Source organism: Triticum urartu, chromosome 5A, assembly GCF_056163025.1.
Source record: "Triticum urartu cultivar PI428250 chromosome 5A, HENAU_Tu73, whole genome shotgun sequence".
Lineage (NCBI taxonomy): Eukaryota > Viridiplantae > Streptophyta > Magnoliopsida > Poales > Poaceae > Triticum > Triticum urartu.
Window position 1 is genome coordinate 286,372,513 of NC_141877.1, and position 72,089 is coordinate 286,444,601.

The window sequence follows — 72,089 nt, forward strand, 5'->3', positions numbered from 1 at the left end:
CCTGGATTAGGGGGTCTCCGGACAGCCGGACTATATCCTTTGACCGGACTGTTGGACTATGAAGATACAAGATTGAAGTCTTCATCCCGTGTCCGGATGGGACTCTACTTGGCGTGGAAGACAAGCTAGGCAGTACGGATATGTATATCTCCTCCTTTGTAACCGACCTTGTGTAACCCTAGCACCCTCCGGTGTCTATATAAACCGGAGGGTTTAGTCCGTAGGACAACAGACAATCATACCATAGGCTAGCTTCTAGGGTTTAGCCTCTCTGATCTCGTGGTAGATCAACTCTTGTACTACTCATATTATCAAGAACAATCAAGCAGGACGTAGGGTTTTACCTGCATCAAGAGGGCCCGAACCTGGGTAAAACATCATGTCCCCTGCCTCCTGTTACCATCCGCCTAGATGCACAGTTCGGGACCCCCTACCCGAGATCCGCCAGTTTTGACACCGACATTGGTGCTTTCATTGAGAGTTCCACTGTGCCGTCGCCGTAAGGAAGGATGCCTCGTCTCGTTGTTAAAAACAACATTACCACCGGGGAAGCCCTGGCTATCGGCCAAACTCTCCGGTTAGGAAATTTCATCATGACCGCCCGTTCGGCTGCTGCACCGACGATGACTTCTCGTGTCATCGAAAACAGCCTCCACGTCGGCTCGGAATTCGCCGAGCAGATGGATCCAATGGAGCTCTCCTCCCTAAACAAGCTCTTGGATCGCATCGCCGCCTTGAGAGTCGCTATGGACTATGATCGGATTGGGCTTAAGCCCGATCAAAGGGAGATTACCTCTCCACCGGTCACCCATCACATTGCGGTGGTGGAGGAACAATGTGGCGATTCTTCCTCTATCTTGAGGACAAACTATGTCCGAATTCCTGAGCTCTCTGAGCCGGATACCCATCCATGGGAGGACATCACCCAAGCCCTGAACCTAGAGTCAGGAAGCGGGCCAAACTTATCAGGCAACATCCCGGAACCCGAATTTCCAAGATTGGAAACTCCTCGGCCCCTGGGTCTCAGATCGGGTAAGGGCTCGGACTCAAATCCACCCACCCACCCAAACATAGACGATCTTTCCCACATCAGGCAAGAGCCCCAGGAAACAGTACATCATTATTGGGCTAGATTCCTCCTTGTGATGAACAAGGTTAAGGACTGTCGCGAGGAAGACGCAGTCTCATTTTTCTGCAATAATTGCACAGACAAGGGAATCCTTAACGCAATAAGTCGCCGTGACATATCACGCTTCGCCGACTTGGCGTCCATAGTACGAAAGTACTGTGCGATGGAAAGCGCCTGGAAAACCGAAACGAAATTTTGGGATAATCCAGCTCTGAATATACACCCAGTCCGAAGTAAAAGGGTGCACTATCATAAGACACCCGAGTTAATTACAAAGAAGCAAAAACCCTCTACAGGGCGTGGAACCGTATTGGAGGGATGGCTCAACGGACCCTACAAAATTCATAGTACAACGGATACCATACCAACACACGGCCTTAGAGCATGTTGGGTACTCCGGCAGGTGGCCAAAAGTGGTGAGGATCTTCTTATCCCAGATACCACAAAGCACCATCCCGAGGATAACAATACGGTATTAACAGTCTTCGAGACCTTCGCATCAAATAATAGGCGCAAGCGAACACTCCACAGCCTTGCCGAAATCTGCCACGTGGCAACAGTAAATCCATGGAGTGACATGACTATTACCTTCAATGCCAGTGACGAACCCAAATTCCAAACAGCCCGAGCACCAGCCGCACTAGTCCTCAATCCAATTGTGGACGGCTTTCGACTCACAAAAGTACTCATGGACGGCGGCAGTTGATTAAACCTCATCTATGAGGAAACTCTTCAAAAGATGGAAATAGACTCGAACCGCATTGAGCGAAGCAGCACAACTTTCAGAGGAATCATCCCCAGTCGGGAAGCACGTTGTGCTGGGAAAATCACACTAGATGTGGTATTCGGCACGCCGGAGAACTATAGGTCCGAAGAAATTACATTCCAAGTGGCCCCATTCAGTAGCGGATACCACGCCCTTTTAGGGCGGGAGGCGTTCACGACCTTCCAAGCCATACCCCATTACGGGTACATGAAGCTCAAAATGCCCGGGCCCAACGGAATCATCACTCTCGCTAGTGATCCGGACACAGCACTCCACGCCGAAAACAAAACAGCCGCATTGGCCCTTGAGGCATTATTCGAAGCCTTTGCGGTCGAGGAATTAACTGCGCTGTGCTCCACAGTGGATAGGGACGACATGATACTTGACAAGAGATTCAAGTCCACCTCTTTTAAACCAGCGGATGAAATAGTCAAATTCCAAGTCCACCCAACGGACCATAGAAAAACAGCCTCCATCGGGGCACAGTTAAACCCCGCTGTGGATGCTGCACTACGAGAGTTCCTGCGTGAGAATTGGGACATATTCGCCTGGCATCCCTCAGATATGCCGGGAATCCCACGCAGGGTGGCCGAGCACATCCTTAATATTCTAAAGGGATTCAAGCCGGTCAAGCAGACTCTTCGGCGTTTTTCTGAACCTAAGAGACAAGCTATGGGAGAGGAGCTAGCCAAGTTATTGGAGGCCGGATTCATTAGAGAAATAAAACACCCGGACTGGCTAGCAAACCTGGTGATGGTACCAAAGAAGGACAAATCCTGGCGCCTATATGTCGATTTCAAGGACCTCAACAAGGCTTGCCCAAAGGATCCCTTCCCCCTCCCCCGCATCGATCAAATTATCGACGCTACCGCGGGACACGATTCATTGTGTTTCCTCGACGCATACTCCGGCTACCACCAAATCAAGATGGCGGAGTCCGACCAAGCCGCAACGGCATTTATCACACCATACGGCCCTTTCTGTTTCAACACAATGCCTTTTGGGCTAAAAAACGCCGGCGCAACATATCAGCGCATGATTCAGACATGTCTGGAGAAACAGATCGGCAAAACAGTAGAGGCATATGTAGATGATGTGGTCGTCAAAACCAAACACGTCGACTCTCTAATAGACGACTTGAGGCTCACATTCGACAACCTCCGAACATACGACATCAAGCTCAATCCGGAAAAATGCGTTTTCGGTGTACCAGCTGGAAAGCTCCTGGGCTTCATTGTCTCCAGTAGAGGAATTGAAGCAAATCCGGCCAAAATCCGAGCTCTGTCATAGTTGGCTATCCCAACAGACCTCAAACAAATCCAGAAATTAACCGGATGTGTGGCGGCTCTAAGCCACTTTATCTCCCGCTTAGGAGAAAAGGCATTACCCCTTTATCGCCTCCTTCGGCGTACCGAACACTTCGAGTGGACGGACGCTGCCACAACCGGATTGGAAGAAATAAAAGCCATAATGGCAACCAACCCAATCCTGGCCGCGCCAAACATCGGCGAACCAATGCTGTTGTATATTGCGGCAACTCATCAGGTGGTAAGCGCAGTGCTCGTCGTCGAACGAGAAACGGACGGACATAAATCCCCCCTTCAAAGGCCGGTATATTATGTATCCATTGTCCTCACTCCATGCAAATCACGGTACCCACATTATCAAAAGATAGCCTATGCGGTATTCATGGCATCCCGGAAGTTGCGACATTACTTTCAAGAGTGTTCAATTACAGTAGCCTCGGAGGTGCCACTCAATGACATTATAAACAACCGCGACGACACGGTCCGGATTGCCAAATGGGCCATTGAGCTCCTCCCGTTTGATATAACATACACACCCCGGCGAGCCATTAAATCACAAGTATTGCCGACTTTGTCGCCGAATGGATGGAAGCCGAACTCCCTAAAGAGTACGGCGCATACTCCAATTGGATCATGCACTTCGACGGCTCCAAAATGCTGGTGGGTCTGGCATCGTCCTAACGTCCCCTACCGGATATACAGTTCAATACGTACTCCAGATATTGTATACAGACTCCAACAACGCAGCCGAATACAAAGCCCTGTTACATGGTCTTCGGATGGCAGTTTCCATGGGAATTCAACGTCTAGAGGTGCGTGGGGATTCGAACCTCGCAATATCCCAAATAAATGGAGACTTCGATGCCAAGGATCCGAAAATGGCGGCCTATCGCAACACCATCCAAAAGATGTCAGCTCGGTTAGAGGGGCTCGACTTTCACCATGTGGCTTGGGAAAATAATCAGGTGGTGGATATCCTTGCCCGCACGTGCGCAAAATGCGATACGGTCCCCCCCAACATATTTTTGGAGAGGTTGTTTAAGACATCCGTGGTATGGGAAGGGGACACCGGTAAAAACGTTCGGACCCGGCCAAAATGCCCGATACCGCACACTCTGACACAATTGGAGGCTCTGCCACCGAAATAACACCTTCAGCCCACGTAATAATGGCCATCATCGCCCCGTGGACTGAACCATTCCTGGCCTACCTAAGTAGGCAGGAGCTCCCCAAGGACCAAAGTGAGGCACGCTGCATAGCGCGGCGATCTAAAGCCTATAGGGTCCACGAGGGAGAGCTTTACAAGAAAAGCACTACCGGAGTCCTTCAAAGGTGCATCTCCGAAGAGGAGGGGCGGAAGCTTTTGGCAGAAATTCACGCCGGACTCGGCGGTCACCACGCCGCCGCCCGGGCCCTTGTAAGCAAGGCCTTCCATACCGGTTTTTATTGGCCGACGGCCTGGGTAGATGCACAGGACTTGGTCCAACGCTGCGCCGGTTGCCAGCTTTTTGCAAACCAAAGCCACATGCCACCCACCGCCCTCCAAACAATCTCCATTACCTAGCCCTTCGTGGTCTGGGGGCTTGACATGGTTGGACCCCTTAAAGGGGGAACCCACAAGAAAAAATACCTACTGATCATGGTGGATAAATTCACCAAATGGATAGAAGCCAAACCTGTTAAAACGGCCGAATCCGGACCGGTGATAGACTTCATATCCGGGGTTGTACACTGTTATGGCATCCACCACAACATCATCACTGACAATGGCACGAACTTCACGGCTGATGAGGTAAAACTCTGGTGTAGCAACATGGGCATCAAGATCGGTTATGCTTCTATCTATCACCCACAAACTAACGGCCAAGTTGAGCGAGAAAATGGTCTGATCATGAGCGGCATCAAACCCAGATTAGTGCGGTCCTTAACGGAATCTAACACACACTGAGTAGAGGAGCTCGACTCCGTACTCTGGGGGCTGTAGACCACGGCGAATTGTTCTACCGGATACACACTCTTTTTTATGGTGTACAGTGCAGAGGCGGTTCTGCCCTGCGACATAATTCATGACTCACCTCGAGTGCGCATATATGAAGAAAGAGAAGCCGAGCTCGATCGGCAGGATAGTCTGGACACCCTGGAGGAGGAGCGCGACGTGGCAAAAGCCTGTTCCGCATTTTATCAACAGCAGGCTCGAAGATACCAAACCAGAGAAGTACGGGCCAAAACTTATAACGTTGGCGAGCTAGTTCTACGCCTGCTGGAGAAGAAAAAGACCAAGCTCGAGCCCAAATGGGAAGGTCCCTTCATTATTGACCAGGTTCCGATCGGTGGAGCATACCGTCTGTGGGATGCATCGGATAATCGACTCGAGCCGAACCTATGGAACGCAGCCAGGCTCCGAAGATTCTACGCCTAGCCCCGGACTCTATGTTCGTCTCCTTCCTCTGTCCATTTTTTGCACATACATTACCTGTTTTTTCTCTCTTTCTTTATTTTTATTCTTTCTCTAGGCCTTCAAGGGCCAACTTGTTCCTTGATTGCACACTATTGACGCGCTAACCGCGCTCATTATACATGGGGGCTTCTTACACAGAAGCTTAATTATTTATCTGGGCTTCATGCCCCGCACATGCGTTATCCTTCCGCATGTACCTTTTCTTCGCCATTATATGCATCGATATGACTTAAGTTTTGGCCAAGCTAGGTTGCCTGGGTCTTGTATTTATGCCCTATGTTCCTGTTAATTCGGCTAGGGCATAAGGGGAGCACCTTTGCGATTGTTACTGCCGGGTCAGCCGGATGTGTACCTCAGACTGGGTGAAGACGAAAGCTAGCGTTCTTAAGGGAATATTCGGTCGGTGAACAAAAGATGACTTTTTATTTTTTTTCCATACATGCCCCCAGATGTTTTTGCCTGCGTCTCCTCTCGCAGTCCGGACATGCACTTTAGGGCAGGCGTACCCAGGGAAAGGAACCCTTAACGGAACTATTCTCCCTGAAAGATGTTTCTTACTATCCATTTAATATAACATAACTAGTTGGGTACTTGTCTGTTCAAACACTAATGACCCCTACGCCTGGTTTCCAAGCATACCCCGGTTCTTATATAACTGAGCGGGTATTCGGATACACTCCGGACTATCGGGTCCCGAGGTTGAAGCGAAAAGGTCCGCCATGACAAATGATTTATAATCCGGCTAGAAGGCATTATACATGTCAATTTAATTACATAGTCATGTAGACTGACTAAATTCCTCTTCTATACCATCCAACAGGCTGTCTAGCCTACAATCCTGTTGGGAATACTTCGCGGCCAATTCTACTTGCCCATATACTAAGCTAACGGGGATCTCTTTCCCATCGGGCCCCATAGGTCCGACCTCGGCCATGCGGTTTGGGTCACCCTTGGTATACCGCGTCTTCACCATGGCCCAGGCTTCCCTGGCACCTTGACGGCAGGCCGATATCTTCCATAATTGGAAGCGCCAGCGTGCTCCCTTGAGTTTCTCCGCAAGCTCTCCAATGCCCGTTGGCAGGGAGATGGATGGCCACAAGTCCTGGGCAATACTTTGCATCACCTGCCAAACTTGTTTGTGCAGTTGTGAGAGCTCAGGTAGAAGATCACCTGCAGACCCATGCATCTCCTCCGCGGGACGACCCATCAGCATACCTGTAGACATAACTCTGTCAGCCGGCTTCTTCGCCGTACTATTTTAAAGGGTTTGTTCAAGCACTTACTGAAAAAGCCGCATCGAAGCCACTTATTCTCCTTCACGGAGTCCGCAAGATGGGCTCGAACATCCTTCAGTTCCACACTCAGCTTGGTATTGGCGTCTTGGAGCTTGTTTTTCTCCAGCATGACCTTAGTCAGCACGCGTTCGCCAGCCTTTAGCTGTCATACGACATGCTGGTCCTCCGGATTCTCTCTGGACTCATCTGCAATATCTATTGTTAGATCTGGAGCCATGCCACACATTATATAGTACCCATCATTCTTTAAAACAAATGTTACCAGCTGGGGACTTTTCAGGTTCCTTCAATGCGGCAACGGCGGCCCGAAGTTGGGCCTTGCATTCCTCCAGCTCCTGTTACAGTTGAGTATTCTTCTCTGTAAGAACCTGCACAATAAATGATCCTTAAATCATTTGTGCCAACTGTTTCAAGTCTCAGGGGCTACTGATATATATACTCATCAAATTTTCTTACCTGTACATCCTTTACATACTGGTCCATGGCTCTGGCTAGACCATTTTGAGCAGCACGGATGTATGCATCTCCTGAGTTGAATGCATCAAACGCCTCTCGGGAGAAACACACGTCACGAAGTACGGTCCGGCGACGCCTGTGATTCATGGCGCTCTCCACTTCGGAATTCATGGTGGATATCTTATCCGCATCTTCTATAGAAGGAGCGTCCGGCGTGTGCCTCGTGTTAGCTTCCGCCTCCGTGTCCGGCCCTGGAGCCCAACTGGTAGAGGCGTGATCGGCGACCTCTCCGGATATTGTCCGGCGAGCGTTCTTCCTTCTAGCAAACATGGGTGTTATTATGTTTTTAAAAAAGACGACAACCAAGGGGTGAGGTGTTGCATCATACCTCTGCGCCGGCGTCTCCGTCCGGACCGCCTTCCTTTTTAGCCTGTTCGGCTTTGAAATCCCTTGTTGGCTAGTCGCCGTGGGCTTGGCATGGCGTCCCCTGGGCCTTCCCTATAAAACACCATTTGTATATGGTAGGTGAAGTGCATAAAAGGAAATCCTTTTCAAAGGTTGGGACTCCGGTCTCATTTACATGCGAGGCTGGGAGTAGCCCAGGGTAGTCGCCTATAATGGCCACCATGGTGTCATCACAGCTTAATTGATAGAATTTCCGGTCTATCAGCTCCACGAATATGTCCGGATCTTCTTCAAGTCCGGGACCAAGGGCCCCGTCAGGGTCCTCTGGTTGTGGAGATGAGCTGTTGACCTCCCTTATGGCTTTTCGCAGCTCCTGCCGCAAAATGGCAAGGTGAGTGTCTACGACAAAGAATGCGGGAAGAATGGGAGTAAGGAGATATAACTCACCCAGCTTGGAGGGCTGTACATGGAGAATCCATCCCGTGGGTTGATGCAGATGAACTCCTCTTCCTCTCCCTTGAACAACTCGGACATAATTTTTGCTAAAGCAGCAGCATTGTTCGGACCCTTACGCCCGTAACGGGTGGCATCATCTTCCCCGTTAAAACACCACAGCGGGTGCCCTCGATATTGAAGTGGCTGCACTCCCCGCATTATGCATATTGACATAACCTCGATTACTGTCAATCCTGATTGGGCCAGCGCTTTAATCCGGTTCATCAGGTAAAGGACTTGTCCGTTATCTTCCTCCTGGGGGATCCGTGGGCGCCAGCTTCAGCGTTTCTTCAGAGGAGCATTGTTGAACTCAGGAAGACCCAGCCGAACAGGGTCCGGAAGGGGGACGTCCTCCATATAAAACCATTCCGAAGGCCAGTCCTCGGAAATCTTCTTCGGAGTACCGGACAGGTATCCAGTTTCGGCGATGCGCCATATTTTGGCTCCGCCCACTTGATAAAGTGACCCCTCCTGTGTATGGGGGACTAGACAAAATAACCTTTTCCACAGCTCGAAGTGAGCCTCGCAGCCCAGGAATAACTCACAGAGGGCAACATAGCAGGCGATGTGCAATATGGAAGCAGGGGTGAAATTATGCAGTTGGAGGCCGTAAAACTCCAGGAGCCCGTGGAGGAACGGATGAATTGGAAATCCGAGTCCCCTTAATAAGTAAGGAACAAGGCATACCCGCTCCCCCGTAGAGGGGCTGGGAAAGCTCTCCGCTTGCTCCCCGCCATTGTAGGTGGCGAGCCCGGCTCGGACGGGAACCATATACGCTGGAGGGAGAAATCCCTTAGTCTGTAGTTCGACTAATCGACTGTGTGGGACAGAACACCTTTCCCAATCACCGGGCTTAGGGCTACGGGGGCGGGAATAGGAGCTGCGGTTGTCGGCCATGGTGGAATGGATTTTTCCGAAGCACGCTCCAATGGATTCTCGCTGGGGGAGGATGATATGGATTGGATCTAAGAATCCTGATGCCTTTAATAGACAATTTATTTATCTGGATAGGGGAGCAAATGTAAAAGCGCCTTGGCTCCTCGTATTCATTCGACGCGTGGAAGAGAGCCCTTATTGGGCACAGAAGCCAAGAGGTCCAACATTTAAGGGGCCGGACACTACTTAACAGATATTCAAGATTTGGAGAAGAACCCGCATTGCAATGTCGAAGACAATACTGCGCGCCAGACTCATCATCATTGAAGCCTGGTTCAGGGGCTACTGAAGGAGTCCTGGATTAGGGGGTCTCCGGCAGCCGGACTATATACTTTGGCTAGACTGTTGGACTATGAAGATACAAGATTGAAGACTTCGTCCTGTGTCCGGATGGGACTCTACTTGGCGTGGAAGACAAGCTAGGCAGTACGGATATGTATATCTCCTCCTTTGTAACCGACCTTGTGTAACCCTAGCCCCCTCCGGTGTCTATATAAACAGGAGGGTTTAGTCCGCAGGACAACAGACAATCATACCATAGGCTAGCTTCTAGGGTATAGCCTCTCTAATCTCGTGGTATATCAACTCTTGTACTACTCATATTATCAGGAACAATCAAGCAGGACGTAGGGTTTTACATCCATCAAGAGGGCCTGAACCTGGGTAAAACATCATGTCCCGTGCCTCCTGTTACCATCCGCCTAGACGCACAGTTCGGGACCCCCTACCCGAGATCCACCGAATTTGACACCGACAGCCGTACTCCTGTAGCCTGCGCGCCCGGGCTCCTCATTGCCTGCCACCCTAATCGGCCTCCATGGCCGAAACCTATTTCAAGTACTGGTGGCCCTGCGACTGCCTGCCGACGCCATGAAGAATGTCCACCTGGAGGTCGCGCTCTCCGCGAGGCACCTCGCCCTGCAATAATTCGTCAACCTACACATCCACGTGTACGAGCAAATCGTGTACATAGGTATCTACAAGGCCAGTGAGGACGCTATGACGTTGGACTTCCTCAACCGGCTGGAAGCCTTGGATGCCTTTGCTGAGAAGCACCTCGACCTCGCCACAAAAGCTGCTAGGCAGTGGCCCGGCACACTAAGTTGAGGAGGAGGAGGTCGTACATTGATGGATGCATCTTTCTTCTTGCCTTCTGTAACCACCACTGCGATCGCATCATCATCGTGGCCTTAATTCTTATTGTGCTGTTGCATTCTCGTTCTAGTCAATACCGACATGTGCGATCCCTTTGCTTAATTATATGCATCACTGTAACTAGTACTCCATCCGTCAATTTATAAGTTGTGCTTACCTTTTCCATCAACTTCGTGCAACGTGCGAGCATCTTGCTAGAAACACTAGAACATGTCGGACCGCGTGTGACCAAACCGACGATGCGCCAACCTAGCTACTACATACCCTGCTTATCTGGCGGAAATAGCCCTGCCCTAGCATTTCCAATAGTTATTTCTATCTATCGATTGTGCCAAGGAGCAGAACCAAAATGTTATAATTTATACATGTTTCTCTACTCCTACTCCTATAAAAGACTTAGTTGGTGATGGTGGTGTGTCTGCCATCCGTCGTTTCTGACCATTAGATTTGCATCTAACGACTGTGAGGTAAGTTGTGGCATTTTTTCAACAATAGCCCACTTCTCTGCTCCAATTTGCATAAAACCCCTTATTATCTTGAAAGCAACCACATCCCTCCCTCACCTCATCAAAACAGCCTGAGAAATATATACTCCTATAAAAGACTCAGTTGGTGATGGTGGTGTGTCTGCCATCCGTCGTTTCTAACCATTAGATCTGCATCTAACGGTTGGCGTAGGAGTTACATTTCCCACTCTGCTCATATTTCTGACCATCCCTCTGTGCTCATATTTCCCTCTGTGCTCATATTTCCCTACAATGGTCAGAAATATGAACAAAAACCGGGAATAATATGATGTGGGGGCACCCATGAAGCTTATGTGGCTTGGTTGCATGGCTACGAAAGGTTAGAGAAAAATAAGTAGATAATGTGTTTAGAGTGCACTCCACTAAACATATATACTTTGGATCCATTGCAACGGGCCGGCATCTATATCTATACCCCCTATATAGTGTGTGAATAACTTTGAAAGTTGGTCATTGGATGAAGCCAATCCGACGGTACAAAGATGGAAAATCTGAGCACTACTGGCCATTGGATATCATCTACATTCCACCAGATTTTGCCACATGTAGAATCTAGAAGACTCCACATGTAGAAGCATAATGCACAAACAACCAGAATCTCATGTGTGCAATGCATGTGTACCTTACTAGTAGTTGGTAGTAGTAAGAAACAAATTCCAGGTTTGGCATGAGCTCGTACCGCGGGAGCACCACAAGGCCTGCTACAGGAGTTACACTTCCCTCTCGGGGCCCGCGGGACCAAACTTCAGTGGCTTAGTGCCTGGCCTATGAGTCAATGACATGCGGACCTTAAATGCGGCTGGCCCACATGTCATTCTCATGGTGGTGTTGTGTTTCATGACTCACTCGTTCAAGATGAACCGGCCGGTGGTGGCGTGGCCGTGGCGAGGGTGCCACAGCTGAGCGTCGGGGCGTTACGAGGCGTAGATGGCCACACCGGTGGGTACTACCTGTAGTACAGAAGTACTCCAGCTGAGGATTGATGCCCGGGACGAAATGTGTCACAGCCACTGGATGAAAATTCGATGGTGCGGGAGTATAGATCGGAGCATAGCAGCGGACTAGGCAAACCGCGTCCAATCGGGTGTGGATGTGGCAGAAAGTTGATGGTCGCCGCAGTTCAGCTGGCCCGCATGTCATGCACACAAAGGCAGAGGAGCGGTGGGGCTGAGAGGGATGAGGCGCACGTTGGGGGATGAGGATCCCTTGACGTGAACAATCCTACCATTCTATCACTGACATGTGGGACCCGCAAGTGTGGGTCCCACCAGTCAGCGATGGAAAGGCACGGTAAGGCAGTGATAGCCACGTCTGAGGACCCATGTCCACGTCGGGGGACGTCGTGCTTACAGGTAGGGTTGGAGCGGCCTCGTGGGAATCGCGTGTGGGTGTGGCAGTGGTAGACACAAGAAACGTGATGGTTGCCGTGGTTCAACTTCCATGGACAAGTTGTCATGTCTGCTGACAGATGTATATCAAAACTAGAGTGTTTATATTTCAAGCATGTGAACAAGTATTATTCTACTACTTTGGATCCATTGCAACGCACTGGCCAGCACATTTGTAGTAGTAGTAGTGTCTATCTCTATCTCTAGAGGCCTTCCCTCATTCATCCTTTTCTCTCACAAGATAAATTACTAATACAAATTCATCTTGATGTTCTGTGGTGACAAACCAGGGGACTTGTTTCGTATCGGACACATCCTATGATATACTCCCTCTCTCCTAGTTTATTTGTTTTGAATCTTTTCGCTTTATAAGTTTCAAATTCAAATTTAGAGGGGCAGTGGGGCCGATAGGGGTGAGCCGTAGGTCGGGGGACGTGTGGTGTCATGGGTTCGTGCGGCGCCGTGGGAATCGCGTGTGGCTGTGGTAGAAACTTGATGCTCACCGCATTTAAGGTGGCCCACATGTCATGCACACAAAGGCAGAGGGGCAGTGCGACTGAGAGGGGTGAGGCGCACGTCGGGGGACGTGGTGCCGTGGGTTGGAGTGGCGTCGTGGGAATCGCGAGTGGCAGTGGATGAAACATGATGGTCGCCGTAGTTGAACTTCCATGGCCAAGCTATCATGTCTACGGACACATGCATTGCATATCGATCACTGGAAGGAGTAGTAGAGAAAGCTAGGCGGATAAATAGTTCCTTATAGTCAAGCGAACCCACGCTACTAATTGTTCCAAAGACATGCACACCATCGAAATAGTCCATCTATATCAATATACATAGAGAGGGAATATTTTTTTACAAGAGAGGAAATAGTTCATCCATCCATAATGCCCTGCTACTGGTGCAACATCTTCTTCTTGTTGTTGTTGTTCTCATTTTGTGTGGGAGATGGCTTCACAACAAGCTCTCTGGACCTTGCAGCTATCTCGAAACTCACACGGGCATTGAGGGCAACATATTTTATCCGCTCACATGTCAAGGGATAATTCTCCCATCCAGACGACCTTAATGCCAGCATCTCTTCACCCTTCTGAAGATTTGTTCCGAGCACAAAATTTTCTACGTCGAATAGGGATGGTGTCGGTTTATCACAATCTTCTACATGAATTTTTATTCTAGTTTGTAGGACAGCGATGCTTTTCAAATCAAGGTTGTACGTCTCCAACTTCTGTTTGTCCCCTGCGATGGCTGCCCCACAGAAGTATATGTCCTCCCGAGACAAGAAATCATGAAGCTCACCTAGTATGGAGGGCGTGTTTATGATGTGGTACACCAAAACATCATCTTTGAGGCACAGCTGAAGGACAGCGGCGCGTTGGATCTTCCCAGTGGCACGCTCCGTGTACTCTGCGTCGAGACCGATGACATTCATCTCCACCTTTTGGAGGGAGTTGGATACATTGTTGATCCACTTCCGAACAACCCTTGGGTGGTCAGTGACTATGGCAACTATGCTGAACGAGCCTTCGACGAGGACATGTTGGACGCTAAAAACCTGCATCTCGATCTCTTTCACCATTTTGAACCGCTGGACCGGAGGGCTATGATTTGGAGAATTAGGATTAGATGGCTAGTCTAAATGAAGAATATGATTATTTATAGGGGCTTCGAAATTACTCCAGGAGTATGTGAAGAGGTTAAACAATGTGAATGCAGTGTGGTTTGGATGCAAATGAAGATCAAGGAGTAGTGAAAAAGCCGACGAAAATCGGTTCCTGATGGAGAAGTAAATGGGAGAAGTTATGCGCATGCATGAGGAGAGCTGCGGTGGTTTGATGGATTGGACGAGCTCTAGGGTTGCCTTTTCTCTCTCCCACGCTCACAGAATGTCCCACTCATATGCTGCAGTTTATTGGCTGGAGTCTGGTTGCAGCTGCTCATGCGTATGCTAATTAATGATGTGAATGCGGGGCATGGAGGGAAATGGGCACATGCAAAAGGGTATATACGCAGACTAATTAGAGAAATACTGAAAAAAGTTATGCACAGACAAAAGAGGACCGGAGGGGGTACTACTCATGTTCCTACTATGGTTAAGGAAAATGCGGTTATCCTCAAAAAAGAAAAGTCCTTCTTCGCGCTTCCGCATGCACGAGAATTTGGTTCTGCTCGCAATATGGATGATAGCTGGAGGATGAAGTGAACCCAGAGGCATGCTAGCATGGGAGTGTACTCATGTTCCTACTACTCCTAGTAGTAGTAGTAGTAGTAGTAGTAGTAGTAGTAGTAGTAGTAGTAGTAGTAGTAGTACAACTGTGGTACACTTGATGGTCAAAATACTATTATTCATCCGGTCCTCATAGTGAAGTGACAAGACCCTGCACCCGAGGTGACACCAATCCAGGCGGCGTGTCTGGGTTACCAAAGTCAGCCTCACCTTGTGCACTGTGCAGTGACTATCACCGCCGCTATATAGCATGCCTCGCTTCGTCTCCCTCTCCCCTAGCACCGCTCCATCTCCATATCCGTCTCGCTAGAGATCCCAAGGTCACTCTTCATTATCTCACTATGCCCCCGCATACCCTTGCCTCGGTCGCCTCTCCCAGTACCACTATTCCCTCACTAGCCACTCCAGCACCGACAACCTTCTCCCCCATAAATCAAGCCCCCAAAACCCCACCTTCCAAACTCCACCATGGACGAACGCGAACCGCACAGGATCCATATGAGCCGCGATTGGAGCAATCTCCCAAGTGACGTCCTCGACCTCTATTGTTCGTGTATGGATATGTTGAGCGCCCTGCGGCTGGCTGCATGCTCAAGGGGCATGCACACGGCCATCATCGAAGCGAGGCCAAAGCTTTGCAAGACACCCTGCTTGCTGCTACCTGGTCTTGTGTGATTGGCTAACCATGATACGGAGGCGTACATGATGCCCCTCGACTTCAATCCGATCTCCATTAGCCGAAACGTCTTTGCAGGTATGTAGTGGGTTGCCGTACATCATTTCCCTCGACTTCGATCCGATCACCATCGCCCAAAACTTCTTGGCAGGTATGTACTGGGTCGGCATGAACACCCACTGGATGGCTGCCTTCAAAGAAGACGGTAAAAAGTTGGTTCTCATGAACTTCCAGACCTCCCATGAGATTATCCTTCCTCCGTTGGATTATATAGAGTTTTACCATCACTGTCCTAGTCATCTAGATTACCACGTCAGTTGGACAGACCTTGTTTTCTAGAAGATTGTAATCTGCCAACTGCCCACACGACATGCGAATTACGCAGACTTCCAGCTAATTGCCTTGTTCGATCGTGGACTCGCCTATCTTTACGCTGGTGCCTTCTTTAGCTGGAGACAACTTAGCTCATAGTGGATCATCGTCAAAGCTGATACACACTTCTGTGATGCTATTGAACACAATGGCATCATCTACGCGATCGACAAAGCAGATGGCACCACGTATTGCTGGGACGACGCGTGTAAGTTGTTTCCGTCTCATGTTAATGATGACGCCATGACACTGTTAGAACTTTTTGCGATGGTTGGCATATCCCTGTTTGAGCAGAATTTGAGTAGAACTATGCCAATGTATTAGAGACACCGGAAATCAGCTATATTTGGAATGAGTTAATTCATGCGATTGTGATCATGTCATTACAACCAATTTGTACCCCTAAATAATAAAACGGATAGGAATATATGGATATTCTCCTTATTTTACAGTAATCTATATACTACTACTAAATATGAGTGTGGATCAATTGCCATGTTGGTTTCCTCATTTTCATGATATAGAAACATGCACCACACTGTTGGTTTCATCTAACCATACATTAGGGAAGTAAATGTGCATATGGAGAACTCTATATTTGGAAGTAGTGAAATCTTGTAATGCTTACCATGTGTACATACCTATATTCGCCCTTCAGCAATCAATGGCTACAATAATATCCTCACAAAAATTTTGCCCACAGAACATGAGTATATAACAATGCATGGTCTGTTAGTTACCTTGAAGAATTTGTTTGTGACTACAGAACATGATTCCATAACATGCATGACATGGTAGTTTCCTCTGAAGAATCGATTGCGAGATAACATGAGTATAACCATGCATGGCACTTCTATATTTTCGAACCCAGTATACATTTCCCTGTATTTTCCTCCCAGTTCTAACAGGGACATATCAATGCTATTTCTTGCATTATTCTACTCATACTCTGAACAATGTTGATCTTACATTAACAATGCCTGTCCTTTTTGATATGATGCAGTATCCCTACAGTTACTGCCCTTTGTAATCACACCACCTTGCCAGAAACAGGGAAGCACAACTGGTTCCTCGCTCGATCAGACGACGGCAAAATATTGATGATGATTCGGACACATGAGCCGGAAAAGTTATATTGCAAAAACACCACTGTAAACAAGCACCGTGAAATACGTGAGTATCCGGACAGTGGTTGTTACGTTTATGAGCAGGATACCAGCTTGTTGGGGCCTTCAGGATTTTTCAGTTGGAGGTGGGTAAATAGCCTTGGCTCAAACTCTCTGTTTCTCGGACTCAATTATCCGATTAACCAGGAGATCACCATTGGCAAGGACCTTGATGGCAGAGAGGCTCTGTTTGCTATGGAAAACTGTGTCTACACGACTAGCCCTAGGTGTTCGGGAGCGAACTCCCCTGATTGTCAATGATACAGCCTACAGCGAAAAGAAGGTGAGAATGACAAAGGCATCCGGATTAACTTTGATCCTTGGATGTCTCAATTACGACAGGCAGTGATGTGGTTCAAGCCTTCAGGTTGATAGGTAATTGGGCTGTTCCGTCGAAAGGGTGGAGTACTGGTGTCTCTGGATTATTGGTCGCTGAAGCGGGGCTGCAAATTATGATGGTGTTGGATCATCTCTTCGAATGACTTTGTTGTCTTTGCTGCTTGTTCTGGATGGGTAGTTCTTTCTTTTGTTGTGCATATTCCTTGTCATTTGGTCATACTCATCTATTTCACTCTTACTATGTAATAATTGCCTCTGTTTAGAATGTCATTCTCGTCTGGATCACGAGAGTCTAAGCGCTGCTGATGGGTGCGTTTTAGTGGTGTAGCAAGACTTCTTATGAACTATCATGTCTTGTTGTTTATGTCAGTAGTAGTCACTAGTCAGTGTTTGATTGTTGTATATATCGTTGTTTAGAACTGTTTATTGTCTCGAACTACTGGTGGGCTAAATGAAGGCATCACCATTCTCAAGTGTTCAGAGTGTATCTCCTTTTTTCAAGTTATATAATTTGAGCTCAGTGTCTTTTCGATGATGTACACTTGTTTGGGCCAGTGAGGTGTCGTTGAATATGGGCCGAGTAGTAACGCAATGCCAAACAGGTCAATTATGACTCTCAGGTCGGGCTCTCAAAAGATCCTAAAAAGGGGCCGGGCTCTCCAAAAAAGAAAGAATAAGGAATCTTAGGCCGACATGTGGGCGCCACCGGTGTCTTCGTGCGCTTGCGCGCCGAGAGCATATTGGCGCGTGTTGGAAATTCAAGCTACCTTTTCATCCCCAATCTCCCGCCCCTTCCCCACCTCTGGAATCTCGATTCCTACTCCAATTCCCCCAAATCCCCCTCCTATACTCCCTGTACTCAAGCTCACTATCATGTCACCGGTCAATGCGGATATCCGAGCCGGAGATCCTGAGGTCCGTCCTGCCTTCAGTCGCTGCGTGCTGTTGCTCAATAGTGGCATGGCGGCGCTTGACGACTAGTTTGCCGGCAAAGTGCTGATGGTAACCATCAATGGCGACCGGCCTCCTGTCTCGCCGGACGACCTTGTCAAAGCTCTTGGCATTGCGCACGGCATCCAAATAAGTGACTTGCTCATTTGCAGGTTCCGGATTTTGTTGTCAGGTTCTGGACAACTTTCGACTGCAGTCGTGTGTCCGAATCTTCCCGGCGTTTGTTCTGCGATGGCGCGCTGGTGAGCTTTGATCGGTGGCACCCAAGATGGGGCTCGGTGCCCTCTGAGCTTGAGTTTTTAACAAAGCATACCTTCCACGGCATGCCTCGACGTGCTTGGAACAGCGAGTCCATGAATGAGCTTATCAACGACCTTGGAGCTGAGCTCGTAAGTATGTTTGTTCCTCTAGACAGCTGGGCACTGACGGTTATGGCATGGATGAAGAAGCCGTCCACCATACCGAAGGTGATTGGTGTTGAGATACTAGTGCAGGAACCGGGGTTGTACTATTCGTCGCCACCAAGGCCGCCGCAGACCATGTTAGGAATGTACCTGTATCGAGTGTCCGTGCGTGTCGAAGAAGTGGTTAATCCATCAATCGAAATCCTGCTGCCGCCACAGGTGCCAGGGTCCGTCGACGACATCCATTACAGGAGTCAACGTCACACTTTCCCCGTGTTGCTCGGAACGATGGATGGCACAGGGCCTACTCCATCGCGCGGTGGAGGCCAGTGCTTCTTTGGGAGAAGAGGCAGGGCTGGCTGCCTGGATGTGCTCTAATTTAGGTAACAACTGAATCTTGTCAGATACTAGTTAAATCTGAGCTATGGGTGTGAAGCACTGATGTGCCAGTACATTTGATTGTGACATGTTCAAATTTTGTACCTGAACTTTTTTAGAAAGGGTTGTACGTCTACTTAATGTGCTAGCAGAACTTATTGTGTTGTGTATCTGTTTTCTTTGCACAACATTCAAGGGATGAACCGTTATGTATGAGTTCGTTGGTTTCAACATATCCCTACCCGTAGCGATCCACTGCTTCCATCCTGATTGTGCCAGCTACGTGAAATTTTTGTATGCAAGTTCAGTGTGCTATGATGTTCTATATGATTGTGTCAACTATATAAGTTTTTACTGAGCATCAGCAATGCATATGGCTGAAAGATGTATTTAAGAGCATCGACCGATGGGTCTCTCTCTCTCACATACACACACACGCACACACGCACAAGTGGGACCAATTGAATTATTTCTTTGCTCGTGACAGCTTTTAATTAGGTTCCACTGTAATCTAACTTTTTTCTTAAGTTATTAATTGAGCTCAGTGACTTCAAAAACTTGTACAGAAGCCTTGTTTGGGCCTTTCCGGCGTCGCTGAATGTGGGCTGAGTAGCCATGTTAGGTTGTACTGTACTACACAGGCCTTTTTTTTCAACATCAGCAATGCAACTGAGCCGCCAGTTGCACACAATATCCGGGTCAACTTGTTATTCTCTGCCCCGCTGGGCTGCAAACTTTCCTAGGAAGTATGCATTAGGCTTAACAAGAAAATGGACTTTAAGAAATAATAAATGGGATGTAATTATAATAGCTGGGCAGTAACTATAAAAAAATGTACCAAACGCGTAATTAGTTAAAAAATATATTATTTTTGGAATTTGAAAATTTTAATTTCATTACTTGTTGCACGTGCAATATTTCGTTGGATTTTAACGTAATACAACTTTATTTTGAAATTATATTTAATCTGACTAGAAATTTCAGATAAAAATATTTCGGATCCCATAAAAATGTGGGATTTTTTTAATTCTGTTTTGAGCGGTTGGTTGAAATTATTAATCGTTGTCCTAGCTAGAAAATGGGTGGTACTTTTAACAAACTCTAAATGGGTTGTAGTAAATTCCATTAGAATTAAAAAATGGGTTGTACATTCTTAGAAATCGCAAATGGGCTATATGTTCTCTGCCACACACTTGTGGGCCTTCTAAGTTGACGCGTCCCCTAAAAAAACTAAGTTGACGCGTATGCAAGGCTTTGTCAACAACACATGGTTCGCACAGCTGTGGCCGTTGAATGTCCATCCAACGGATGTCGTGCTTCTTCTTCAATCTCGGATATTCTTGCTTCAGCTGCCCAAAAAATGATTACTCCCCCTGACATCTGGCCGCACCGTTTCAGAGGCTGACCTGTGGGCCTACTAAGTTGACGCGTACCACGGGCTTTGTCAACTTAGTCAATATAAATGATTCTAGCTGCAGTGACCGTACGATGTCCATCCAACGGTTGTAGTGCTTCTTCAACCTCTGGTCTTCTTGCTCCAGCCACCCAAAGCAGCACCGGTCGTGCTGCGTGCTCCTGCCTCCCGTGGCCGGCTGTGATGCCGCGGAGGCCTCACCGCCCCCTACTACTCCCAGCGCTGGCCAGGCCATCCCTCTACTCACCCATACCCCCTGTTATTCTGTGGCGACGACAGCCTCACACCACAGCCGAACCAGTGAACCCTCATACTCCTCTCTGCGCGGGCTTCCACTGCCGTGTCTTCCCCGGCCCCGCATCGCCCCCTTCCTAGGCCTCGCCGTTGTCCACCGCCCTGGTGCTCTCGGCATGGCGTGGTCAACGTGGTCAAGGAACGGATTCCATTGGACGTTGACTGTACGTGGAGAGGCTGACAGCTGGGTCCACAATGGCATCAAGGAAGTGCCTTCTTATTACGCGGAAAATAATGATTCCTCCACCTGTCAGCAGGGCCCCACCGGACGGGCCACCGTATTTTGTGAAAAAATCGTTTCCCCCTTGACTGCTGGGACCCATCGGACGGGCCACCATATTGCATGAAAAAATGTTCCCCCCACTGTTAGCTCGGACCCACCAGAAGTGCCTCCTTATTACGCACAAAAAATGAATACTCCCCCTGCTGGTCGGGACCCACCTTGGTGGGAGACTGACTTGTGGGCCTACTAAGTTGACGGGGACGGAGTGCTTTGTCATCTTAGTCAATATGAACGATTCTAGCTCCAATGACCGTACGATGTCCATCCAACGGCCGTAGTGCTTCTTCAACCTCTGGTCTTCTTGCTCCAGCCGCCCAAAGCAGCGCTGGTCGTGCCGCATGCTCCTGCCTCCCGTCGCCGGCTGTGCTGCCGCAGAGGCCTCACCGCCCCCTACTATTCCCACCACTGGCCAGCCCCTGCGCCGACGGCAGCCTCACACCACAGCTGAACCACTGAACCCTCGTACTCCTCTTCGCGCGGGCTTCCACCGCCGCGTCTTCCCCGGCTCCATGTCGTCCCCTTCCTTGGTTTCACCGTCGTCCACCGCCCTGGTGCTCTCGGCGTGGCGTGGTCAACATGGTCAAGGAACGGCTTCCATCGGACGTGGACTGTACGTGGAGAGGCTGACAGCTGGGTCCACGGCCGCAGCAAGGAAGTGCCTCCTTATTACGCGCAAAATAATTGTTCCTCCACTTGACAACGGGACCCACCGGACGGGCCACCATATTTCGCGAAAAAACGTCTCCCCCAGACTGTTGGGACCCACCAGCTACATCTTCACACGCAAGGAAGTACGTCCGGGCAAAAAAAACGATTCGCCCCCCTGACTGCTGGGACCCACCAGCTACATCTTGGCACGCAAGGAAGTGCCTGACAGTCGGGATCCACCTGGTCGAAGCGTACGTAGCGTTGTCATTCTGGTCGCGAACGTGTACGTACATACTGGTCGATGTAGAGGCGCGCACGTGTCATAGTAGAGGCGCGCACGTAGCATGTACACGTACGTACAGCGGCTAGTGTGCAAGAAAGAAAATACGGCCACATACGTACATACGGGCAGGGTCTCGAACGCCTACTCACGCATACTTATGGCCAGGGCTCGTGTACATGGCTAGGTCGGAATAGAGAAACTGTGTTGTCATCATGTTCATGGGGAGCCAACCAGCTGGGTCGGAACGGAATGCGTCGTCGTGTTCATCGGGAGGGCTTGGACGGAACAGCCGATGGAAACGAGGCCTGGCGTACCGCAGAACGGAGGAAACGACCTTGTGTTCGACCGGCCACGTTCGAAACGGGATCTTGTTCATCGGGAGGGGTCTGGTGTACGGCAAAACGGATGAAAGAGACCTCCTACGGTCGAAACGGGGGTCCTGTTGATCGGGAGGGGTGTGGCGTACCGCAAAATGGAGGAAACGGACTTGTGTTGGAGCGCTACGGTCGAAACGGGGTCCTGTTCATCGGGAGGGGTGTGGCGTACCGCAAAACGGGACTCCACGGGATACTGTTCATCTCCACTGTCGACCCCCTCCAGCCTCCATGGGCAACTGTTCATCCACCGTCGACCTCCTCCATCCTCCAGCTCCGTCTGTTCATCCACAGGCTCCTGTTCATCCAGTCTCCACCACGCTCTACTCCACCGGCTACTGTTTAACCAGCCCTCTCCACGGGCTCCTGTTCAACCACCCCTCCATGGGCTACTGTTCATCCAACACTCCACCATCTACTTTTCATCCTGCCCTCCACGGGGTGGTCCTGTTCATCCTGCCCTCCATGGGGTCCTGTTCATCCAGCCCTAATCGGCTCGATCGATCGGGGTCCTGTTCATCAAGAGGCAACACCACGGGGTCCTGTTCATCCACCCCCACCGGGAACTATTCATCCAAACCCCCCAGCAATGCTCACTATTCATCCAGAGGCAGCATCACTCGACTTCAGTTAGCAGCAGTAGTGAAGGAATCACTCGATCGGGTTCAGTTAACAGCCATCGATCGATCGCTCGAGTTTAGTAACGCGTAGCCTGCAGTGCAATCACTCAGGTTCAGTTAGTGCCCAACGTCTCGCTCAGGTTCAGTTAGAGCCCAACGCCTCGCACCCACGCGCGCGTGTGTATGAGAGAAACGCGCATTGCTTGGCCCCGACCACCCACCATAACTGGGAACACCCCGATATTTTCCTCACCCTCGCTTCTACGACAGTTTTTTCTGTCATGGACGGCCCAAAGAATGTCATGGAGCTGCGTCTCCGGTCCGCCCAGGACGAAAAGCCCATTTTCTGTCATGATTTTTTGTCATAGAAGTAGGACCCCACCACATCTATGATGATACCGTGTTTTGTCACAATTATTGTCATAGAAGTGTCATAAGTATGACAGAAAAAAAATTTGTTTGGCCCCAAATGTCACGGATGTGACTTTTTTGGCAGTGTGCGGTGGGGGGCCTCAAGAGCTTGGTCACCCATCATGGCCTCCGCAGGCCCAGAAACACCGTCTTGTGGGGCCTAATCGTTCGTGGACGTCGTCGTGACTTCAGCGGCGCCGTCTTGGTGCCACACCGTCCTGGTTGAAGGTACGACATTACGCGGCGCATCCTTGGCCTGGCACTCCTCCTGGACAGCCACCAGTGCCGCGTTGGCCGAGTGAGGTGTTGCGGCCAGATAAAGCACCAGAGGCTCAAGGGGGCGAGGCGCTACCATCACCGGTGGGCTGGTCAGGTACCTCTTGAGGTCTTGAAACGCCTGAACGACCTCTGGGGTCCACTCAAACGGGCCCTTCCTCTTCATTAGCTTGAAGAACAGCAGGGCGTGCTCCCCCAGCTTGGAGATGAAGCGCCCCGGTGAGGTCACGCACCCCGCAAGCTTTTGCATTTCCTTGTGGGTTTGCAACGGGCTCATATCTTCTATCGCCTTGACCTTCTCTGGATTCGCCTCGATCCCCCTGTGGGACACGAGGAAACCCAGCAGCTTGCCCGAAGGGATGCCAAAACGTACTTCTCTAGATTGAGCCGCATGTCCACCTGGCGCAGGCTAGCGAAGGTCTCCTCCAGGTCTTGAATGAGGGTCCTCGCCTCCTGAGATTTCACCATGATGTCGTCGACGTAGGCCTCTGCGTTCCTCCTAAGCTGCCGGCCCAGGGCGATGTGCATCAGCCGCTGAAGGTTGCCCCAGTGTTGCGCAGTATGAACGACACGCAAGTGTAGTAGTATACCCCACCCAGGGTCAAGAAGGCCATCTTCTCCATGTCCTCGACCGCCATCTTGATCTGGTAATAACCCGAGAAAGCATGTAGAAAACACAGCAGGTCGCACTCGGCAGTGGAGTCGACGATCCGGTCGATGCGCGGAAGTGGGAGCGGGTCTTGAGGGCAGGCTTTGTTGAGGTTGGTGAAGTTGACGCACATACATTCCTTCCCGCCTTTCTTGGGCACAACGACGGGGTTTGCTAGCCACTCAAGGTACCGGACCTCGGGAATGACTCCCGCAAGTTGTAGCTTGTGGGTTTCCTGGATGATGAAGGACTGCTTCTCCGTGGACTATCATCGCGCCTTCTGCTTCACAGGGCGCACGTCGGGGCACACCCTTAAGTGATGCTCGATTACCCCCCTTAGGACCCCTACCAGCTGCTTGGGTTCCTAGGCGAATACCTCCTTGTTCACGCGCAGGAACTTCACCAATGCCTCCTCTTGGTCCGGGTCGAGGTTAGTGCCTATGGTGAAGGTCGCTCCCGAGGATCCATCCTCCTCAACCGGCACTTGCTTCATTTCAGTTCGATCTTGAGTGAACAACTGCTTCTTTTTTGCTGGTGCAGTCCCCTTAGCCCTCGGGGCGGCTCCATCGGCTGGGCGCGCTGCCGCGGCGGCCTTGAAGGTGAGCTTGAGAGCCGTTAGGGCTTCCTTGGTGTCCCCAGCCACGGTGAGAACGCCGCTGCATACTGGTATCTTCATGAGATTGTAGGTGGGATGGGTCGCTGCCATGAACTGAGCCAGGAAGGGTACCCGAGAATGGCGTTGTACGGAAGGCCGATGCGGGCGATGTCCAAGTTGATTAGCTCGGTGCGGTAGTTGTTGCGGGTGCCAAAGGTGACCGGGAGTTGTATCTGCCCCAGGGGGCTGGTGGAACCGACGCCGACTCCAGAGAAAGGCTTGGTGGGGCGGAGCCGGCCTTATGGTACGTGAAGCAAACCGAAAGCTTCTGCGGGGAGCACGTTGAGGCTGGCTCCGCCGTCGATGAGGGTCTTAGTCACAGCCACTTTGCAGATGGTGGGTGTGCAGAGCATCAGGAGCGCGCCCGTGCCCGTGGTGATGGCTGGGTGGTCCTCCGAGTTGATGGTGAGGTCGGCCTGGGGCGCCGCCCATCCCGGGGGAGCCCAAGGCTGCACGCGGGTGACGCCAACTGGCGGATGAACTTCTTGACGTGGCGATCCGTGGGTGGCGCCTGCGAACCACCGAGGATGGCTACTACGGCGGGGGGTGCCTGTGTCGCGAAGCGCGCGACGAAGAGATCGCGCAGCTCCTCCCGGGAGGTTACTGAATATCCTGGCAGGCTGAGCAGCCAGGCGCGTGGCACACCGGTCAGGGCCAGCGGAACCAGTGGCCATGACCTGGTCGTCACCTCCGGCTTTGAGAACGGCCTCCTTGTATGCCTGGAGGAAGGCCGCTAGATCTGCCGCGCCGTCGTAGTGGGGCGACATCTCTGGCTTGAGCTTGCGCAACCACCGCACCTGCCGCAAGGAGAGGGTGAAGGCCCGGACGCCCACGACGCATCCGCAGGAGCCCACCGGCCTAATTGGAGGGATGGCGTCTACCATCGAGCAGGACGAAGCAAGCAGAGAGGCGAAGCTTCGGCGCACCCCTACCTGGCACGCCAAACGCCGGATTGGAGGTTCCGGAAAACCCTTGAGGTTCGAACACTGGGGTGCGCACGAAGTTCTCTCCCTAGCTCGCTCTCGCAACGATCTCAAGGTCTAGCACGCCGAACCCAAGGAACAATAGACACGAGAGTTTATACTAGTTCGGGCCACCATTGTGGTGTAATACCCTACTCCAATGTGGTGTGGTGGATTTCCCATGGGCTAAGGATGAACTAGTACATTGTGTCGGTGTCCTGAGAACGGGGGTACCCAGAGTTGCCTGCCTGCGGCCCAGGGCGTGGCTCCACCAGCGGCCTGGTACGGCCATCTTCACTAGCAACCACTCAAGACCCTCGCGAGGGGCCAAGCCTCACGAGGAGAATGACACCAAGACCTCCTCCGGGGCGGCCTCCCTAGGTTGGCTCCCGAGGAGCAGAGATATCTATGCAACAGGCACCTCATGAGGTTCACATGACGTGAGCCATGACGACCAAGGCCCGGCGGGCACCATCGGGCGCAGGGTGCCAGTTTCGTCTTTGGTGCTAAAGAGGCAAGCGCTGGTGAGGAGTCCCGAGGCATCAGGCAAAGGTTTCCATATTGGTGCAACAAGGAAAAGAACAGCAGGATAGCAGGAGGTCACCGCGGAGCCCACGACAGCGTCACCACCAGAGCCTTTGGCAGGCGAAGAACACCTTTTGTCAGGATAGCTTGTACTAGTTGCCCCCCTTCAAACTGGTCATTGTGGGATCCCTTCCCGCCTAATATTTGGAAGAGGACCAGGGCCTCTATAAATAGGACTAGCCACCACCATAGAGAGGATAGGATCATCCAGACCACCCACACGCACCCAAGCTCATCGAGCTCAAGAACACCTCTCCTCGGGAGGCTGTTCATCCCTTGTACTTGTTCATCCTCAGCCTACAAGGAAATCCACCATACCACACTGGAGTAGGGTATTACACCACAACGGTGGCCCGAACCAGTATAAACCCTTGTGTCCCTTGTTCTTCGGGTTCAGCGAGCTAGGCTTTGAGATCATTGCGAGAGTGGGCTCGCCGGGGAGAGAGATCTTTGTGCGCACCCCAGTGTTCGAACCTCAAGGGTTTGCCGGAACCCCTAATCCAACATTTGGCACACCAGGTAGGGATGTGCTGAAGCCTCTCTTCCGTTAGCTGATCCGCCAACACCCCGCGGTCTCGATGTCCAGCGACCCGAGGACCAACGCCGACCAGTGGGATGCTTGGCCAATCAGGGCGGCGCCGTCCGCCCAAGGAGACCTCAACTCCGCACTCCAGGCGGCCCGCACACCGCCGAACACCGCGGGACGCGGGCGGCATGGACCGACACCTTCCACTCTCACACCGCGGCGTGCGCGGGCCGCCGCAATATCCTCAAGCTACGCAGTAGCAATGACGCCACACACCTGACGGGAATAGGCGAACATGCGAGCTACGCTCGTGATGGCACGGGAGCTGCTGCGGTGTCGGCTAATGGAGAGCGGTCGTGACGCGTTGCTGGAACGCATCGCCGAGCTGTTGGATGCTACAACTAGGGGTATGCCGCCTTTCTGCTCCTTACTTACATCTCAAGTTGTGGCCAGGTCGCACGACAGGCCTCGTCGCACCCTCGTGCTCCCAGGTGCACCATGGCGGCTCGCCAGCGCTAGCATGACCAGCGGTGCCGGACATCCGGCCGCACCCTTGCCTCCCCCGGGTGACGTAGGTGCGGGCGTTGCTCCTCATGGTCCCAGTCGAGCGCCACCCTACAGCCACCAGGGAGGCGCACCGGGCTCGACGGTGTGGGGCACAGGGCGCCTCGGCGGAGGTTCTGAAGAGGCAGCTCAGGAAGCCTATGTGCCCCGCATGGTGGATCAGGAGTACACGCCAGAGGATGACCCATGCACGTTGCTCGAGTCGGGCTGGGAAGAAGAGATGCTGGAAGCCGAGGCCTTCCATGAGCCACCCAGGAGCCTCGCCGACCCCGCCAACGACAACCACCGCAGGGTACCACTAATATCTCAGGAGCAGGCTTACGCTAACCATGGGTCACAGGTGGACCAGGCCGCAGCGGTGGATGGCGACCCCAGCGTGGCAGCCCCACTCCAGCCAGGGGCAGCGCACTGGGGGCTGCATGGAAGGGGTCTGGAGCAAGGCCCTCCCTCATGTCGCGCGGGGCAAGGCGTCACCCGGAGGTAGGTCCTATGTCGGGGAGGCGCCGGCGAGCCCTCCCCCTGGCAGAGGGCCCGTGGTCGCCGAGCGCACCACTAGCGTCCCCTTTGCCCCTTGGCATCGTCCTAGTTTCCGGACGCCCCAACGGTGGTCGAGAGTGGTGCAAGGCGGGGCCCTCGTTTGGCGATATGAAGCAAGGCTCACGCCTATGAAGGTCTCCGCCTGTGAGACTCTCACGTAATAATGAGTGTGGCTGTACACGCCCCAGAGTCTCCAGAGATCCAACCTTGGGCCTCGGGGGCTCCCGCCCACGTCCTAGTGGAAGCACCATGCTCAGCGCTGGCCGTCGACACTGTCCCCCAATGACTATGCTCATGACTAGTGATAGCACTAGGCTCCGCGCTGATGAGAAGACAAGAAGACTAGCTAGGGGCCGGACGCGGCCATTTTCTTTCAACTCCTTTTCTGTAACTCGATTTGCCTCCATTTGAATTTGAACTCGAATTTTTATTTTCATTGGCAAGCATGGGGGCAATATTTTCTCGTTCATGTTGATTTCTTGAGTTTTCTGGCTCCGTGCCTTGTTTCGAGACCAGAGCCTACTGCCCCTCCCTTATGAGTGCCTCGCAAGCAGGGGCTGGGCGTGGTATGCGTGCACATCTTGTCATGATCTAACACTCATCTTTCGCAAGGCCCTCTCGGGCGGACTAGCGGGCTCCTCAGAAGCCCGAAACCTCACGACCCCGCGAAGGACTCCCCTCAGGAGAGCTACACGTTGACAACTACAAGACCAGTCTGAGGCCCGCCTAGACTGAGGTAAGTTACTGCAGCAACTCGTGGAAAAACTTGAGAACTCACAAAAGCAAGCTTAAGTCTGGCTCGGGGAATAAAACAATAGTCTGATTACATGAGGGGCTCCCCCTCCCCAAAATGCACTTACATCTTTGGGGGCCGTGCCCAAGCTTATGCGCGCATGTCAAAACAAGGAGCGCGGGCTCAATCGGACATGTCGCTTGCTGCATCTTCCGAATCGCTCCCGGACATGCCACTTGCGTCGTCGCCAGTGTCGTTTTCACCATCATCGACCACGTCGCCTTCATCCGCCACGACGACCACTGCGTCGTCATCGGTAGCGAAAGATCTGACCAGAGCATCCACATTATCATCCACCCAGCATGCCAGGTTGTCCCGGATAGCTCCGGGAAATAGGGTGAAGGCAGCATCAAAGTCAAAATTGGGGTCGGCATTCTGAAGATGGCTGAAGACGTGGGAGAACGTGCATCCAAGGAGGCCTCGGCTCTTTTCTTCCACGAGCTCGTGAGCCCTCTCGGCCCAGTCCTCCAGGCGCGTCACGACATCGGTGAAGAAGCGAAGATGGCACCCAGTGCTTGGTTGGCCCTCACCCTGATGGCCCGGAGCATGGGAGTATGCTCGCGCAACAACGTCTTCCGGCGGAGCGCTTCCTCCCTGCTTAGCTGCGCGAGGGACTCAGCATCAGCAACCCGCCGCTAGAGCGGGAGAAGTTAGGCGCGGGTGGAGGCCAGGTCGTCCTAGATGGAGATCAGTGCCGCCGCAGCGGCCTTCTCGCGTTGTTTTGCTTCATCCAACCTTGACCTGAGGGCGGTGGTTCTGCCCTCAGCTTCGTCTTCCACACATTTCAGCTTCAGGTCGTATCAGCTGGCAAGATCCGCCCGAGCCTCCGCCACCCTACGATCGATCTCCTCCTAGATCCTGACTTCGCACGCGCTGGCGGCATCCTCCTCTAGGGAAACCTGGCTCCCTCATCTCCAGCCGTTCAAGCTCAAGGCCGCGCTCTATGGCCTCCAGCATCAGTGCCTCCTCACGCCTCAAGATCTCCTCTTCTTCGAAGGGTGCCTGTCGGTGTCGAAACCGGCGGATCTCGGGTAGGGGGTCCCGAACTGTGCGTCTAAGGCGGATGGTAACAGGAGGCAGGGGACACGATGTTTTACCCAGGTTCGGGCCCTCTTGATGGAGGTAAAACCCTACGTCCTGCTTGATTTATTCTTGATGATATGGGTATTACAAGAGTTGATCTACCACGAGATCGGAGAGGCTAAACCCTAAAATCTAGCCTATGGTATGATTGTATGTCGTCCTACGGACTAAATCCTCCAGTTTATATAGAAACCGGAGGGGGCTAGGGTTACACAGAGTCGGTTACAATGGGAGGAGATCTACATATCCATATTGCCAAGCTTGCCTTCCACGCCAAGGAAAGTCCCATCCAGACACAGGACGAAGTCTTCAATCTTGTATCTTCATAGTCCAACAGTCCGGAAAAGGTTATAGTCCGGCTGTCTGGACACCCCCTAATCCAGGACTCCCTCAAAAGCCCCTGAACCAGGCTTCAATGACGACGAGTCCGGCGCGCAGATTGTCTTCGGCATTGCAAGGCGGGTTCGTCCTCCGAATACTTCATAGAAGATTTTGAACACGAGGATCGTGTCCGACTCTGCAAAACAAGTTCCACGTACCATCGTAGAGGGAGAGTAACGTTTTCACAAATCTAATCTGCCGACGTATTCTGTAGCGTACATCACACCACAGCCAAGCCTTCATTTGAATCGTTTTTTACTGTCCCACCTCAGCATGTTTTGCGAGGCGGTTTCCTTGGCACATCTTGTCGAAGCAGAGATCATGTCCCCTTATTACAGGATTCTCATCAATACAGGCGTGGGTAACCCAACCGTGCCATTGATTATGGCGCTTGAGGGATAAGCGAGTTTTACCAAGCTGGTGGGGACACATTGTTTCGTCCGCCCATATAAAGGGATAAGGATTCACCTTTTCATCCACGCCTTCTTCCTCCTTTGCTCATCCATTTTCGCACACTTGAGCTCCAGCGCCCAAGTCCACATTTCCCATCTCAACCTTCTCCAACCATGTCCGGAGCGGGAGGCAGGTGGATGGTATCCTCCGTCACGGAGGGACACATCAAGAAGCTGAGGAGAGCTGGATACCTGCCCGACGACATCGTGCATCGGCTCCCAGATGAGGGGCAGCTCATCCCCACCCCCAGGCCCCACGAGAGGGTAGTGTTCCTTATCCATTTCCTCCATGGACTAGGATTCCCTCTCCACCCATTCGTCCGGGGGCTCATGTTCTACTACGGCCTGGATTTCCACGATCTGGCCCCGAACTTCATCCTCAACATCTCGGCGTTCATCGTCGTGTGCGAGGCCTTCCTCCGCATCAAGCCCCACTTCGGCTTATGGCTGAAGACCTTCAATGTCAAGCCGAAGGTAGTGAGTGGCCGCCAGGCGGAGTGCGGAGGCGCCATGGTGGGCAAGATGCCCAATGTCACATGGCTCGAGGGCTCCTTTGTGGAGACCATAAAGTGGTGGCAATCAGGGTGGTTCTACATCACCGAGCCGCGTGACCCTGAATGGGCAGCGGCCCCCGAGTTCAGATCTGGCATCCCCACGCGGCTCACCTCCTAGCAAGAGAAGGGCCTGTCCTAGGGTAGTTCAGGAGAGCTGACCGGACTCCAAACATGTATCCAAAACATGGTGAGCAAGAAGCTCAAACTCATCAATGTAGTCCAGGTCATGCTCATCCGCCAGATCCTCCCGTGTCAACAACGGGCTTTCAACTTGTGGGAGTTCGACCCAGCCCAGCACCAAACTCTGCACAGGCTCTTCGACACAACACACGAGGATGCCTGGAAGGTGCTATTCAAGGGCGCCGAGGTTCCCCCTCCCACTACCGAGGATCGCGGATTCTGCGCGAAGCACCAAGCCAGCGTGGTAAGCTGTTTTACCTCTTACAGGATACTCGTTTTTCATAGTTTGACTCTATGCGGGATCTAAGCTCCTGTACCTTTGACAGAACTGGCAGGAGATGGCTGGACAGATCGACTGTCCGGCTCCTTTGCCTGAAGGCCCAGCAGACGCCCGCTTGGCGGAGCTGCTGGTTCTGGCACCTTACGTGGTGCCGGAGAAGAATGCCAAGAAGAAGGCCACGGGAACCCTAAAAAAGTTCCCGGCGCCCGGTGGTGTCGGACTCATCGTCCGATGACTCTGAGGTGCACTCCTCCCACGAAGATGAGGAGGAGGAAAAAGAGGCTTCTTCCCCTCCAGCATGGGGAGAAAAGAAAATGAAGGCCGCCCCAACTTGGGAGGCCGGAGGGTCCAAGAAGGGAAGGACCCTTCCTCCGGACTACTCCACCAACGCCGGCGACAGCGAATAGGAGTGGCAGCCCAGGGCCAAGCCCCTGGCGAAGTCGTATCAGACACCAGAGTGACTCGTAGTGTTCCTTTATTGCAGAGCTTCTCCTAACGCCGAATATAATCATGCAGTCCGCCCCGAGCTCAAGTCGACATATCGTCGAGTGGTTCCTTGGATTCGTCGGATGTGAATAGCTTTTCACTTCCAACCACTTCCACCCCTTGCCCTACGGACAACGCCAAGGTGTTGTCCCAAAAGGTTCCAAGCCAAGGGGAGGTGGTCCTGGAGGCGCCGCAAGGCGACCTTTCGGACTACAGGCGAAAAGGCAGCAAGGCTCCCAAGGGCTCCAAGTCCGGCCCTGGGCCGAACATTGCACCGGAACCTTCAGTGGTTCCGGACTCCGGCAGGCGGCCCCCCACTAAGAAGGGCAAGCCTACCTGCCGGTGACCTCCGTCCAACCGGAGGCACCGGATAACTTGCTGGAGTTGCTTAACGGCGCCTCCATCGACGAGGAGCACCACACTATTATGAGTGCGGTGATCCAGAAAGTTCAGTCCGCCAAGAGCGGGCTGACTGAAGCCTGTGCCAGCCTTCTAACAGGCTTTGAGGTATGTAAAAATATATATGAAAATATTACCGCATAGACAGTAGCCACTGATGCTCTGTTTGGTGTTCACAAAGAAAAGCCGAATAGAGGATATAATAATAAACGCAGGAGTCTAACATAAGTATGTCAATATGGGTATGCAGGCTGCGCTGCTGACCTCTGTTGCACTGACTGCGGAGGTCTATGTGTTGAAGCAGAGCCTCCAGCGGTCCGAGAAAGAGCTCGGCCTTGCCAAGAAGCAGCTCAAGGATAAAGAAGGTAAGTAATACCTTGTGTAAGTATATATTAAAAATATGTGGTTGCAAAAAATGACAGGATCATCGTGGCTATAGCAGGGGCCACGAACAAAGTGGTGACCCTAAAGCAAGCGCTGTCCGAGGCTGAAAACAAAGCGGCCACGGAGTGCACCGAGCGAGGAAAACAGGAAGCGCGGGAGGAGGAGGTGCAGCAAGAGCTCCAGGCTCTCGTGAAAAAACACGAGAGTTTGGAGGTTGACTCGAAGACGCGAGAGTCCGAGCTCACGGCGGCCCTTGAACGTGCTAAGTCTGCCAAGGCCGAAGCCCAAAAAGCCCTCCAGGAAATTGAGGCGATGAAGAAGATAGCGGCGGGTAATGCATTCATTATGCAAAGCAAGCATGTGAAAGTGAATTACTTGTTACTTACCCGAGTCCGAAGCTCTCCAGGAGAATTCGCAGATTTGCCCCGCAGCATGTCAGATGCCGCCACCTACTACCGGGCCGAGGAAGGGAGCTCGATGGAGAAGGTGTTCTGGTCTCAGTATGCTGAGGCCGGACACCCGGTGCCCTTGAGCGACCAGCTGAAGCAATTGGTCGAGCTACATAAGGTGGCCGAACAGGCCATGAAGGGTCTTGTAGTCGGCTGTGGCCTGGAGCGGCCATGCCTGGGAGCTACTTTGGGCTGGTGAGGCGGCTGGCGGATGCCTGTCCGTGGCTTGAAGTCATCAAGCACTCCGTTTGCATCGAGGGCGCCCGCGGGGTGCTTTCCCGTGTTAAAGTACACTGGGGCAAGATGGATGCTGAGAAGCTGGTGAAGGACGAGCCACCGCAGGGCAAGGAGCACCGCAACCCCGAGATGTACTATGAGGGCGTCCTGAAGGGTGCCCGCCTTGTGGCGGATGAATGTTCCAAGGATGTAATTTTTGAGTGAACTCACATTTGTGATCCTGTACGCTGAAATTTTTTTCGTATACGCTATGCAACACTTGTTTGAATTTGAAATATTACCTTCTGTACGGCCGTTTATTAAATCTAAGAGATGGCGAGTCGTCGGCTTCTGCCCCCATGCCACGAGTGCTGGGGTGTTCGGGATAAACCTGGGCACTCTTTTTCCCATTCTTGGGTCCTTCGAGGGAGGTGCTCAGCACAACAAACAAGGCAATCGGACTATAATGCATTATCACTCTCACTTAGCCAGAGAATTCTATAATTTTAAATTTTGGCGAAGCCCCTAGTATTCGGAAGACCGAGTTCGGGGCGCTATACACGCCTAGGCCGGCAAAGCCGACTCCTCGCCCTATGCGGCATAAGTCTTTAGGGACTCGAAAGCTCTCAAACAGCGACCAACTCTCGCCCTATCCTGACAGTCAGTTTTAGCTTTCTCTACTGAGGTGCTTAGCCCAGCTGAACCGGGGCACAATTGCAGTAGTTCTCCCAGTGCTACCTTAGCCGATATAGCGGAACGTAAGGTACCAAAATATGGGAGCCGGGAAAATCTAACTATTGACCAAAGACATGATTCGAAGCTGATGCATATAATGTTGTAAGTTCGGGGTGCCACACTTGTGAAAGTGTTTGGACTTCTCACGCCATGGTATGGGGTGCTTGAGCCCCTGGCGTATTGGTCGTACCAAAGTGTACGGGTGCTAAATGTCATGACTGAACATATATACATAAAAAGGAATGAATGGAGAATGCAATAATAGACCGAAGCTAAGCATTGTTTATTCGAAAAAGGTGCATTAAAAGGAGAACGATACAAATAGTGCAATAAGCAAGAGGTGGGACTATTTGACATGTCCCCTCCAGGGGCGAGCTGCGGGATAGTATTTAAGACATGTATTTTGCTCGTTATAGAGACCACCTGGGAATTCCACAGTGTGACTTAGCTTTCTGCCTCCATGGTTGTTGTATCATGTGTGCAGCAATTGTACTGCCGTACAGGTCTTCCGAAGAGTAAAGTCCTGAAAGTAAGAAAAAATGGTAAAATCGGCAGCCCCTAGTGCGGTTGAGCCGTGTTTTTGGGGCGTGCCGTGATCGTGCCCCTCCCCCTGTGCCCATGGTATTTTCATAGCATAATTATGTATGCGTAGCACAGATTTCACCGTTTCGCGAGGGCTGGGGTTGGGGCCTCATTGCTACGCTTGCTCGGAACGTGCCAGGCGGTCTTGTTGTAGGTTAATCCGGGCGTGTTTGACGGTGTCCGGACGTTTTATCGCCGGACTGGAGAATTGCCTTGAGAGGCTGCTTTGGACTTCTACTACGAGGGCCGCCGTGTGCTCCTCCGTTCGGAGAGAGCAATCGGTGTTTCCATTGACTGTAATGACTCCCCGAGGTCCTGGCATCTTGAGCTTGAGGTATGCGTAGTGCGGCACCGCATTGAACTTTGCAAACACGGTTCGCCCGAGCAGTGCATGGTAGCCACTGCGGAACGGGACTATATCGAAGATTAACTCCTCGCTTCGGAAATTATCTGGGGATCCGAAGACCACTTCAAGTGTGACTGAGCCTGTGCAATGGGCCTCTACACCTGGTATGATGCCCTTAAAGGTCGTTTTTGTGGGTTTAATCCTTGAGGGATCTATGCCCATTTTGCGCACTGTGTCCTGATAAAGCAGGTTCAGGCTGCTACCGCCGTCCATAAGGACTTGAGTGAGGTGACATCCGTCAATGATTGGGTCTAGAACCAATGCGGCAAATCTGCCATGGCGGAGACTAGTGGGGTGGTCCCTGCGATCGAAAGTGATCGGGCAGGAGGACCATGGGTTGAACTTAGGGGCGACTGGCTCCAACGCGTATACGTCCTTTAATGCATGCTTCCGCTCCCTCTTGGGGATGTGGGTTGCGTATATCATGTTCACCGTCCGCACTTGTGGGGGGAAACCCTTCTGTCCTTTGTTGTTCGGCGGCCGGGGCTCCTCCTCGTCATCGCTCTGTAGCCCCTTGTCTTTGTTTTCGGCATTTAATTTGCCGGCCTGCTTGAACACCCAACAATCCCTGTTTGTGTGGTTGGCTGGCTTGTCGGGGGTGCCATGTATCTGACATGAGCGATCGAGTATACGGTCCAAACTGGACGGGCCCAGAGTGCTTCTTTTGAATGGCTTTTTCCGCTAACCGGGCTTAGAGCCTCTGAATCCGGCATTAACTCCCGTGTCCTCCGTATTGTTGCTGTTAATGCGGCGCTTGTGCTTGTTGCAACGTGACCTGCCATTGCTGTCCTTGGTATCCGAATTACCAGGGCTCTTTGACATGTTATTGCTACGAGCCAGCCAGCTGTCTTCTCCCGCGCAAAAGTGGGTCATGAGTGTCGTGAGGGCTGCCATGGATTTCGGTTTTTCCTGTCCAAGGTGCCGGGAAAGCCACTGGTCGCGTATGTTATGCTTGAAAGCCGCTAGGGCCTCTGCATCCGGACAGTCGACGATTGGATTTTTCTTGTTTAGGAACCGTGTCCAGAATTGTCTCGCTGATTCCTCTGGCTGCTGAATTATGTGGCTCAGGTCATCGGCGTCTGGTGGTCGCACATAGGTGCCCTGGAAGTTGTCGAGGAATGCGGCTTCCAGGTCTTCCCAACACCCAATGGATTCTGTTGGCAAGCTGTTGAGCCAATGCCGAGCTGGTCCTTTAAGCTTGAGTGGGAGGTATTTGATGGCGTGTAGATCGTCGCCACGGGCCATGTGGATATGAAGGAGATAGTCCTCAATCCATACCGCAGGATCTGTCGTACCATCGTATGATTCAATATTCACGGGTTTGAAGCCCTCTAGGATTTGATGATCCATTACTTCATCTGTGAAGCATAGCGGGTGTGCGGCACTTCTGTACTGGGCTATATCACGACGCAGCTCGAATGAGTTTTGTCTATTGCGTTTGGCCCGGCCGGATTTAATTTTATTGTATCCGGCGTGACGGTTATTGTCTTGTGTCGTGGGGCATCCACGCGATCCGTAGATTGATCTTGCTTTCCTTGCTTTGTCCTCCAATATATCTTGCAGGTCTAACGCATTCCCCCGTGCCTTGGTGTTTTTTGAGTGACGCCGGGGTGCAGCTTGAACTGTGGGCCGAGAGGCCTCTCTATCGTGGCCACGAGGTGGCCGATCAGCCGCTGGGAATGTGGGTTTAGATGCTTCCTCCTTTAATCGGGGTAGCAACCTGTGCTTTGGGTAGCTCTTGGAGGGGCGTTCGAGTTCGTATTCCTCGACCGCAAGGACTTCAGTCCATCTGTCGGCTAGCAAGTCTTGATCAACTCTAAGCCGCTGCTGCTTTTTCTTAAGGCTACTTGCCGTAGCCATAAGACTGCGCTGGAAGCACTCTTGCTCGACGGGATCCTCAGGCACGACAAATTCGTCGTCGTTGAGGCTTGCCTCGTCTTCGGAGGGAGGCATGTAATTATCATCCTCTACCTCTCTATCTACCGCTCTCTCAGGGTGGCTGGCTTCTCCATCCTCCTGCGCTGAATCTTGCTGGAGGGAGTTGCCTTCGGCACTGTCCGGGGTGTTATTATCTCCTGTGCCGGTATCACCGTTTTTGCTTTGGCGGGACTTAGAGCGGCGCCGCTGACGCCGGCGCTTAGGTTGCTTCTTGGAGGGGTCATCCCCTGCTGTTCCGTTGCCATTGCCCTCTTTGGGTGTGTCCACCATATATATATATCATATGACGAGGTGGCTTTCCAGTGCCTTATAGGCGCTGGTTCCTGTTCGTCTCCTACATCGTCGTCCATACCGTTGATGTTTTTGGAGTCGAAGTCAAGCATGTCGGTCAAATCATCGCAGTGGCTATGAAGTGGGTGGTGGGTGGGCGTCGAATTTCTTTGTCAGGAACCAGCCAGTCATAATCCGGCCAGGACTCTCCTCACAAAGAGAGAGATCTTAGTGAATTCAGTATGTCGCCGAAGGGCGAGTGGTGAAAGATATCTGTGGCAGTGAACTCCATGATCGGCACCCAATCGGATTCGATTGGCAGGGGCACGGATGGTTCAGAGTTCGGAGGAGAGTCCGGCAATGTGGAGTGACGGCCCTCTCAAGGGATAAGGTTGGTGTTCGGCTCGATCCCCGTTGAGGCTGCAGCCTCCGGGGCGGGGTCTAGCCACCCGCCCTCGGTCGGCGCAGTTGGCTCCGAATTAAAGGTCGGAGCGGATGTGGGTGCGGCCTCCAAGACACTGTTCGGTGGCATAGCTAAATCATGCCCATCGTGACAGTGCGGCGCACTCGGCAGGGGCTCGAAGATCAAGTCTCCGCGAATATCGGCCGTGTAGTTTGAGCTTCCAAACCTGACCTGATGGCCAGGGGCGTAGCTTTCAATCTGCTCTAGATGGCCAAGCGAATTGGCCCGCAGTGCAAAGCCGCCGAATACAAAAATCTGTCCGGGGAGAAAAGTCTCACCCTGGACTGCATCACTAACGATGATCGAAGGAGCCATCAAGCCTGATGATGACGACATAGAGGAACTCTCAACGAAAGCACCAATGTCGGTGTCAAAATCGGCGGATCTCGGGTAGGGGGTCCCGAACTGTGCGTCTAAGGCGGATGGTAACAGGAGGCAGGGCGCACGATGTTTTACCTAGGTTCGGGCCCTCTTGATGGAGGTAAAACCCTACGTCGTACTTAATTTATTCTTGATGATATGGGTATTATAAGAGTTGATCTACCACGAGATCGGAGAGGCTAAACCCTAAAAGCTAGCCTATGGTATGATTGTAAGTCGTCCTACGGACTAAACCCTCCGGTTTATATAGACACCGGAGGGGGCTAGGGTTACACAGAGTCGGTTACAATGGGAGGAGATCTACATATCCGTATTGCCAAGCTTGCCTTCCACGCCAAGGAAAGTCCCATCCAGACACAGGACGAAGTCTTCAATCTTGTATCTTCATAGTCCAACAGTCCGGACAAAGGTTATAGTCCGGCTGTCCGGACACCCCTAATCCAGGACTCCCTCAGCGCCACTTCATCGACGCCAAGGCAGCTCTGCGCACCTCGACTTGCTGCTCCAACAAGGCGTGCTGATCCCGGAGCTCCCCTTCGCATTCCTCTACGGCCGTGCGGCGGTGTTCAGCCTCCCTGGCCTCCTCCAAGGCTCGGGTGCAGGCCTCGCGCGAGGTGGCAAGAGATGCCTTGGCCTTTGCATTAGCGTGCTCGCGCTTGAGACGCCCGAAGTCCATGCCCACCTTCAGCTGACGCCATTCGTCCGCCAGCTGAAGGACTTTAGTTTCAAGACGGGCGTCAACATCCACAAGCTCTTCCCCGAGCCGGCTCAGTGCGCCCATTGCCTCACGGAAGAGCTCGTGACGGACTGCTCCGCACTCGCGTGCAAGCTCGAACGCGTGGCCGGGTCCATCATCCGTGCCAGGATGTGTTGGAGAAGCTCGAAGCGGCTCGCCCGCTCCCAACAGGGGGCTGGGGGCCAGCGCCTTTTCGGTCACCCTCCGGACCTTGGCGGAGGCCTGGTCGGGCGGGGCCTCGTCACTCGGAGGTTAGGCCAGAGTTGAGGCCGACCAGCCGCAGGCAAGGACCATTGATGGGGCCCTCGGCATGCTCTCCACACCGCAGGCTGTCGGATTCCAGGTTCCGGCAGACCCTTGAGGTTCGAACACTTGGGTGCGCGCGGAGATTTCGCCTCCTACCTCCCTGCACCCCTCCGCCATGTGGGGATCAAAGCTACGAAAAGAACAACACGAGGGACACAGGGTTTATACTGGTTCGGGCCACTGTTGTGGTGTAATACCCTACTCCAGTGTGTGGTGTGGTGGATTGCCTCTTGGGCTGATGATAATGGGCAGTACAAGGAAGAATAGCCTCGCGAGGGTCTGTTCTTGGCTGGGGCGATGAACTGCTGGGAGAAGTTCAGCCACCTTTCTCTCTCTCTCTCTCTCTCTCTCTCTTTACCACCTCTCTACTTGTCGAGCCCTTGGAGGAGACTGAGCCGAACCCCCTTGCTACGCGGGTGGCTGGTCCTATTTATAGTGGCCCTGGTCCTCTCCCCAAATATTGAGCGGGAAGGGAGCCAACAATGGCGGGCTAATTTGAAGGGGGACAGCAAGTATCAACTATCCTGACAAAAGTAGTCTTCGCCTGCGCAAAGGTCTGGTGATGACACCGTCTTGGGCTCCACGGTGACCTCCGTCTCGTAGTCCTCCTGGTCTTGGTCTCGTTGCACCGAAACGGCAACCTTTGCCTAATGCCTCGGTACTCCACGGTTGCGCTTGCCCCCTTTGCACCAAAGAGGAAAAGAGGACGCTGCGCGGGCTGGCACCCGCATGGCGCCCTGAGTCGTCATGGCTTGCGTCACGGGCACCTCGCGAGGTACCCCGCCTTGATCTCTCCGCCTCCTCGCGAGCCAGCCTGATGAGGCCATGCCTGAGGAAGCTCCGTGTCGTCCGCCTGTAGGATCGAAAGTATGTCTAGAGGGGGGGGGGTTAGACTACTTGACCAAATAAAAACTTAACCTTTTCCCAATTTTAGTTCTTGGCAGAATTTAGCTATTTTAGAACAAGTCAAGCAATCATAACATAATTCAAGCAAGCATGTAAAGAGTTTATAGGCAGTGGAAAGTAAAGCATGCAACTTGCAAGAATGTAAAGGGAAGGGTTTGGAGAATTCAAACGCTATTGGAGACACGGATGTTTTTCCCATGGTTCGGATAGGTGGTGCTATCCTACATCCACGTTGATGGAGACTTCAACCCACGAAGGGTAATGGTTGCGCGAGTCCACACAGGGCTCCACCCACGAAGGGTCCACGAAGAAGCAACCACCCACAAAGGGTCCACGAAGAAGCAACCTTGTCTCTCCTACGATGGCCATCGCCCACGAAGGACTTGCCTCACTAGCGGTAGATCTTCACGAAGTAGGCGATCTCCTTGCCCTTACAAACTCCTTGGTTCAACTCCACAATCTTGTCGGAGGCTCCCAAGTGACACCTAGCCAATCTAGGAGACACCACTCTCCAAGAAGTAACAAATGGTGTGTAGGTAATGAACTCCTTGCTCTTGTGCTTCAAATGATAGTCTCCCCAACACTCAACTCTCTCTCATAGGATTTGGATTTGGTGGAAAGAAGATTTGAGTGGAAAGCAACTTGGGAAGGCTAGAGATCAAGATTCATATGGTAGGAATGGAATGTCTTGGTCTCAACACATGAGTAGGTGGTTCTCTCTCAGAACAAATGAGTTGGAAAGATGTGTGTGTTCTGATGGCTCTCTCACTGAATGAGAAAGAGGTGGAGGGGTATATATAGCCTCCACACAAAATCCAACCATTACACACAATTTACCAATCTCGGTGGGACCGAATCAGAAAACTCGGTCTGACTGAAATAGTAAACCTAGTGACCGTTAGGAATTTCGGTGGGACTGACATGCAACTCGGTAGGACCGATTCGGTTAGGGTTTGGGCATAACATAATCTCGGTGAGACCGATTACACAAACTCGGTGAGACCAAATTTGGTAATTAGCTAACCAGAGAGTTGGTCAGGCAAACTCGGTGGGACCGATTTGCTCTTTCGGTGAGACCAAGTGGAACTCGGTGAGACCGAAAAGTTACAAAGGGGAAACACTGAGTTTACATTGCAATCTCAGTGGGATCGATTCGCTCTTTCGGTGGGACCGAAAAGTTACGAAAGGGAAACAGAGAGTTTGCAACCCCATCTCGGTGAGACCGAGATCCTTATCGGTAGAACCGAATTGCTAGGGTTTGGCAGTGGCTAATGACAAGTGAAACTCGGTGGCGCCGGATAGGAAGAATCGGTAGGACCGAGTTTGGCTTAGGGTTTAGGTCATATGTGGATATGTGAAAGTAGTTGAGGATTTTGAAGCATATCATTAAGCACATGAAGCAAGAGGCTCATTAAGCAACACCTCATCCCTCCTTAATAGTATTGGCTTTTCCTAAAGACTCAATGTGATCTTGGATCACTAAAATATAAAATGAAGAGTCTTGAGCTTTTGAGCTTGAGCCAATCCTTTGTCCTTAGCATTTTGAGGGTTCCACTTTCACATCCATGCCATGCCAATCATTGAGCTTTCCTGAAATGATTATCTTGGAATAGTATTAGCTCAATGAGCTATATGTTGTTATGAATTACCAAAACCACCTAGGGATAGTTGCACTTTCAATCTCCCCCTTTTTGGTAATTGATGACAACATATAGATCAAAGCTTCGACAAAAGATAATAATCATGAAATATATCGTTGCTTTGAGAAGTATGTGATAAGTAAGAGCTCCCCCTAAATTTGTGCATATTTAAAATTTGCTTTGGACTGCAAATGCACAAAGAGTTAGAGTCATGGGTTACTCTTCCATGTCACATACATCTTGGTGGAGTGCTCAAAATGATAAGAATGATAAGAATAATGAATGATCACAAACGAGAGATAGAATGATAATATTTAAGCAAGCATTAAGTGTAGCTTATGATCAAACACATGATCATCGATGTCTCACAGGCATAAGGACGTAGTATCTCACACACAAGCAAACAAAGTTCGAAAAGCCACCAAATAAAGCAAGAGAGAAAAGCAACACTCTCTCTCTCTCTCGAAGCCTATGATCTATACATCTTCTCCCCCTTTGGCAACAAGTTACCAAAAAGTTCCTAGAAAATGCATAGTGCTAAGTCGACACTCAGGCTTGATCTTCAAGTGGTGGTGGAGTCCGGAGCACTCCAAGGACGAAGCCTTCGGTAGACGTGGTCGGAGTCAAGGCTGTAGTGGATGCTGGAGCTGGTGGAACTGAGGCTGTGGCTGGTGCAGACGTTGTAGCTCTGGTGTCAGCAACTGGCAGTGCAGACGACCTCGGACCTCGTGGCACCCTTGCAAAAGCATCAATCGTGGTCCCGCCTCTCCTCTCATTCATGTCCTCCTGGAGCTGCTCCACGGCAGTCTGTATCTCTGTCACCTTTATGTCCAAGTCATAGAACCTCTGTTCCATGATCCTCTCTAAACTCGCCTGGTTCTGAGTCAGGGTGGCTATACTCTGCTCAATCCGCAGGGTGGACGCAATTAGGTAACCAAGCTGCTCTTGTTTGGTTTTCCGGAAGTAATCAGATGCCTCCGCTTGAGTAGGCATCCTGGCAGCTTTCTCCTTCCTTGCCTTCTCCTTCTTTGCAAATGCTTGGGCAGATGATGGCTCATTTTCTGTCATCACAACTTCATTGTCCTCGAAATCTGGACGGATGGGCAGGTGTTCCTTATCCAACAAATATACGCCCATGCCCATCTTGGAGTTGATGAGCTCCTGAATCTGAGGGGCATATCCACAGCTCCTATTCTGATCTGCCGCAGTCCTTTTGATTGTTTCCACTATGAGGCTCATGACTTTGAATTTTTGAGGCACGTCAAAGACATGAAGCAAATTGATCGCGTGATCTCTGATCATCTTGTGATCTCCAGACTTGAGCAGAAGGGTGTGCCTAAGGATCCAGTTGATCGTAGGCAATCCTGATAGCAGATAATGCACTGAGCCAAACTTGAACGTTTCAAGTGCTTCATTCGGAATCTCCTTGTACATGTTGGACATGGAGTTGTGATCCATCTTCTTCTTGGCATAAATGTCCAAGTCATCTGCTTGCTCCTCTGGGGCATTGATTAGCTTCGCCCATTCCTCAACAGTAGAGTGGTACCTTGTACCCTCTGACGTCCATGTGATCTTGCCATCCGGGTAGAAGTGTGCTGTGGAGTAGAATTGCATGATTAGCTCCTCGTTCCACTTTGTGAGCTTCTGCCCAACAAAGTCTGCAACTCCACACGCACTAAAGCTGTCAAATACTCTAGGGTAGTGTTCCTCCTTCTCCCTGATGTAGGTCCAGTCAACCCATCTCATGTCACAGACAATTGGCTTTTTGTCAAGTAGCACTGTCTCATAGAAATCCTGCTGCTCCTTGGTATGTAACCTGTAGTCCACTGCAGTCCTTCTCCTAGAAGCATATGGATCTGCTTCTCTCCATTTCCTGAGCCCTGAGTCTCTCCTGAGCTTCATATCCTCAGCCACAGGATGAGCATCGTTGTGGTCTGGGATCTTGGGCTTGAGCTTCCGAAGGACACTCTCTTCCTCTTCCTCAACAACAATCTCAGGCACTGGGGCCTTGTTCTTCTCAGTGGCTGGGATGCTTCTTGTGTTTCTCTTTGGTGCACTCTTAGGCTTAGATGCAGCCTTAGGTGCTTCCTTGGGCTTGGATGCAGCTCCCCCTAACCTTATGGCATCTCCCATAAGTTTGGGTGCCTTGGGCGCTGGTGCAGCTGCCTCTTCTTCCTCCTCCTCTTCTACCATGATGGAGGCCTTCCCAAGCACTCTGGCTACAGTCTTCTACACTCTCTCCTTCCTTTTCTTGCCCTCAGCAACTGGCTCTTGGGAAGTGGGCTTCTCAGTTGAGGCTCTAGCCTTTGACATGGGCTGCCTGCCTGCTGGCCTTTTGATTTTCATACCTGGCTTAGTGCCTCGAGCTGGTTCAATTCTCTTGGAAGTGGCCTCTTCCTCTGCCACATAGTCCTCATCTTCAGAATCTGAGGTTTTCTTCTTCCTTTGTCTTGTGGCAGCTTTAGGCAGGTTGCTGGGTGTGCTCCTGCTGCCATCATCTGAGGAGCTTGAGGGGCTAGTGCCCTCACTCAACTGCACTTGCTGCTCTAACAAGTTTTGGCTGTCACTCTGGTCTGACATGCTACAAACTGACTGTTGACCCTGTGAATAGATTATAGAGGAGATAGAGTGGATGAGCATCACAAAATGCAGAGATTTTTGCAAAAGAATGATCCAAAAACTTAGTTTTAGTTTCCCACTGAAATCATCTCGGATCTACCGATTTTCAAACTCGGTGATACCGAAGCAGTTTTGGAACCTAAACTAGTGAACTCGGTAGGACCGAGTCACAGTTCGGTGGCACCGAGACTGCTAGGGTTTCACTGAGTTCAAAAATCGGTCACACCGATAAGTAATTCTCGGTCAGACCGAGTCTCACTTGTGCAATGGCATAAGCCAAATTGGTGGGACCGAGTTTTTCAACTCGGTGGGTCCGAGATAGTTTCGGCGGAAACCTAAACCTAGAATTTTCGAATCAAACCTAATCTATGAGTGTTTTGACTGGATAGAAGTTTCTCAAACGTGGCAAGAATCAATACGATCACAATGTGCTAGGAATCAGATTGAGGAATAGCACAGAGATCAAGTCCATACCCTAGTTCGGCGGGGACTTGCTACGGCGGCAACGGCGGGGCAGAATTCCCGTTGACGGCGACGGAGACCAGCGACTGGAGGCTGCTGGCGGCGAGAAGATGATCCGGAGACCTCGAGGGCAGAGCAGGCTATCGCGCGGGCGAAGGGGTTCAGAGAAATTTCCAAATTTTGCCCGTGACTATATATAGCCCGACCCTGTCGGTGTGACCGAGTGGAACAACTCGGTGGCACCGAGATTCATAACTGCGTGCAGTTACTAAAACTCGGTGTGACCGAAAGGTTCAAATCGGTTGCATCGAGATCGAAAACCGAGATCAACTTAATGATCTCGGTAGGACCGAAAGTGGAGTATCGGTTAGACCGAGAATCATAAAGAGGTTTTGGAAGTTTAAGTCTATGACGAATCGGGGACTCCGAGCGCTCCTCACACAGAGTGGTTCGAATCTGACTTGATCAAATTTTGTTATGCAGCCTGAATAGAGTTTGAGACGAGAAAAGCATAGATAGCTAGAGAAGGTTCTTAGGCATTCTTGTCCATCCACTTGGCAAAAAGAAATAAAGCCGAACAATCAAAACAACAAGTGGATGTCCTCGAATGAGTAAAATATGCAACCAGCATGCTCACACAATAAGATGGCGAATGAAATATGTGGCAAGGCATGCACAACCAATTCTAGCATCTATCAAGCAATTTGCAATGACTAGGTCATCTATATATGAGTATATTGACTTAGGAGTCAAGTGAGAGCACTTGATCATAGGTCATACTCATCGTTTAAGCTCAAGTGGGGTTACCACTTTTACATAAAGCATTGTTGTGTTCACATCTTTAGAGTTGCTTTAGCTCAAGTCTTAGAGTAAAGCTCCCCCTAGATGTGATATCCCCCCTAAGAGGGATGAACCAACCTTGGGTTTTGTCGATGATGACTTCATGTAGATATCGAAGATGTGGATGCTCAATGTTGATGTAGATCTCTTGGAGCTATCCATTTGAGTGAATTGCACTTTCAGTACCTACATGGGTTAGTCCCACAAGGAACAAACAAGGATATCCATAGACATAGAGTGATGCACACGAAAGATGATGTCCATGAAAACTTTTAGGTTACCTTGTCCCTTGTCTTACCAACAAGAGGGTTTGTGACTCCTTGAACTAGTGCAAGATGTGGAAGTTGATTGCACTTGTTCTTGCCAAAATGATAAGAGTGAAGTATGTTGGCGGAGTCACCCTCAACAACTCTCTAGTTCTTCTTCTTTTGGATCCACATCATCTTGATGGGAATCCTTGGAGTTGTAGTTGTACTTGATGAAGTGGAACTTGAAGCAGTCTTGGGAATCCACTTGACTAAGGTCTTAGGAGCTTCTTCAAATGCATCAATTTCCTCTTGATGCTTGTCCTTGCCTTTTTGCTCGTAGTCTTGTGGTGGAAGATCATCTTGAGCTTGTGTCCCCTTGAAATAAGTACACTTCTCTTGTTGAGGGACAAACTTTGTCTTGGGGTATTGATCTTATTCCCATTCAACTCCATTGGCATTGAACTTTGGTTCAAAACCAACACCTTGATTCTTCCAGTGCATTCCTTGCTTGCGCACAATTTCCTCGAATTGCTTACTCCCGGCAAGGCTTTTGTATACTCCTTTCTCTATAATTCCCTTCAATAAGCTATTTTCTTGCTCAAGTGTAACTTGGCTAAGAGAATCATTAGTGGAATCAAGAGAACTACTAGAAGCAACAATATTGGATTTAGCATGATCATTGTTACTACTAGAGGAAGAACCTTTCTTGTTAGACTTGACTTGAGGCATGTAAGTGGATAAGAGTAAACGCTTGGCAATGTAAGAAGAACTTTTCTTGCGGAGATCATCATTGATTGCCTTTAAGAACTCATGCTCTTGCTCAAGATTGAGCTTTTCAAAGCGTAGTTTCTCATGAGCTCTTAAAAGTTCTCGATGATCTTCGAAGATAGTGTCATGAGCTAACTTAAGAGTTTTTAGTTCTTTAGTTAGAGCCTCAATGTTCTCCTTATCATTGTCATTCATTTTATCTTGATTAGCATGATTAATTGGTCTTTCATCATAGTATTCATCACTAGAGTTGTCACCAAGCAAATCATCACCTAACAAGTCATCTTCATCACTATGGAAATCAACATACTCGGGGTGTGTTACCGTAGGACCTTTGGCCATAAAGCATCTTCCAATTCCTTCATTTGGTGAGTCAAATATGTCATAGGAGTTGGTTGACACAAGTGCTAGACCGGCAACACCTTCATCTTGAGTATCTTCGGAGTCGGAGTGATAACTTCTCTCGGAGTGGCTGTCGGAGTCGGAGCCGGATACCCATTCACCAACATGAGCTTGATGTCTTTGTTTTGTGTAGCTCCTTGATGATTTTTCCTTCCTTTCCGAATACTTGCTTCTCCGTGAGTATCTTCGTTCATAACGATCATCTCTACTCCTTCTCTCTCTTGGTGGTGATCCTTTGCTTCTTCTTTTTGGAGAATCTTCTCTTCTCTTGTAGGGAGCCGTACACTCATTGGAATAGTGTCCGGGTCTTCCACAATTGTAACAGTTTCGCTCTCGGCTGGAAGATCTTTTGTCATTGTAGGACCTTGACTTGGAGCTTCTATGTTTGCTTCTACTCTTGTAGAACTTGTTGAAGTTCTTCACCATTAAGCTCAATTCTTCATTGAAGTCTTGTTTCTCACTTGATGATCTAGGGGCTTCACATGAGGCTTTATAGGCACCACTTGATTTGTTGTGAAGTTCCTCTTTATCCTTAAGTGACATCTCATGAGCAACAATTCTTCCAATCACCTCCGTTGGCTTGAGATCTTTGTAATTGGGCATCATTTGGATCAATGTGCACACGGTATCATATTTTCCATCCAAGGCTCTTAGGATCTTCTTGATGATGAATCTATCGGTCATCTCTTCACTTCCTAAGCCGGCAATCTCATTTGTGATGAGAGCAAGCCTAGAGTACATTTCAGCGACACCTTCACCATCCTTCATCTTGAACTTGTCAAGTTGGCTTTGAAGCACATCCAACTTGGATTCCTTGACGGAGTCGGTACCTTCGTGCATATCAATCAAAGTGTCCCAAATTTCCTTTGCATTCTCAAGGCGGCTGATTTTGTTGAATTCTTCGGGGCACAATCCGTTGAAGAGAATATCACAAGCTTGAGCATTGTATTGTAACATCTTCAACTCATCCGCGGTAGCTTCATGGTTTGGTTCTCTCCCGTCAAAGAAGTCACCTTGCAAACCAACACACACAATAGCCCAAACAGCAGGGTTATGTCCAAGAATATGCATTTTCATTTTATGCTTCCAACTAGCAAAATTAGTGCCATCAAAGTAAGGACCTCTACGGTGATAATTTCCCTCGCTAGACGCCATACTCTCCTAGGTTGTGAAACCAAGGCTATGACCACCAAAAGCTATGGAGATCAAGCAAATGGATACCAAAGCTCTAATACCACTTGTAGGATCGAAAGTATGTCTAGAGGGGGGGGGGATTAGACTACTTGACCAAATAAAAACTTAACCTTTTCCCAATTTTAGTTCTTGGCAGATTTTAGCTATTTTAGAACAAGTCAAGCAATCATAACATAATTCAAGCAAGCATGCAAAGAGTTTATAGGCAGCAGAAAGTAAAGCATGCAACTTGCAAGAATGTAAAGGGAAGGGTTTGGAGAATTCAAACGCTATTGGAGACACGGATTTTTTTCCCGTGGTTCGGATAGGTGGTGCTATCCTACATCCACGTTGATGGAGACTTCAACCCATGAAGGGTAACGGTTGCGCGAGTCCACACAGGGCTCCACCCAAGGGCAACGGTTGCGCGAGTCCACACAGGGCTCCACCCACGAAGGGTCCACGAAGAAGCAACCACCCACAAAGGGTCCACGAAGAAGCAACCTTGTCTATCCCACGATGGCCATCGCCCACGAAGGACTTGCCTCACTAGCGGTAGATCTTCACGAAGTAGGCGATCTCCTTGCCCTTACAAACTCCTTGGTTCAACTCCACAATCTTATCGGAGGCTCCCAAGTGACACCTAGCCAATCTAGGAGACACCACTCTCCAAGAAGTAACAAATGGTGTGTAGGTAATGAACTCCTTGCTCTTGTGCTTCAAATGATAGTCTCCCCAACACTCAACTCTCTCTCATAGGATTTGGATTTGGTGGAAAGAAGATTTGAGTGGAAAGCAACTTGGGATGGCTAGAGATCAAGATTCATATGGTAGGAATGGAATGTCTTGGTCTCAACACATGAGTAGGTGGTTCTCTCTCAGAACATATGAGTTGGAAAGATGTGTGTGTTCTGATGGCTCTCTCCCTGAATGAGAAAGAGGTGGAGGGGTATATATAGCCTCCACACAAAATCCAACCGTTACACACAATTTACCAATCTCGGTGGGACCGAATCAGAAAACTCGGTCTGACCGAAATAGTAAACCTTGTGACCGTTAGGAATTTCGGTGGGACTGACATGCAACTCGGTAGGACCGATTCGGTTAGGGTTTGGGCATAACGTAATCTCGGTGAGACCGATTACACAAACTCGGTGAGACCGAATTTGGTAATTAGCTAACCAGAGAGTTGGTCAGGCAAACTCGGTGGGACCGATTTGCTCTTTCGGTGAGACCGAGTGGAACTCGGTGAGACCGAAAAGTTACAAAGGGGAAACACTGAGTTTACATTGCAATCTCGGTGGGACCGATTCGCTCTTTCGGTGGGACCGAAAAGTTATGAAAGGGAAACAGAGAGTTTGCAACCCCATCTCGGTGAGACCGAGATCCTTATCGGTAGAACCGAATTGCTAGGGTTTGGCAGTGGCTAATGACAAGTGAAACTCGGTGGCGCCGGATAGGAAGAATCGGTAGGACCGAGTTTGGCTTAGGGTTTAGGTCATATGTGGATATGGGAAAGTAGTTGAGGATTTTGAAGCATATCATTAAGCACATGAAGCAAGAGGCTCATTAAGCAACACCTCATCCCTCCTTTATAGTATTGGCTTTTCCTAAAGACTCAATGTGATTTTGGATCACTAAAATATAAAATGAAGAGTCTTGAGCTTTTGAGCTTGAGCCAATCCTTTGTCCTTAGCATTTTGAGGGTTCCACTTTCACATCCATGCCATGCCAATCATTGAGCTTTCCTGAAATGATTATCTTGGAATAGTATTAGCTCAATGAGCTATATGTTGTTATGAATTACCAAAACCACCTAGGGATAGTTGCACTTTCACCGCCCCGCGAGGCTTGGCCCCTCACGAGGGTCTTGGGTTTGTGCTGGTGAAGATGGGCCGTGCTGGGCCCCCCTTTGAAGCACGCCGCAGGCCGCAGGCAGGCAAGTCTGGGACCCCCCGTTCCCAGAACGCCGACAGTAGCCCCCGGGCCCAAGGCGCGCCCGGACTTGGCCGTGCAGGGATGCGGAAGGGCAAGAGCGAACCGCCGCAGGCCCTAACAGCCTGCGGCCTTGGGCGCCGCGTGGCGGTTGATTGGACGCGGGCGCCTTAGCAGCCGCGCGAGTTGATAAGAGAGTGGCGTCCGCCTAGGGCCTTCTTCTTGCTTCCCCGGTTTCCGTTCAGATCCCCTTTCCTGCGCTTCTCCTCCCTTCCTCCGAAATCTCCAGATCTGCTCTGACTGTGCGACCCAGGAAGCCATGGCGCCTCGCCAGCCCCCGGCCGCGGCTTGGTACTCGTCTGCCCTGGACCCGCCGAATGTGTCGGAGATAGGCCTTTCCCGGTTGCGCCGGATAGCGACGGCGCGAGGCGTCGACGGGGCGAAGGTGTTCAAGGCCGGCTCCGCCACCTCTGAGGGTCGGAGGAGCACCTTCTATCCACTCTTCGTAAGCGCCATTGTCGCTGGCCTGGTGCCTCCCTTCTCCGAGTTCTTCTTCTCTGTCCTCCGCCATTACAAGATGTAGGCTCTGCATCTCCATCCCAACTCCGTCCTTCTCCTCGCGATCTTTTCTTATTATTGCGAGGCCCACGTTGGGGTGCAGCCCTCAGTGGCCTTGCTGCGCCACTACTTCTCCCTCCGGACTTCTCGCGGTCCTGCTTCTCCGTGCGCGAGCTTCGTCGCGTACGGTGGCACCATTGCCATCTCGAACTCTGGGAAGAGGATCGAGGGCTTCAGGAGCAAGTGGGTCTTGGTGGACGCTGAGCGCATCCACCCTCGGCTGATCTTGCCCACCGAGCAGCCTACGAGCTCAAGCGACTGGGGCACCAGCTGGCTCCGCTTCGGCAGTACTCGCTTCCAATGTGGAGGCCCCGTCTGAGCCCCGCGGCCTGGGCCGACGGAGACTTGGCCGCGGTTCTCCAATCTCTGGTCGGGGGCAATGTGGCGAGGTTGGAGGGCGCTCCTACGCCCTTGTTCCTTCGCGACGACTGGGAGCGGGTAGTGAAGTCCATGCCCGTCTTCAACGGGGAAGGGCCCGTGCCCCTGGAGGCTCCCGAGGGACCGGTGTACGTGCCCTCCGGCGACTCCAGCGAAGAAGAGGAAGGAGGGGAGTGCGGAAAAGGGCCTGACTCCGAGGCGACTGACGGAGAGTCGAGGGCTCCCCTCCCCTGGCGCAGGTCTCGCGTTCTCCGCCTCTCTCCGAATGATGACGACGAGGATGACGACGAAGACGACGACGAGCAGGACAGCGGGAGCTCGCCCCCGATCCCAAAGAAGGACAGGACCGGGCTGATGTCCCACGGGTCTCCCCCGGCCCCGGGGCGAACCGCAGGCGCACCTTCCGCCTCCAAGCTTCCCGAGGTTGACCCTTCCAGCCAGCTTTCAGGCTTCAAATTTGGCCGGAGGCCGCTTGAGCTCACTGGTGGTGACCCGTAAGCGTTCGATTCTTGTCTTTATCTCTTGCTCTGCTTCTGAGGCTTGACGTCCGCATCTTTGGATAGGTTGGCGCCCGCAGCGAAGAAGTCAAAGGGGGCTCCTGAGGTTTCGTTCGTGACAGCGCCCCTGAAGGAAGGTGACCATGACGCACATGCTTCTCCCACCCAGTCATCCTCGCAGGGCCTGACTGAGCCGGCTGGGGCGAGCTCAGCCCCCACGGCCCAAGTGGCTCCCGAGGTGCTCCCGTCTGCCGCCACTGCTACAGCTGTCGGGGCGCGGCAGACTCCGCCTCAGGATGCTGCGGCCGTGCTAACGCCTTCTCCTCCTACTCCACCGACTGCTATCTCCCCGACTCCTTCCTCCATCCTGGACCGCGCTGTTGCTGAGCTGGACCGGCTGCGGCAGGATCTTCTCGGCGCCGACCCCCGCTTGGTGGCCGGGCGCTTGGAGCTGGTTTCTGGATTGGTTCGCTCCGACGCTTCGATTTGGGAGGCGCTAGTCCAGGCCTCGACGGCATGCGACGAGGAGAAGCAGGCCATCCTTGAGGCAAAGGCTGCTCGCGATGCAGCCCTGGGAGAGGTGGTCGACGCCCGTGGTCGCTGCAAGGTGCTGGAGGACGAGCTGCAGGGCCTGCGGGATCAGCTCGCGAAAGGTGCTGGTGGTTCGCCATCGCCAAGAGCAGGAAGAGGACGTGAAGGCTCACGAGGCGGTCATCAAGGGCCGGGAGGCCAAGCTCAAGAAACGCGGCGACCGCCTAGGCGCGCTGGAGCAGGAATTGGGGGCGAGGAAGGCTGAGCTGGACGGCAAGGCCCTGGTCCTCGCCGAAGACCGCGCGGCCTTCACGGAGCTGGAGGCGAAGGCTCGCTCCTCGTTGAGAACGCTTTACGACAGCGGCCTGGAGAGCCCGCTGGCCGGCGCCGAGGACGGCCCCGCCAAGCTGCTTCCCTTCTTGGTCCACACTCTTGAAGATGTCGCCCTTGGCCTCGGCCCCATGGCCGAGGCCGAGGCGCGCGTTCTATCTTCTACAGCACTGACGCGGGTTCTCACCCACATCCACCTTCGCGATCCCGGGTTCGACCTTGACAACCTGTTGGAGCCCGTGAGCGGCCAGCGCGCGGCGGCTGCTGCCGAGGCCGTGAAGGGTCACGCAGAGGCTCTGCTGGGGAAGTTTCGGGCCTTCAGCACCAAGCCGGAGCAAGGCGCCGTCAACCCCGCTGCTCTGTGAGGCGAGCAAGGCCGCGCCGCTCCCCCGCTGTCAAGTGACTCCATCATGGCTCCTGCCCTGCTTTTGATTCCTGCACACGTACCATGCCTCGGGGAGGCGTTTAAACTTGCGCCTGATACTGGGATAACAGTGTGGACTGTAATATTTGCTTTTGAATTCCTTTGCAATTTGTGCTTTTCCTTCCTACTTGCTTACGTTCTACGCCGGCATAGCCCGGCCCCGCGCGTACCTCACCCAGCAATAGCCCCGACCGGAAACCAGGACGGGACCAAGGAGTCAGGGGCTACGTGACAAGTTAGGCTCCTGAGTCGCGATGCTCAGGAGTCCCCCTTGGCGCACGAACAGCAAGTAGGGAGGTGTGATGTGGGCGGATCCACCGTTCTACGTTTGCAGAGCCCGTCCACGTGCGTACCTCACCCAGCAATAGCCCCGACCGGAAACCAGGACGGGACCAAGGAGTGAGGGGCTACGTGACAAGTTAGGCCCCTGAGTCGCGATGCTCAGGAGTCCCCCTTGACGCTCAAACGGCCTTCATACCTTGGCTCTGCTCGGGGAGAGGCGCGCGAAGAACCAGGCCCGTGGGGACCTGGCTGAGCGGCGTGCATCTGGGCGTGATCCTGGCGCAGCCCGCGTGCCCAGCCCCCTCGCGCGGCACTCCCGAGGGGAGGCATTGCGATGAGGCTAGACACTGAGCACCGGGCTCGCTGAGGTTGATGCGGCCCGGAGGCCACCCTCAGTTGTTTATCACCAGCGCGGAGCATAGCGCTTCCGTATGAGTACGGGCATAGCCGCTCCTCGGCAGTGTCGTCAGCCAGCGCGGAGCATGGTGCGTGTACAGCCCCGCCCAGACACGTGGCTGGCACGGTAGGGCCTGGTGAGGTGTATCTGGGCACCCGTGAGCCAGCGCGGGACTCACGGGGCCCTACCTCTAGGCGGGTTGCGCCTGGCACTAGGCCTTATCTTGTGTTGTGTCCCTGCAAGTTCGGTTAGATGCCTGCACTCTACGTCCTCGGGTCCTGACCCTCGAGCTGGTCTCAGCCATCGCTGGTATGCCAGGTCATGATGCCGTGGTCAAGGCCAGAGGGTGAGGGCTGGAGAGCCAGTAAGAGCCCTGAGTCGCAATGCTCAGATACCCCCCTTTAACGTGCAAGTGGCCAGCATGGAGAAAAGGAGGCGCCGCGGACCGGCATCAAATAATCAAGCATGGCAGTTCTAACACATAACCGGAAATGAGCGCAAATGGGGTACATGCCGCTGAGCCTGGCCCGAGCGGCTTGGGGATCATGCAGCCCGAGGGGCGCCCCCAACAAGGTAAGCTACCACGCGAAATAAAAAGGGATATACGCCGCAGGGACGGACCCACGTGGCCTGGGAATAATGCAGCCCTGGGGGCGGTTCCAGCTGGAAGTGAAACTTGAAAGATGTCACCTGATGACGCTGAAGACGAAGGGGTGTTCATGTAGCCGGCTCGGAGGGCTGCGGGTGCCGATCCTCATGAGCCCCCAAGCCCAGGGGCCTCGGGAGGCTCCAGAGGCGCTGGCGGTTCCTCGCGGGCCATCTTCATCTCTGCCAGGGCTGCGGAGCACCTGGCCTCTTGCGCCTCCGCGACGTCCTTCATGAGGCGCTGGTACGCATCAGCCGCGCTCGACAAGCCGTAAGACATGCGAACGTAGCTGTGGGGTGGACCTCCGCAGCGCCCCACTCGCGAGGGCCAGAGGCGCTCCAGGGAGGCGACTTGGTTGAGCCCTGGTACGTCGACGCAGACGCGCAGCCCGCCATCCTCGCCCGGATGGGGAGCTACTGCTGGTAGGCGGCGGGCGCCTCTCATGACTCTGGACTCCTGTAGCTCCTGAATGACCTTGCTGACGAACTCCTGTGGGTCTGGATCTCCTTGCCTTGCTCCTTCTTGAGGGAAACGTGCTCTGGAACACGCCTCCATGTGGTGCCCCAGCGCCTCCCCCGTGACCCTTGCTAGGTCGGTGGCCCTCCAGGGGAGAGCCCCCGAGCCCTTCCTGAGGAGGGCACCGGGCGCGCTTTCCTATGCGATGGAAGGAGGTTCCCCCCGGGAAGGCACGGGCCCAGAGGGGCCTACCTCCTGAGGGGCCAGGCCGGACGATGTCTTCTTCTTCTTGGGGGCGGCCTCGGGAAGCCTCCTGCTTCCGTGATCTGGGTCCTCCAGTGATGCGGCCTGAAAGGCTCGCCCCAGGGAACACACCGCGTCCTTCTCTTCATAGGGCACCGTGATGACTCCGCCGCTCCTTGGCAGCTTGAGGACGTTATAGCCGTGGTGAGTCACGGCCATGAACTTGGCCAGCGCCGGGTACCCGAGGATGGCGTTGTACGACAGGCAGATGTGAGCGACGTCGAAGTCGATGAGCTCGGTGCAGTAGTTGTCGCGCGCCCCAAAGGTGACGGGGAGGCGGACTTGCCCGATCGGGACTGTAGAGCCGTCGGTGATACCGGAGAAGGGCTTGGTTGGCTGAAGCTGGCTGTAGGGCACTTGGAAGTTGTTGAACGTCTCCACGGACAGGACGTTGAGCCCTGCTCCGCCATCGATGAGGGTCTTAGTGACCACCACGTTGCTGATGATTGGGGAACAAAGCATCGGGAGGACTCCGGTTGTAACCGCACACTTGAGTTGATCTGCTGAGCTGAAGGTGATGGCACACACCGACCACCTGAGAGGGCGCGTGGCTTCGAGCCTGGGGAGGGCTGCATTCACTTCGCGGGCGAACTGCTGGAAGATGCGCTGAGAGGCTGGGGCCTGAGCTCCGCCCAGGATACAGGCGATCATGCGCGGCTCCTGGAAGCCCCCAACCTCCTTGTCCTGGCGGTGGTCCTCGTTTCTCCTTGGCTGCGGCGGCAGTGGTGGGAGGCCTGCATTGCCTTGCGGGCGATCCTCGCGAGGCTTATCCCTCCTGCCTCCCTCGCGAGGTGGGTCTTGCCAGCGATCCTCGCGAGGTTGGTCGCGCCATCCCTTGCGCGGGCCACGGTCTTCCCAGCGCCCTGTGTTCCTTCCTCCTCCTTGGCCGTATCCCCGGTCACCACGGTCAGGGCGACGGCCGATCCTTCCTTCATGCACGGCTCAGAGTTTTTGGCATTTGCTGGTGTTGTGGGTGTGGAGGTCATGGTACACGCAGTACCGGCTGCCCTTGGGGGGTTCGGGCTGATCTCTGCCCCGCTTGGTGTCTGGTTCTACCGCGAGCACGGCAGCCCCCTTGCGCTTCACTTCCTTGGCCTTGAGCTTCTTCTCTTCCGGGTCTGCGGCAGGCAGCTCAAGGAGGGAGAGACACCCTTCCTCAGCCCTGGCGCACTTGTTCGCCAAGTTGAACAGCTCCAAAGAAGTGCACAGGTCTTCATGCATCGCCAGCTCCTCCTTCATCTTGACGTCGCGCACGCCGTCGGAGAAGGCTGAGATGATGGCCTCTTCAGTCACCTTGGGAATCTTGAGGCGTGCGTTGTTGAAGCGCTGGATGTACTTCTGCAGGGTCTCCCCGGGTTGTTGCTTGATGCGGTGCATGTCGCTCATGGCGGGTGGCCGGTCGCGAGTACCTTGGAAGTTGGCGATGAAGCGGGTGCGCATCTCTTCCCAGGAGGAGATTGTGCCTGGAGCCAGGTTCAGGAGCCAGGTGCAGGCCCCGTCCTTGAGCGCCATGGGAAACTAGTTCGCCATGACCTTCTCGTCTCCATTGGCAGCTTCGATGCCCAGTTCGTAGAGCTAGAGGAACTCCGCAGGGTCGGCCGTGCCGTCGTAGCGAGGAGGCAGGTCCGCCTTGAACTTGCCCGGCCACGCGACACTGCGTAGTTTGGTGGTGCAAGCACGGCAGCCTGCTATGGCCATGGGGGGCCTTGGGTGATGGAGAGCCTGGTCCTGCATGTCCCCACGCGCCGGAGCAGGAGGATGGTCGCGACGTGCTGGAGCAGGGAGTGCCCGGGCAGCTTCTGGCGGGCGAGGGACTTCTTGGCAGCTCTGCTCTTGCCGCGCTGGCACCTGACGGAGCGGGTTCCGCCCAAGGGCCACGCGTCTTGGAGCCATGGCGTCTTCTTGAGGAGGAGGTGGCCGGGGCGCTGCCGGAGCCTCGTCGCCCGCGCGGGGCGGGGTGCGGTGCAGCGGAGCGGACGGCGCGGGGGAGCCTCCTGCGGCGCGGACGAGTTTGGCGACGCGGTCGAGCCATTCTTCGTAGACGTCGTCAACGGGACGGTAGCGCAGGAGCTCGTTTGCCGCTATGAGTGCAGCACGAGCCTCCACGGGCGCGCGAAGCGTGCGGGACGAAGATCCAGCCGGGGCAAGTGAGGGAGTCGCGGTGCGGCCGTCTTAGCACATGGATGGATGCTGAGATGATGCTTGCTGCTCGTCCCCTGCCGGGCCGGTGGCGGCGTTGATGGCGGGCGACGGGGAACGGCGAGGACGCCCGCCGACAGGGGCTGTCTGGGCGACGCGGGAAGCGAGGGCGGCCCGGCGCTCCACGCGGGCCCGACGTGCGTCAGACATGGGCGTGATGGTCGGAGGAGAACGGAGCGGTGGAAGACGAATTCCGGCACACCCCCTACCTGGCGCGCCAAATGTCGGATTTCGGGTTCCGGCAGACCCTTGAGGTTCGAACACTGGGGTGCGCGCAGAGATTTCGCCTCCTACCTCCCTGCACCCTCCGCCACGTGGGGATCAAAGCTACGAAAAGAACAACACGAGGGACACAGGGTTTATACTGGTTTGGGCCACCGTTGTGGTGTAATACCCTACTCCAGTGTGTGGTGTGGTGGATTGCCTCTTGGGCTGATGATAATGGGCAGTACAAGGAAGAACAGCCTCGCGAGGGTCTGTTCTTGGTTGGGGCGATGAACTGCAGGGAGAAGTTCAGCCACCTTTCTCTATCTCTCTCTCTCTCTCTCTCTCTCTCCTTTTACCACCTCTCTACTTGTCGAGCCCTTGGAGGAGACTGAGCCGAACCCCCTTGCTACGCGGGTGGCTGGTCCTATTTATAGTGGCCCTGGTCCTCTCCCCAAATATTGAGAGGGAAGGGAGCCAACAACGGCGGGCTAATTTGAAGGGGGACATCAAGTATCAACTATCCTGACAAAAGTAGTCTTCGCCTACGCAAAGCTCTGGTGATGACGCTGTCTTGGGCTCCACGGTGACCTCCGTCTCATTGGCCTCCTGGTCTTGGTCTCGTTGCACCGAAACGGCAACCTTTGCCTGATGCCTCGGTACTCCGCGGCTGCGCTTGCCCCCTTTGCACCAAAGAGGAAAAGAGGACGCTGCGCGGGCTGGCACCCGCCTGGCGCCCAGAGTCGTCATGGCTTGCGTCACGGGCACCTTGCGAGGTACCCCGCCTTGATCTCTCCGCCTCCTCGCGAGCCAGCCTGACGAGGCCGTGCCTGAGGAAGCTCCGTGTCGTCCGCCCCACGAGGCTTGGCCCCTCGCGAGCGTCTTGGGTTTGTGCTGGTGAAGATGGGCCGTGCTGGGCCCCCCTTTGAGCCACGCTGCAGGTCGCAGGCAGGCAAGTCTGGGGACCCCCGTTCCCAGAATGCCGACACAGGCCGGACCACGAAGAAGGCGTGACAAGAGCTCGGGGTCAAGGCGCCAAGCTGGCACGTCCACCTCCCGGGCAGGCCTCGCGCCGCGCACGACAGGATGACATGGAGCGCTCAGAGTCAGCAGAGAGCCCGAAGCAGGCAAGGGTTGCTTCTCGGGAGACTTCACTGCCCTAGTGGAAGGGACCCTGAGGAATTATGGTCAGGAGGAGAAGCGTCACTTAGGAAATTACAAAGATAAGGTACTTACTTATCAATGGCGATGTACTTCCTCTGCTTCAATGGCCAGACGGCGTTTCCGCTGCCGGTTGGGGACCCCTTCCTGTTGCGGAGCGCTTCGAAGTGGCTTGGAGTCGGCCGAAGCCCTGGGTACGGTCACCAACACCGGGCACGGCTGGGATAGCTCCTGGGCAGGCAACCTCAAGAGTGTGGGGCGGTGTGGAATCTTAGGTTTTTGCCTCGCGGCGACTCGCCGGGGCCTCAGGGGCTTCAGCCTCAGGAGCATTGAGCTGCATCACTTCCCCGACCGTTTCCATAGGGAGGGTCTCGCGAGCCCCGGGAGACGGCACCTCAGTTGCCCCGAGTGGTGCCATTTCCTTAGCAGTAGCAGCGCCATCGCTCGACGGTGACCGCCCCCTGCGCCCGCTCCTGGGGCGGGCATCGCTCTCGCGGCAGGCAGGGGGCACGAAGACGGGGCTCTCACGGGGCCCTTCAAGGCCAACTGGGCGTTGTCCCCATTCATCGAAGAGGGGCATCTGCTTCACGAACTCCACCTTGTTCGAGCAGCAGAATAGAAGACAGCCCTCCTCTGTCAGGTTGGCTGGCATCAGGTCGCCCGTCAGGAGCTCGAGCACCATGCGCCGGGCCTCAGGAGGAAGAGCTAGAGCCTGAAGCCTCATGCGGTCCTCATAGCCAGAGAAGGTCCACATTTGCCGGGAGTGGCGCTGAAGCAGAGCGATGCGACACCGGATGAACTCATTCACCACTATGGACACCGTCACTCCGAGGTCCTTCAGCCTGGCAAGCCGGTGCCAGACATGGGCGAGCCGTCGATCGGTGAGCGTCGCATGCCCCCAACCAGAGCTTGGAGTGGCTCGAATCCGGGGGAGCAGAAGCAGGGGGATGCGCACGCCAACATCCACAAACACCCACCTCTTCGTGAAGCCTCCGACGGCCGATGAGAGCTCGAAGTCGATCCCCGAGCTGGCCGTCACCGCGACGGCCTGAAGGGATACACAGCCTTAGCATTGGAGAGGATCTGTCAGGTGCAGCAAGAAGAAGTGGCGAAGCAGGGCCACGGAAGGGGCAATGCCCACCATGGCTTCGCAGACAAAGGCAAAGACAGTAAGGTGGATGCTGGATTGGGGATCGAGATGCAGTGCATTGATCTCATAATGCGAGAGCACCGCATTGAAGAAATTGGAGAAGGGGTGAATCAAGCCTGCCCAGAGGGCGTGAAGATGGATGGGGACCTCGGTGGCCGTCCTGTCAACTTCGGCGCGGGAAGCAGGCCAGGACACCATCTCCCTCCACTCTTTGAAACCGACGGCAAGCGCCGGGCGCACCTTGCCCATCGCCTCTTGGTTGAGCACCACCGACCGCTCGATGGCGGGCTCAAAGACCGACATCGCGGGGGCCGAGGTACGGGACTCCTCCTTTCCCTTCTTCTTCCGGCTTGGTGCCATGGTGGCGGGGGTAGTTGGTGTCAGATTGGACCGGGGAAGAGATCCGCTGCTGTCAGTGTCAAAACCGGCGGATCTCGGGTAGGGGGTCCCAAACTGTGTGTCTAGGGCGGATGGTAACAGGAGGCAGGGGACACGATGTTTACCCAGGTTCGGGCCCTCTTGATAGAGGTAAAACCCTACGTCTTGCTTGATTGTTCTGGATGATATGAGTATTACAAGAGTAGATCTACCATGAGATTAGAGAGGCTAAACCCTAGAAGCTAGCCTATGGTATGATTGTATGTTGTCCTACGGACTAAAACCCTCCGGTTTATATAGACACCGGAGGGGGCTAGGGTTACACAAGGTCGGTTACAAAGGAGGAGATATACATATCAGTATTGCCTAGCTTGCCTTCCACGCCAAGTAGAGTCCCATCCGGACACGGGATGAAGTCTTCAATCTTGTATCTTCATAGTCCAATAGTTCGGCCAAAGGATATAGTCCGGCTGTCCGGAGACCCCCTAATCCAGGACTCCCTCAATAGCCCCTGAACCAGGCTTCAATGACGATGAGTCCGGCGCGCGGTATTGTCTTCAGCATTGCAAGGCGGGTTCCTCCTCCGAATACACCATGGAATAGTTTTGAATAGAAGGATAGTGTCCGGCCCTGCAAAATAAATTCCACATAGCACCGTAGAGAGAATAATATTTCCAGAAATCTAATCTACTGACACGTTTTGACAGCATGACATCATGCCATGTCCCGGTCATTATTCGAACCATTTTCCCAACCAGCTCCGCACATATCGCGAGGCGGTTTTCTTGACACGTCTTGCCAAAGCAGAGATCGTGTTCCCCTATCATGGGATTCTCATCAATACGGACGTGGGTAACCCAGCCACGCCATCAACTGCGGCGCCTGGAGAATAAGTGGTTTTGCCAGGCAATTGGGGAGACTCATCTCCTCCTCTGCCCTTATAAAGGGACAAAGATTTACTTTCTTTCACCCACACCTTCTTCTTTCTCGCTTACCCATTCCCGCACACTCTAGCTCTAGTGCCCAAGTTCGCGTTCTTCTTCTCAAACCACTCCAAGCATGTCTGGAGCAGGAGGCAAGTGGATGGTTTCCTCCGTCACGGAGGAAAACATCAAAAAGTTATGGGAAGCCGGATACCTAGCTGCGAATATCGTGCACCGGCTGCCGAATGCGGGGCAGATCGTCCCCATGCCTGAACCCCATGAGAGGGTAGTTTTTCTCACCCACTTTGTCCGTGGACTAGGATTTCCACTCCACCCGTTCGTCCGCGGGCTCATGTTCTACTACGGGCTGGATTTTCATGATCTGGCCCCCAACTTCATCCTCAACATCTCGGCGTTTATCATCGTGTGCGAGGCCTTCCTCCACATCAAGCCCCATTTCGGCCTGTGGCTGAAGACTTTTAATGTCAAACCGAAGGTGGTGGTCGGACAGCAGGCAGAGTGCGGAGGAGCCATGGTGGGCAAGATGCCAAACGTCACCTGGCTCGAAGGCTCCTATGTGGAGACCATAAAGGGGTGGCAATCGGGGTGGTTCTACATCACCGAGCCGCGCGACACCAACTGGGTGGCGGCCCCCGAATTTTCATCCGGAATGCCCATGCGGCTCACCTCTTGGAAAGAGAAGGGTTTGTCCTAGTGTTCTTCGGTAGAGCTAACTGGACTCCAGACCTGTATCCAGAACATGATGAACAAGAAAATTAAACTTGTCAACGTGGTCCAGGTTATGCTCGTCCACCGGATCCTTCTGTGCCAACGACGGGCATTCAATTTGTGGGAGTTCGACTCGGCCAAGCACCAGATGCTGCGAGAGCTCTACGACACGATGCACAAGGACGTCTGGAGGGTGCTATTCAAGAGCGCCGAGATCCCTCCCCCTCTCACCGAAGACCGCGGACTCAGCGCAAAGCGCCATGCCGGCCCGGTAAGCATTTATACTTCTCGAGGTATTTATTTGCCCAGGTTTAGTTATGTGTAGGATCTAATCTCCCATGTCACTAACAGAACTGCATAAAGACGGCGGAGCAGCTCGATAGCCCAGCCCCGCTACCCGATGATCTTGCGGACGCTCTTCTAATGAAGATGCTGACTCCGGCACCATACGAGGTGCCGGCACAGAAGACCAAGAAGAAGACCGCGGGGACCCGAAAGGGTCTCCGGCATACGGTCGTATCAGAGTCATCGGACAATGACTCTGACGCACACTCCTCCCATGGAAACGAGGAGGAGGAGAAGAGTCCCCCCCCAGCCTGGGGAGACAAGAAAAGGAAGGTCGGCCTATCTGGGGAGGCCGAAGGGTCCAAGAAGGGAAGGACCCTCCTTCCGGACCATGCCACGACGGCCGCCGACAGCAGCGACGAGTGGCTGCCTAGGGACAATCCCCTGGCGAAGTCGTAAGTGTCTGGACACCATAGTACTTCATGATATGTTTTATTGTACTGCCTTTCCTCATGCCTAACATGATTATGCAGTCCGTCCCGATCTCTTCTCGACGTACCTTTGTCGAGCGGCTCGTTGGGCTTGTTGGATATGAACAGTGGTTCTCTTCCGACCGCTTCCACCCCTCGCCCTACGGACAACGCCAAGGTGTTGTCCAAACAGGCACCGAGCCAAGGGGAGGTGGTCCTGGGGGTGCCTTGCGGCGACTTCCCGGACCCTGGGTACCAAGTGAGCGAAGCTCCTACGGGCTTCGAGTTCGGGCCCCAGCCGGACACTATGCCGGAACCCTCGACGGTTCCAGACTCCAGCAGGCGGTCCCTCGTCAAGGGGGGCCAACCATCCATGCCGGTGTCCTCTGTCCAACCAGAGGCACCGGACAACCTGCTGGAAGCGCTTCGCAGCGCTTCCATTGAAGAAGAGCACCACACTATTATGAGTGCAGTAGTCGAGAAGGTTTAGTCCGTCAAAAATGGACTGACCGAAGCTTGCGCCAGCCTACTAACAGGGTTTGAGGTAAGCAATCAAAATATAAGAAAATATTACCGCATAGACAGTAGCCCCTGATGCTCTGTTCGGTGTTCGTGAAGAAAAGCCGAATAGAGGATCAAATGATAACCCAGGAGTCAAATTAGAGTATGTCTATGTGTATGTGCAGGCTTCCCTGCTGGCCGCTGCCGTACATACTGCGTAGGTCTCTGCGCTAAATCAGGACTTGAAGCGGTCCGAGGACGAGCTCAGCCTGACCAAGAGGCAGCTCGAAGAGAGCAAAGGTAAGAAATACCCCTGTCTATATAGTTAAAAGAGAAGTTCAGGTATAAAGTAATAGGATCATCATGGATTTGTCAGGGGCGACAACCGAGGTGGCGACCCTGAGGAAGGCATTGTCCGCGGCCGAAGACAAAGCAGCCAAAGAACGCATTGAACGGGAGAAACAAGAAGCCCGAGTGGGCGAGGTGCAGCAAGAGCTCGAGGCTCTCGCCAAAAAGCACGAGTCCTTGGAGCTTGACTCCAAGACACGAGAGTCCGAGGTCGCGCAGGCGCTTGAAAGCGTCCGGAGCGCCAAGGCTGAAGCCCACAAGGCCCTCCAGGAGATTGATGCGGCGAAGAAGATAGCAGTGGGCAAGGCATTCAATATGCAAAGCAAGCATTTGAAGGAGAATTTCCTTTTTCTTACCCGAGTTCGGAGCTCTCCAGGAGCGTTTGCAGATCTTCCCCGCAGTGTGCTGGATGCTGCGGAATTTTACCGGGCTGAGGAGGGAGCTCAACGGAGAAGTTATTCTGGTCTCAGTATACTGGGACCGAACACCCCGTGTCCTTGAGCGACCAGCTGAAGCAGTTGGTCGAACTTCACAAGGCGGCCGAACAGGCCATGAGGGGCCTTATAGTCCGGATGTGGCCTGGCGAGCCCCTGTCCGGCAGCTACTTCGGTCTGGTGAGACGGCTGGTGGAAGCCTGCCCACGGCTTGAGGTCATCAAGTGGTCCGTCTGCATCGAAGGTGCACGCAAGGCTTTTGCCCGGGCGAAGGTGCACTGGGCGAAGCTGGACGCCGTGAAGCTTGTGAAGGAGGGGCCGCCGGAGGGCAAGGAGCATCGCCGCCCCGAGAATTATTATGAGCGTCTCCTGGAGGGTTCCCGCCTAGTGGCAGATGAGTGTGCCAAGGATGTAATTTTTGAATGAACATGCTCATGTGATCCTGTAATATGAAACGCGTTCATTTGCGCCATGCGACGCTTTCTTAATTTAAAATATTACCTTCTGTGCGGCCGTTTATTAAATCTGAGAGTTGGCCAGTCGTCGGCTTCTGCCCCCATGTAACTAGTACTGGGGTGTTCGGGATAAACCTAAACAATGTTTACCCCAATTTTGGGTCCTCCAAGGGAGGTGTTCTGCACAACGAACCACGCAATCGGACTATAATGCTTTATCACTCTCACTTAGCCATAGAAGTCTATGATTTTAAATTTTGGCGAAGCCCCTGGTATTCGGAGGGCCGAATTTGGGGCGCTATACACGCCTAAGCCGGACAAGGCCGACTCCTCGCCCAAAGCGGAAAAAGTCTTTAAGGACTTGAGACCTCTCGAACAGCGACCAGTATCTCGCCTTATCATGACAGTTAGTTTTTGGCTTTCTCTACTGAGGTGCTCGTCCGGAAGAACCGGGACACAATCACAGTAGTTCTCCCACCGCTACCTTAGCCGATATAGCGGAATGTAAGGTACCAAAGCATGGGAGCCGGGCAATCCAACATTTGACCAAAGACATGATTCGGAGCTGATGCATATAATGCTATAAGTTTGGGGTGCCGCACTGTCGAAAGTGTTCGGACTTCTTGCGCCGTATTACGGGGTAAACGAAAGCCCCTGGCGTACTGACCGCACCCGAACATGCAGGTGCAGAATGTCGTAAATGGACATATAAGAGAAAGAGAAAAACTTAAATAATGCAATGACAGATTAATAATATGCATTGTTATTTGAATAATACGTTGAAACGTACTGGTACAAGTAGTGCAATAAGCATAAAGTAGGACAATTCGAAATGTCCTATCCCAAGGGAAGCTATGCATAAATAGTGAAAAGCGGGTATATCAAGTATTATTAGAAACCACCTGGCGGTTCCCGTGTTCATCTTAGCTTCTTGCCGCCTTGGTTGTTGCTTCCGAAGTGTGTCTGGCAATCGAACTGCCGAAAAGGGCTTCCGAAGAGTTATGCCCTGAAAGAGAAAAGGAATGTAAAAGGTATACAGCCCCTGGCGTGGTTAAGCCACAATGCAGGGCATGTCCTGATTGTGCCCGCGCTTATGTCCATGGTATTTTCAATGCGTAGTTATGTACGTGCGGCATGAATTTCATCGCTACACTAGGACTGGGACGGGGGCCGGATTGCTGGGCGAGCATTGATCGCGGCAGGCGGTCCTGTTGCAGATTGTTCCAGACTCGCTTGAAGGTGTCCGAGGGCTGTAACGCCGAATTCGTGGTCTGCCTGAACAGGCTGCTTTGTGCCTCTGCTGCTAGATCCGTAGTGTGCTCTTTTGTACGGAGCGAGCGTTCTATGTTTCCATTTATTGTTATGACCCCGCGGGGTCCTGGCATCTTGAGCTTGAGGTATGCGTAATGCGGCACTGCGTTGAATTTTGCAAATGTTGTCCGTCCGAGCAGTGCATGATAACCACTGCGAAATGGGATGATGTCGAAGATTAACTCTTCGCTTCGGAAGTTATCCGGTGATCCGAAGACCATTTCCAGTGTGATTGAGCCTGTGCAATGGGCCTCTACGCCTGGGATGATGCCTTTAAAGGTGGTTTTGCTGGGTTTGATCCTCGAGGGATCGAAACCCATTTTTCTCACTATATCCTAATAAAGCAGGTTCAGGCTGCTGCCGCCGTCCATAAGGACTCGAGTGAGGTGAAATCCGTCAATGATGGGGTCTAGGACCAGTGCGGCGGATCCGCCATGACCGATGCTAGTGGGGTGGTCCCTGCAATTGAAGGTGATCGGACAAGCGGACCATGGGTTGAACTTCGGGGCGACGGGCTCCATCGCGTAGACGTCCCTTAATGCATGCTTCCGCTCCCTCTTGGGAATGTGGGTTGCGTATATCATGTTCACTGTCTTTACGTGTGGGGGAAACCCCTTCTGTCCTCCTGGTTTCGGCGGCCGGGGCTCCTCCTCGTCATCGCTATGCAGCCCCTTGTCCTTGTTTTCGGCATTTAACTTGTCGGCTGCTTGAACACCCATCATTCTCTGTTGGTGTGATTGGCTGGCTTTTCGGGGGTGCCGTGGATTTGACACGAGCGATCCAGTATGCGATCCAGACTGGACAGAGTCGGAGTATTTCTTCTAAATGGCTTTTTCCCCTGACTGGATCTAGAGCCTCTGAATCCGGCATTGACTGTCCTTTCTTTGGTGTTATCGCCGTTATTGTGGCGCTTTGGTCTGTTATGACTTTGCCTACCGTTAACATCTTTGGTATCCGAGGTATCCGGATTCCTTGATGTGTTGTTGCTGCAATCCAGCCACCTGTCCTCTCCCGCGCAAAAGCGGGTCATGAGTGGTGTGAGGGCTGCCATAGATTTTGGCTTCTCCTGGCCGAGGTGGCGGGCAAGCCATTCGTCGCAGATGTTATGCTTGAATGCCGCTAGGGCCTCTGCATCCGGATAGTCTACAATTTGGTTTTTCTTTGTCAGGAACCGAGTCTAGAATTGTCTGGCTGATTCCCCTGGCTGCTGGGTTATGTGGCTCAAGACATCAGCATCCGGTGGCCGCACATAAGTGCCCTGGAAGTTGTCAAGAAATGCGTCTTCCAGATCTTCCCAACTGCCGATGGAATCTGCTGGCAAGCTATTCAACCAATGCTGAGCTGGTCATTTGAGTTTTAGTGGGAGGTACTTGATGGCATGTAGATCATCACCGCGAGCCATGTGGATGTGAAGTAGGAAATCCTCGATCCATACCGCGGGATCTGTTGTGCCGTCGTATGATTCGATATTTACGGGTTTGAAACCCTCTGGGAATTCATTATTCATAACTTCATCAGTGAAGCATAGGGGGTGTGCGGCACCTCTGTGCCAGGCTATATCCCGACGTAGTTCGTATGAGTCTTGTATTCGGCCCGGCCGGATTTACTCTTGGTGTATCCGATGCGATGATCATCGTCCTGTGGGTGCACATGCCCGTGTCCCATATATTAACCTTGTGATTTTTGCCTTACTGTCCAAGATGTTTCCCAGGTCCTCTGTGTTTCCCCAGGCCTTAGTATTTTTGTCTGAGTGGCGACGGGGTGCGGGCTAAACTTTAGGCTGAAACGCCTTACTGACTCGGCCGCGTAGTGGCCGGTTAGCCGCATTGTACACTGGTGAATGAGGTTTCAATGCTTCCTCCTCGGGGCGAGGCTGCAACCTGCGTTCTGGGTAACTCTTGGACGGGCACTCGAGTTCATGCTCCTCGTCCGCAAGGACTTCGGTCCACTTGTCTGCTAGAAAATCTTGATCAGCTTGAAGTTGTTGCTGTTTCTTCTTTAGGCTACTTGCCATGGCCATAAGCCGGTGCTTGAAGCGCTCTTGCTCGACGGGGTCCTCGGGCACGATAAACTCGTCGTCGCCGAGGCTCGCCTCGTCTTCGGAGAGAGGCATGTAATTGTCATCCTCCGGTTCTCCATCTGTTGCCCGCTTTGGAGGGCTAGCTTGTTCGTCCTCCGGCTCTACATCGTGCTGGAGGGGATTGTTGTTGTCTTTGGCACTATCCGGAGTGTTATTATCTCCTGTGCCGGTATCACTGCTCCTGCTGTGGCAGGACTTAGAGCGGCGCCGCTGATGTCGGTGCTTGGGTTTCTTCTTGGAGGGGTCATCCTCCGCTTTCTCATCGCCATTGGCTTCTTTGGGGGTGTCCACCATGTATATATCATATGAGGAGGTGGCGGTCCAGTGCCCCGAGGGCGGTGGATCCTGTTCGTCTCCGGCTTCGTCATCCATACCGTCGAAGTATTCGGAGCCGAAGTCGAGCATGTCGGTTAAGTTGTCGACAGTGGCTACTAAGTGGGTGGTGGGTGGGCAGCGAATTTCTTCGTTGTCCGCATCCCATTCTAGCCGCACATAGTTCGGCCAAGGTTCTCCTGACAGGGAGAGAGACCTTAATGAATTTAGCACATCCCCGAAGGGTGAGTGCTGAAAGATGTCCGCAGAGGTGAACTCCATGATCGGCGCCCAATCGGATTCCACGGGCACGGATATGAGCGGCTCGGAGTCCATGGCCGGAGATGAATCCAGTGGTTTGGCGACACGACTCTCGTAAGGGGTGAAGTCAGTATCCGGCTCTATCGCCACTGAGAGTGCAGCCTCCATGGCGGCGGGGTCCATCCCTCCGCTCTCGGATGGCACGACTTGCTCCGGATTAAAGGCCGGAGTAGCTACGGATGCGATCTCCCGAACATTGTCCGACGGCAGAGTTACATCATGCTCATCGCGACTGCGCGGCGCGTCCAGCATGGGCTCAAATCCGTCGAAGATCAAGTCTCCGTGGATATCGGCCATGTAGTTCAAGTTTCCAAATCTGTCCTGATGGCCAGGGGCATAGCTCTCAATCTGCTCCAGATGGCCAAGCGAATTGGCCCGCAGTGCAAAGCCGCCGAATATGAAGATCTGTCCGGGGAGAAAAGCCTCACCCTGGACCGCATTGCTAGTGGTGATTGAAGGAGCCATCAAGCCTTATGGTGACGACACAATGGAACTCTCAATGAAAGCACCAATGTCGGTGTCAAAACCGGCGGATCTCGGGTCGGGGGTCCCGAACTGTGCGTCTAAGGCGGATGGTAACAGGAGGCAGGGGACACGATGTTTACCCAGGTTCGGGCCCTCTTGATAGAGGTAAAACCCTACGTCCTCCTTGATTGTTCTTGATGATATGAATATTACAAGAGTAGATCTACCACGAGATCAGAGAGGCTAATCCCTAGAAGCTAGCCTATGGTATGATTGTATGTCGTCATACGGACTAAAACCCTCCGGTTTATATAGACACTGGAGGGGGCTAGGGTTACACAAGGTCGGTTACAAAGGAGGAGATATACATATCCGTATTGCCTAGCTTGCCTTCCACGCCAAGTAGAGTCCCATCCAGACACGAGACGAAGTCTTCAATCTTGTATCTTCATAGTCTAATAGTCCGGCTGTTCGGAGACCCCCTAATCCAGGACTCCCTTAGCTGCTTTCCGGAAGATGAGGGAGCGGCGGAGAGTGCTGCCTTTAAAGGAGGCGGAGCTACGAAGACGACAGTGGTTGCCTAGCCAGGCGGAAATCAAGGCTGCATGGGGAAGTGGAGGAGCCCACGTCCTGTCACTCGCCACGCGGCGCTCTGCACTTGACCCTTGGCTTCGCCGCGAAGCCAAGTACGAGCACGCCTAGGGCCCAGGGGCTACTTTCTACGTCCTGGGAACGGGGGTGCCCAAACTTGCCTGTCTGCGGCCCAGGGCGTGGCTCCACCAGCGGCCTGGTACGGCCCATCTTCAGCAGCAACCACTCAAGACGCTCCTAAGGGGCCAAGCCTCACGAGGCGGACGACACGAAGACCTCCTCCGGGGCGGCCTCCCTTGGCTGGCTCCCGAGGAGCAGAGATATTTATGCAAGGGGCACCTCACGAGGTTCACGTAACGCGAGCCATGACGACCAAGGCCCGGCGGGTGCCATCGGGCGCAGGGTGCCAGTTTCCTATTTGGTGCTAAAGAAGCAAGCGGAGGCGAGGACTCCCGAGGCATCAGGCAAAGGTTTCCATATTGGTGCAACAAGGCCAAGACCAGCAGGACGGCAGATCGGAGGTCACCGCGGACCCCACGGCGGTGTCACCACCAGAGCCTTCGGCAGGAGAAGACCACCTTTTGTCAGGATAGCTTGTACTAGTTGCCCCCCTTCAAACTGGTCATTGTGGGATCCCTTCCCGCATAATATTTGGGAAGAGGACCAGGGCCTCCATAAATAGGACTAGCCACCACCATAGAGAGGACATGATCATCTAAACCATCCACACACACACAAGCTCATTGAGCTCAAGAACACCTCTCCTCAGGAGGCTGTTCATCCCTTGTACTTGTTCATCCTCAGCCTACAAGGCAATCCACCACACCACACTGGAGTTGGGTATTACACCACAACGGTGGCTCGAACCAGTATAAATCCTGGTGTGCCTTGTTCTTTGGGTTCGGCGAGCTATGCTTTGAGATCGCTGCGAGAGTGGGCTCGCGGGGAGAGAGATCTTCATGCGCACCCCAGTGTTCGAACCTCAAGGGTTTGCCGAAACCCCTAATCCAACATAGTGGATGAACAGCCTCCTAAGGAGAGGTGTTCTTGAGCTCGATGAGCTGGTGTGTCTTAGGATGGTCTTGGTGGAGTGATCCAATCCAAGATGAGCCGATCCTTCACTACAGTGGTGGTGGCCCTATTTATAGAGGCCCTGGTCCTTTTCCCAAATGTTTACGCGGGAAGGGATCCCACAACGGCCAATTTCGAAGGGAGACAACTAGTACAACTTATCCTGACAAAAGGTGGTCTTTGCTTGCCAAAGGCTCTAGTGGTGACACCGTCGTGGGCTCCGTGGTGACTTCTGTCCTACGTGTTGCTGGTCTTGGTCTTGTTGCACCGATATGGAAACCTTTTCCTGATGCCTCGGGACTCCTCGCCTGCACCTGCTTCCTTAGCACCATAGAGGAAACTGGCACTCTGCGCCTGCTGGCGCCCGCCTGGCCTTGGTCGTTGCCCCTTGCATAGATATCTCCGCTCCTTAGGAGCCAGCCTAGGGAGGTCACCCCTGGGGAGGTATTGGTGTCGTCCGCCTCGCGAGGCTTGGCCCCTCGTGAGGGTCTTGAGTGGTTGCTGATGAAGATGGGCCGTACCAGGCCGTTGGTGGAGCCACGCCCTGGGTCACAGGTAGGCAGGCCTGGGTTACCCCCGTTCCCAGGATGCCGACAACGATTGTAAGACAACTCTATTTATCCTTTCTTGTTCATTACATGGGATTGTGTGAAGAAGACCCTTCTTGCGACAAAACCAACATGCAGTTATGCCTCTAAGTCGTGACTCAACACATGGGAGATATAGTCGCATCTTGGGCATTACACTTATGCAAACATATCACACATGCATCTTCGATAGTGGAAGCGAGGTGAGGTGATAGTGTGTGGTTGTTTGCAACCGAGAGAGAAAGACCCATAGTACGTGGCCAAGAGAGATTTGACAAAAAAGGAGAGAGGTCGAGAGAGACGTATGGAGAAAATGCAGACATGGGGAGGAGAGAGAGTATGTTTGTGACAGAGAGATCCCTTGGAGATCGTGATGGGACTACATGGGTGGGAGATCGAGTGACAAGGTGTGTGCATGATGGAAGATACCTTGAGAGATATCAAGATAGACGTATGGATGGAAGGAGACAATACGTGTGTTCCTGATGGCTACAGAGAGATAGTCATACTTAGGGGGGAGTGCGTGCACCTATGATGGAGTGAGGGATTATGGTTCTTGGGGGTGCGTGTCACATAGAGAGAGAACAAGGGCAGAGAATGTTAGATGGGTCTATGTAGCGCAAGCGAGATATGTGTATGTGTGAACGAGGGAGATATAAAGTTTGAGAGAGATAGAGGAGCCCCGATACAGCTAAGTGGTGCGTTAGATAGCTAAGAGGGGGAAAGAGATATTCCATCTACTCGATAATGAAGTGCATATAAATTTTTTAGAATTCAAACTTTGGAAACTTTGACCAGGTTTATGCAAATATTATTTATATCTACAATACCAAAGATACATCATACGAAACTACATCTCATGATGAATCTAATT